We start from the raw sequence: 71,359 nt of genomic DNA on the forward strand, positions 1-71,359 counted from the left end.
CTGCCGCGTCCTCGGGCGTGAGGCCAGTGTATCTCCTCTGTGGCTCTGAGCTCTGTTCTCAGTCCGCTTTCTCTCTGGAGCCTGGTAATTTTTTTGTTTCTCTGGTGATGGTGTTTTCTGGCTATGAAAGGCACTGATTTTGTGGTAATGGAGATTGGTTGTTAGCGGGGCGCTTAAGCCCCGCTTTTCTCGGTAGCCATCTTCCCGGAATGGGAATTGTCTTAACCCTGCAATCATTGAAGAACTCTGGGTGGTCTTTGAAGTTAAAGAACAGCTGAAGATAAGCTACTTTTATCTATCTTTCCTCCTTTTTTCCAAATAGGTCTAGTTATCATTTAAATCTCCCTGACACGGCTACATGTGTTTGTCCCCCAGTGCTTGTCCCCCAGTGCATACTGTGGCCCTACTCATGTGTAGAAAAAAAACAACCCGAGAGCCTTCTTTAGCGTTTGGGATCCAGCTTTTTCCTCCGCTTTGGAAAGCACACGTGAGTGGAGATTCGACACTCACTTTGGATTGCTGGGATCCCCTTGAGAGAGACAGGGTGTGGTTCTAGTGGCCTGTCTGAGCAAGTTCGCCTCCAACTCCCCAGAGCCTCCCACTCAAAACTCGGTGAACCTAGCATTTAGGATATTGCTGGAATCTCATCTTAAGACAGAGAGAGGTTTGTGTGGCCTTTCTCTGTCCGGATGAAGTTCCCTGTACTCCTAAAGCCAGTGGTCCAGCTGGGCGCGTCCAGTGTGGACCGCGTGGAGCAGTTTTAGTGGCGTCACTGTCCACCAGAAAACCGGGGCAAATATGAAGTTAAGCCACCTCCCTCTTGTTCTGCCCACGGAATTCACAGCGCCTATTCTGTCTCTCAATGAGGTTTTTCTAGCTGAAAAGATTGCCATTAAAAAAAAAAATGGTCTTATTAATTTGCTTCCTTGTATCTATTTCACTTCTGAGGGCCTGCTCCTAGCTCCCAGCCACCAGCAGCTGGGTGTGGCCTCTTACTGAGCTCTCTTTCCTGAGGGCTTTTCTTATGCAAATGGAGTCGTAGCTGCCTAAAACTGCTGCTGCCCACTGACCCACTGGCTAAAAAGTCCCATGAAAAATACAGAGCCATGGGCGCCAAAAATGTTGTGGTTTGGCCCCCTTAGAAAGAGGGCAAGCTAGACCTTAGAGCACAGCACCGCACCACAGAGTGACACAGTGGGACAACCCAGAACAAAGCCCCGCGTGGGCGCCAAAAACGCTACAGATCGGGAGAGTATGGTTGTGGGGAAACTGTTCCCTGGGAACCCCTGCTAGGGTCCCGGACACACTTACCCCAACCCATAACAAAACCCAAAACGACCAAAAACAGAAAAAGACCATGGATTCTTGTCCTAAGCTAAGAATAAATATGCATAGCTTGGACAGTTGCTGAAGATTTAAAGAAGTTTATTATAAGATAGAAATAGAGAGATAGTTACAGCCCAGTGCCAGAAAGCAGCCCAGGGGGGCAATTCGAATGAAAATACCAAAGAAGTCCAGTTTACTAAGTGTTTTTATCCCGCCCAAGTCCTTGGCAGGTCCTTTGATCTGTAGATACGCTAGCCCTATCTCTATTCAAGTCTCTGCTGTCTCCAGGAGGATTTGCCTGGGAAGGGGAGACAGCCCCGTCTCTGAACACCTTTTGTTCCATCCCCCAAGATGTGTGAAATTGTTTCTCCAGGATCTGGGATTTCCTCCCATCCCTGGCTCCAGCTTTCTTTCCTTCTCTTTAGAAATGTAAATGACAAGTCTCTGGCCTTTTTAGTATAAAGGATATATATATATATATATATATATATATATATATATATATATATATAAATTTTTTTTGGTGGTACTGGGGTTCCTGGAAGCCCTTCTACCTCCGGGCTACACTCCCAGACCTCTTTTTACATTTTATATTTGGAAACAGGGTCTCCTAAGCCAGCGCGCGCGGCTGGCTTCGAACCTGCGCGATCCTCCTGTCTCTGCCTCCCAAGCGCGGGGATTACAAGCGTGCGCCACCACGCCTGGCTAAAGGATATATTTTTAAAATTGGAAATCTTTCCCAATACTGGTACATTAATACATTTTAAAACCTCTTCCCAATACTAGTACAGTGATGCTAAGGTGCTTAATCATTATAATAACTCCAGGATATAACCCGCTGTGCTAACGCTGTGCTAGTGAGGTCTTTCTTTTCTTTTTCTGTTTTTGGTATTGGAGATTGAGCCCAGGGGCATTCAGCCTCTGAGCTACATCCCGAGCCCTTTTTATTATTTCTTTATCCCGAGCCCTTTTTATTATTTCTTTATTTATTTGTTTATTTTTTGTGGTACTGGGGATGGAACCCAGGAGCACTCCACCCCTGACCTACACCTCCAGACCTATTTTTTATTCTTTATTTTGAAACAGGGTCTCACTGAACTACAAAGAGCCTCACTAAATTGGAGAGGCTGGCCTCGAACCATGATCCTCCTATCTCAGCCTCCCAAATGCTGTGATTACAAGTGTGAACCACCATGCCTGACATTTATTTTTTGTTTTTGAAACGGAATCTTGCTAAGTTGCTGAAAGTCTTGTTAAGTTGCTGAGGCTGGTCTGGAACCTACAGACCTTCTGTCTCAGGCTCTCAAGTACTGGGATTATAGGGATGTGCCACCATGCCTAGCTTCCTTTCCTTTCCTTTCTCTCCCTTCCTTCCTTCTGCCCTCCTTTCTCTTCTAGAGGTTGAACCCAGAGGTGCTCTACCTCTGAGCTACACCCCTAGCCTTCCCCTTTATTGTTGCTAGGAATTGAATGAGGGGCATTCTACCCCCGAGGTATACCCTCAGTCCTATTTTATTTTATTTTTTGTGGTACTGGGGATGGATCCCAGAGGCCTTGTATCTCCAGGCTATACCCCCAGACCTATTTTATTTTTTATTTGGAAACAGTCTCCCTAACTTGCTGAGAGCCTCACTAAGTTGCTAAGACTGGTTTCAAACCTTCGATCCTCCTGTCTCAGCCTCCCTAAGTACTGGGAATACAAGCTTGCATCACCACGCTTGGCTTCCAACCCTATTTTTTATTCTTTATTTTGAAATAGGGTCTCACTAATTTTGGAGGGCCCAAGTTGCTGAGGCTGGCTGCAAACCTGTGATCCTCCTGTGTCAGCCTCTCAGGTACTGGGATTACAAGCTTGCACCACCATGCCTGGCTTTATTTTAATTATTATAATAACTGCAAGGAAGTTCACACCCTGAAAGATATGACGGGTCCCCCTGGCGCACAGATACACGCGGAGATCCATTATAGATGGTATGGATGCCTTTATTTGTGGGGAGTCGGCCGCCAGCCCCCGCGGGGGCTGATGGGGGAGAGTGCGTCTCTCTGTCTCTCTATCTCGCTTCTCTCCTCTCTCTAATCGAGAAGCATGGTCCCCCTCTCGGAATCGCAGAGCTCCGCCTCCTAGCTTCTGGCCCCGCCCCCTGCAGGGTAGCGGCGGCTCGAACCTTTCACTCCGACCTTTTTGACTAAGGGGGTAGGAGGGGTGATGATTGGCTCTTCTAGCGACTTCCTGCTGTGAAGGGGCGTCATCAGTTAGGGGCCCCAGGTCAGGAGAAATCAGAATCTGAGCCGCCGGAAGGGGGCAGGTGGGTGTGGTCGCAGCGAGAGTTGGAGGTTACCCTGGAGAGCTCGGTGACTGGTTTGCTTTGAGGAGACCAACAGGCAAGGTGCTATTAAAGAAAAAAGAAAATTGTGAGAATGAAACCCAGGCTGGGCAGGAGCCCTTTTAGATACAAGGCAGATTGTCACTAGATCTATTAATATTAATAGCACTTCCCTGAGGAAGACATGTGCCGCCCCTTTAGCAGTTTTTTTCATTAGACCAGAGTCATTAATAGCAGCAACTCCCGGAGAGGACCCCACACCACTCTTTTCAGCACTGAGTGGGTATGGATTTGTCTGGTCAAACAAACACCTGTTACTGTGTCAGGAGCATCAGTTACCAATTTTAGAGGTTTAATACTTACGGCAATTTGGCACCCAAAGAGGGAGAGCACCGTAGTATGTAAACAAGTGGACCTACTAAAATATAAACATCAGAGAGTTATATCGAGAGAAACAAAGTTTAATGGGTCCTAACACCGTGCAAGAGAATTTGTCCTGGAGCTGTTGTAACAGAGCCCTTTTAGATATGGCCTAAGCTGTGGGCAGAGGCAGGAGAGCTTGCCATCATCACCCTGGACCGAGATTTGGGAAGGAAACTAAGGCCTGAAAGGTTGAGCAGGCCACCAAAGAGGAAACTGGCTTACCCTGTACCTGCAGTTACCCTGGGCCAGCAAGGAAGATGGAGGAAGGAGGACAAGGGATTCCAGGAGCTGTCAGTCCTTGGTCAGACCAAATAGGGCCAGCAGTGGGTCCTTGTCCAGAAGGGTAGACCCCCTGTAGTGATATACCTGAGGTCCACTGCTTTTTAAAGGACACTTGCCTTTCCAATGGCCATTTACTCCGCACCTGAAACAGGCTCCTGGAGGTGGTTGTCTTTACTGCCGTCTTCCCCTGGGTGGCGCTTGCCACCCGGAGGGCTGCCTTCCTCCTCCGGCCTCAGGGCTGCTATCAGGGCTTGGGACTGTAAGTCCGCCATCTGATGAAGATGGAGGGTACGCTCCACTTCAGCCTGTTCCTCTTTGGAGTTAAAGACTTTAATGCCATGTTCATCAAATCTCGAACAGGGGTCTGTGGGCCATCCTCAGCTTTCTTCAATTTTTTTCGTATGTCAGGAGCCGCTTGCCCAATGAAATGGGTGGCCAATATGATCGAGCCTGCCTCAGAGGATGGATCTAGATGGGTATAGCGTGTAAGGGCCTCTCATAACCGATTAAGAAAAACTGCTGGGTTTTCGTTTGGACCCTGGGTGATTTCCCTAAGCTTATCATAATTAACCGCCTTATGGGAGGCATCTCGCATACCATCAAGAAGAAATTGTATCATATAATTTCTTATTTCTATTCCCTCCTTTACATTATAATTCCAGTGGGGCTCCTCAGATGGAACTGCAGCTGTACCAATAGGAAGCCCTGGATTTGTTAAATGAGCCTGGTCAGCCCTCTCTCTGGCTGCCTTCAGGATCCGATCACGTTCATCTGGAGTTAGAGAAGAGGTTAGAATGACATGCAAATCCCGCCTAGTTAAATCATATACTTGCACAATATGTCGGAATTCCTTGATAAAACCAGAAGGATTGGTAGAAAAGGATCCCAGTCTCTTTTCCAGTTGAGTGAGGTCAGGAAGGGAAAAAGGGACATGGACCCGGACCACCCCTTCTGCACCAGCCACCTCACGAAGTGGGGCCAGGAGAGAGGAAGATGGGGCTTGTAACCCAGCTGGGTCAGACCCCGGCACCCACGTTTCATCACAAGATGGTGGCTGTGGGTCCGCAGAATTATAAGCCTGTGACCCAGAAGGGCCACCAGGTGGCACCTGTGAGTTGCCATGTGGTGTCCAAGATGGAGGCTGTGGCTGGCAGGACTCCCCAGCCTGCATGCCTCCGGCAGTAGAGCCGGTAGAGGGAGAAAACAGAAAATGTAGTCGCCAGAAGGGTTGTATATACGTGAGGTCACACCATTTTGCCAACCGCGTACAAAATTCACTGAGAGCCATCAACATCCTAGGATCTAGCATGCCCATTGCAGGCCATCGAAAATTATTAGTTAAATCATATGTTGGCCAGACCTTAGTGCAGAGAGACACGAGCCTCTCAGGGGACAGTTGCCCGGAGAACCCCAAAGTCTGGAAATTAGCCAACACACGGAGACTGAGAGTCAATCTCAACCTTTGATGGCTGACTTCCCCCCATGACTTGTAAGTGGGAAAGAACAAAGGCAGGAATCCCCAGCGTCCCAAGGTTCTACCCAGTCCGGAAACAGATCAGGTATGACAGAAGACGTCTCTTTTCTCTTTATACACCCCATGAATTGGCCCGGCCAATTAGAGAGAACTGGGGAGTACCGGTACCGGATTCGGAAGCAGTCAGAATCCCCCCCCAGTCCGGCAGAGGCTAAAAAAACCCGGAGCCCACTAACTCCCTTAAGAGGAAGCTTACTGCTGAGAGAGGCTGATGTGAAGATTTTGGCCTGGAATGGCTGCGAAGTTTTTTTTTTTTAAATGGCCGCTGATTCCTAGGATTGGTTAGGAGTGGAAAGTGGGAGGGATTAAAGGTGGCGAGGCCTCCAGTGAGACCATGGGGTGGAAGGGGTTAAAGATGGTGAGGCCTCCAGTGAGGCCACGAGAGGTGGGAGGGGTTAAAGATGGCGAGGCCTCCAGTGAGACCATGAGGTGGGAGGGGTTAAGGATGGTGGGGCCAAGATGGCGGCCCCCCAGTGATTCCACGTGTCCAAGATGGCAGCCCCCCCCCCAGTGATTGCACGTGGGGGCAAAGATGGCAGGCCAAAGCTGGCGACCCCCCCACCAGTGGCGGGCACAGGGTGAAGGGTTCCGGGGCGCGAGTCCGAGTGGAGGAACCAGCTGGAGCGCGGGCTGGACTTGGCGGGCCGGGGGCTGTTGAGCAGAGTGGGCCTGGTGGTTCACGCAGGCTGCGCGCGGCGGCATCGGCGAGTGGGTCTAAGCAGTGCCGGGCGCGGAGAAGGCATAGGCGTGCGGCGTGGGCAGCGCAGGGCGGGCAGCACAGGCCCATCCCGGCGGCACCGTGTATCTTCTTTAAGCTTTTGCAGAAGATTGCCGTGTGCCCGCCAGAGCGGGGCCAGGACCTCCTTGGCCCCCGGCGCCTGTGGGGCGGGCAGGCACGCAGAGAGGGGATGGAGCCGGGGCTCAGAAGCAGCTGCAGACAGAGCGATGGAGGGTCCAATAAGCGCAGGACCAAGTCAGGCCCCATAAGTCCAATACGGCTTTCGGCACCAAAATGAAAGATATGGCGGGTCCCCCTGGTGCACAGATACACGCAGAGATCTATTATAGATGGTATGGATGACTTTATTCGTGGGGAGTCGGCCGCCAGCCCTCAGCCGCCAGCTCCCGCGGGGGCTGATGGGGCAGAGTGCGTCTCTCGGTCTCTCTATCTCGCTTCTCTCCTCTCTCTAATCGAGAGGCATGGTCCCCCTCTCGGAATCGCAGAGCTCCGTCTCCTAGCTTCCGGCCCCGCCCCCTGTGGGGCAGGGGCGGCTCGAACCTTTCAACCCCCATTTTGCAAATAAGGAAACTAAAAGCCAGGCATGATGGAGCATGTCTGTAATTCCAGTACTTGGGACACTGAAACAGGAGTGTCTCAGGTTCAAGGACAGCCTTAGCAACAGAGTGAGACTTTCAAACCTAGCAAGGCCCTGTTTAAAAAAAAAAAGGCGAGCATGGTGGTACACACTTGTTATCCCAGGCTGAGACAAGAGGGTCGCAGGTTGGAGAACAGCCTTAGCAATTTAGTGAGGCTTTCCACAACTTAGTGAGACCCTGTTTCAAATTTTTAAAAAAGGGCTGGGAGTATAGCTCAGAGGAGAATGTCCCTGGGTTCAAAAAAAAAGAATGAGCTGGGTGTGGTGGCGCATGCTTGTAATCCCAACATTCAGGAGGCTGAGACCAGAGGATCATGGTTCATGGACAGCCTCAGCTACTTAGTGAGGCCTTCCTCAGCTACTTAGTGAGACCCTGTTTCAAAATAAAAAGAATAAAAAACAGGGCAGAGGGTGTAGCTCAGAGGTTGAATGCCCCTGGGTTTCACCTCCAGACCCACACACAAAAGAAATGAATGAATGAATGAATGAATGAATGAATGAAGAAAAAATAAAAAGGGCTAAGGGTGTATCTCAGAGGTAGAGTATACCTGGGTTCAATTCCTACTAACAAAAAAAAAAAGAGGAAAAAGAAAAAGAAAGAAAAGAAACTTAAGACACATGATAATTAAGAAGTAACCTAAGTCACAAAAAGCCAGAAAGTGGTTCTTCCAGAGCTATCAGATGGCCCTGGGACAGAATCTCTGAGGTCCACAGGTCTTATCCTTGAAGCCCCAGAGAGCCTAAGGCCCTCTTCTACAACTAGGATGCCACGCAGAATTTATCTAGAGAAAAAAACAAAAAACAAAAAACCTTGCATGGCAAGCTTGTCACGTCAATGCACCCTACCCTTCCCTGCCAAGACCCAGGCTGGGTAGAGACCTTCACAATGGGCCACACATGCAGAGAGTGGGCTTGTCAGCAATGAAATGCAAAATCACCTGCTCCGTAAAGACTGTGCAGACGGCCAGCAAACATTTGTCCTTGTGCTAGTGTGTCGAGGCCTTTGGCCCGGCCCGAGCTCCTGGTCCAGCTAAGGCAACCAGAGAGTCTCTGAAGCTAGCGTAGACGGAGGGCGGCAGCCCGGGGTCTGGTCAGACATTGCGTGTACAGCTGCAGGTGTCAGCAGGGAGAGCTAGAAGCTACTTCTGTCTGAGACTCTGAGAGAAGGCACAGCCAGGAGGGTGAAGAGCACGCAGAAGAGAGACCACAGGGCAGGTGCAGAATGGAGGGCCTCAGGGCGGGAGGGGACTGAACCGGAGAGTGGAGGATGGAGGAGATGGAGGTGCAGAAGTTGGGGGATGCGCCCTCCCCCCCCCCAGGACTGACGCTGTAAATTCTGGCTGCCTTCTGCACTGCACAGAGCCGTGGAGAAGGCACGCACTGCAGGAACTCCACGCTCTTCCCCAGAGGAGCTCTTGAAGAGCCTGGGCCCCTCCCCTCACCCGCATCCCCCTCCTGCAGTGCTCCCCCTGGAGAGGCAGCTGCACGAGGCCGCGCGCCGGAACCACATCGAGAGGATGAAGGAGCTGATTGCGAGGAGGGTTCATGTCAGGGCCAGAAACCACGTAAGTGACTGGTTTCTGCACAGGGTCATTGCGCTGGCGGCCGCGGTGCGTTTGAATGAGGTCACTTGACAGAGGCCTGGGCTTGGGCCCCTGTGTGTCTGCACTGTCTGGACAAGATGGGTCAGGTGGGCCCTCGCCCCAGGGCAGGGCCAGGGTTCCCCGTTAGGCAATTCCAGAGCTCCAGCTCCCAACCCAGGGGCTCATATGAATGACACACTAAGGGACAGGCTAGAGCCGGGAGGGCTGGGGCCGGGGTCTGCAGTCAGGGGCTGGCAGCCGAGAGGGACAAGGGTGGAGAGGTGCCCGCGGGTCCCTCCCTGCCTCGGGAATTCTGGCCGTCGGGAAGGCCTAGGACATAGGATTCCTGACTGCGGCCAAGGCCGTACTGTCTGGGGTACAGCCCACGTCCTCAGAGCCTGCCAGGCGTTTTGGGGGGTGTCTTGTGTCTTTTGGGTTTCTGCGCAGTCCTCCACTTGTCCCCCAGTGGTCTTCTCTCCCCCGTGGAGGGAAAGGAGTGCAGGGAGTATTAGCCCTGGGTACAGTTCACGGCACACACGGGGCCACAGGCCACCTTCGGTCACGCAGCACTCTTGTTGGTCACTGAAGTCTCAGTTCCTGGATGAGTAGCTGTTGGAGGACGCCAGTACCGCATTCATTCATTCACTTCAAGCCTCAGTGGCTCATTCATTCATTCACTCACTAAGTATTTATTAAGAGTGTATTCGCTGGGCGTGGTGGCGCACGCTTGTAATCCCAGCATTCGGGAGGCTGAGACTGGAGGATCTCAGTTCTCGGACAGCCTCAGCTACTTAGTGAGGCCCTGTGCAACTCAGTGAGACCCGGTTTCAAAATAAAGAATAAAAAATAGGGCAGGGGCTGTAGCTCAGAGGTCGAATGCCCCTGGGTTCCATCCCCAGACCCCCCCCCCCACACACACACACACAAAAGAGTGTACTCTGAGCCGGGTGTGGTGGCACACACAGTGTAATCCCAGCATTCATAAGGCTGAGATAGGAGGATCATGGTTTGTGGACAGCCTCAGCTACTTAGTGAAGCCCTTTGCAACTCAGTGAGACCTTGTATCAAAATAAAGAATAAAAATAGGGTGTAGCTTGAAGGTAGAATGCCCCCTGGATTCCATCCCCTACTGAAAAAAAAAAAAAAAAAAGAATGTACTCTACAGAGCTGAACCCATGACAGGTGTGGTCCCTGCCTGGTGCAGCTGATGGTCTGGACAGACACAGTATCTCAGTCCACTGTCACTGTGATAAGCTGCCCTAAGAGCAGGTGGACAGGGCAGGGCTGGAGGGGTCCAGCCCTGGAAGCGTCAGGGAAGGTGTCCAGGGAGCCAGGTGAGGCAGGGCAGTGTTGGGGTGGAGGGAAGGGCACGGAGGCGCCCTGAGAAGGTGCCCACAGAGGGGACTTGACTTTCCTGAGTCCACAAAGACAGAAAAGTAGTGTTTTCTCATTGTATTGTCATAGCTGAGCGCCCGGGAGGTGGGCATGCGGGGCGGGGTGGCTTCCCAGCCTGCTCAGAGCCGCGAGAGCCTCAGGCCCCTGAACCCCTGACAACGAGGAGGGCGGTTCCGCTCTGGCCTGAGGAGCGAACCCAGGTGCTCGGCACTTGGAGAACAGCGCTAGGTCACATGTGGCTGCCCGGCAGGAGTGAAGGCCTAGAGGTGGGAAGTTGCTGGACATTTCTGAGTGGCAGTGGTAGGCTGCGCCAGGCCTCGCGGAGCCTGACAAGCCCTGGGGTTAGGAGTTTGCCTCACAGGCAATGAGGAGCCATGAAGAGTTTTAGGCTGGGGACAGATGCATTGCTCACTGTGTCTTAGGTTTGTTTGGACTGCAGCCATGTCAGGGAGAAGGGGCCACAGCAGGCTGGGTCCCTAGAGCAGGTCAAGAGAGCCACCAGAGCCGGTTCCTTCCGCCTGTAGAGCAGCTGTCCTGGTGGGAGGGCTGGGGCGGGCCAGGAGCCCGAGGTGGTGAGCGTGTCCTCTCTGTCCTGCAGGTGGGCAGGGAGGCCCTGCACTGGGCTGCAGGTGCGGGCCATGAGCAGGCCGTGCGGCTGCTGCTGGAGCACGGGGCTGCTGTGGACACTGCGGATGCGGTACGGGCCCCTCATGGAGGCTCATCTGTGTGTGCTCGTCTGTCTGTCTGTCTGTCTGTCTGTCTGTCTGTCTGTCTCAGGGTAGAGTAGGGCACCCTAGGTCTCTCTGAGTTCAGAGCCAGTTGTCATTGCTGAGACCATCACTAATGTGCAGGCGCTCAGGTGAGGCCGGGTGGGAACAGGTCAGGAGCCAGTGACACCGCGCTGATCCAGTTTTCCCTCGCACCTTAATACAGAGCTCTCCGTTGTCCAGGGCCTTTCCATTCTTTTTTTTTTTTTTTTTTTTTTTTGTGGTACTGGGGTTCCTGGAAGCCCTTCTACCTCCGGGCTACACTCCCAGACCTATTTTTATATTTTTATTTAGAAACAGGGTCTCCTAAGCCAGCGCACGCGGCTGGCTTCGAACCTGCGCGATCCTCCTGTCTCCGCCTCCCAAGCGCGGGGATTACAAGCGTGCGCCACCACGCCCGGCGGCCTTTCCATTCTGAGCCTTCTCAGTCTCTCTTGATGCCCCAAGAACAGGGAGAGTGTGGGCTGCAGAACAGATCACTGATGCGTTGATAAAAGCTTGGTTGATAAAGTCACCCATAGCAGGCCACAGAGCTCTGCCCTGTCTCACCCTAAGCGGTGCCCCGCATAGAGACGAGCAAAGCACCATGCAGAGCCAGGCAGGTTGGCGCATGCGTGTAATCCAGTACTTGGGAGGCTGAGGCAGGAGAATCACAGGTTAGAAGCTAGCCTCAGCAACTTAGTGTGGCCAGCCTCAACTATTTAGTGAAGCCCTCCACAACTTAGCAAGGCTCGGTTTCATAATATAGAATAAAAAATAGGTTTACGGGTATAGCTCAGAGGTAGAATGCCCTTGGGTTCAATCCCTACTACCACACACACACACACACACACACACACACACACACACACAAACACAAATCAAACCAAACAAACAAAAAACCTCAAATCATTAGGCAGCACACTGCTAAGAGAGAGAAAGAGCACACCAAAGACTTACAGGGTCTGCAAAATTAGCTATAGTTTCCAGAAAAAGGCTGAATGTGAAAGTGACATGGTAAAGATACCTGTAAGAATCTAAATTTAGGGACAGAAGGATCGCAGATTCTCGGCCAGCCTCAGCTACTTAGTGAGGCCCTCTGCAACTCAGTGAGACCCTGTTTCAGAATAAAGAATAATAATAATAATAATAAAAAAACAGGGTTGGGGGTGTAGCTTAGAGGTAGAATGTGCCTGGGTTTAATCCTCTGAACCACAATAAATAAATAAATAACTCTAAATTTAGGGCTGAGGTTGTAGCTTAGTAGTAGAGCGCTTGCCTAGCATAAGTGAGGCCCTACTGGATTCAGTCTCTGACACTCCAATATATATATATATATATATATATATATATATATATATATATATATATATATTTTTTTTTTTTTAAGTTTTAGGGTTTTATGTATTTACTTATTTGGTGGTACTGAGGACTGAACCCAAGCCTTGCACGTGGTAGGCAAGTGTATCCCTGAGTTACATCCCCACTTCTTTTTATTTTTTAATTTTCAGACAGGGTCTGACTATGTTGCTGAGGCCGGCCTTGAGCTTGTGATCCTCCTGTCTCAGCCTCCAGAGTGTCTGAGATGACCTCACCCGGCTAAATTTGCTTTTTTTTTAAATGATAAACTTCTCTGTAGAGTTAGTTGTTCATGGAAACGCTTCTCTTTGTTCTGACTCCTCTCTGCTCCAGATCCCACCATGGAGCAGGACTTGCTTATGAGTTGGGGTTTGGGGGTGGGGCAGCGCAGCACCCCCTGCCCCCACTGCTTGGCCCCTGCAGCTCCAAGAAAAGATCCAAGAGCAGGTTCATCTTTAGATTTCATTGAACAACAACAAGACGCTTAGAATAGTATATTAGTATATTAGCCTCTATTAAAAGATAACGTCTTGGTCTCTAGAGTCCTGAAGCTGGGGCTCCCTCGAGTAGCACTTCGGTCCTGTAGGTAGTCAGGCTTCGGGGAAGCAGGCCCGGTGCCAGGCCACGCCCGCCACGCCCTCCCCTCCCTCCTGTCCTCTACCCCAGTTTGGGATGAACGCGCTTCTCCTGTCGGCCTGGTTTGGTCACTTGCGGATCCTTCAGATCCTGGTCAACTCTGGGGCCAAGATCCGCTGTGAGAACAAGGTAAGGCCCCGTCCAGCAGCCTTCCCCCTGCTCGCCCTGCCCCAGGCCCACTCTGCTCCCATTTGTCCCTGCTCCCACCCACCTGCCTTGGCCCACCCACCGCGGCCCTTGAGAAGCCTGTGGAAGCGGTGCCGCCCCAGGGCCCGGGGCGGTTGGCAGGAGCTTCCCGCTTCCTCTGCTGCCCCTGACTGATCTGGGATGTTGTGACAGTCTCTAGCCCTCTGGCTGGACTCCTAGTTCTCAAACCTGGGTCCTTGAAGAGAATTCAAGGGTCCGGTGAGACTGGATCAAAAATAATATATATATATATATAATATATTTTTATATATTTTAAATATATATTTAATATATTTATTTATATATTTATATATATTTTAAATATATTATATATTTATTTAAATATATATTTATTTTTATATATAATATAATATAATATATATTTATAAATATATATATTTAAAGGGGTTCTTTTTTTTTGGTGGTACTGGGGTTCCTGGAAGCCCTTCAACCTCTGGGCTACACTCCCAGACCTATTTTATATTTTTATTTGGAAACAGGGTCTCCTAAGCTAGCACGCGCGGCTGGCTTCGAACCTGCGCGATCCTCCTGTCTCTGCCTCCCAAGCGCAGGGATTACAAGCATGCACTACCACGCCTGGCAGAGTTCTTGTTTTTTTTTTGTCATTTTTGGAACCAGGGATCGAACCCAGAGTGCCACACCTGCAAAGCAGGCGCCTTGCCACTGAGCTATATCCCGGCCCCTATAAATATATATATTTAAAATAAGTATATATAAATATATAATGCATATATATGCATTATATATATAAATAAAATATATATATAATATATTTTTCCACTATCTTTTGCTTGAAAATCTAGCATTTCTTTTGATGATATAAATGTAGGAAATAGCCGGGCATGGTGGTGCATGCTTGTAATCCCCGCACTTGGGAGACTGAGACAGGAGGATCGCACAGGTTCGAAGCCAGCCTCAGCTACTTAGTGAGGCTCTCAGCAACTTAGTGAGACCCTGTTTCTAAATAAAGTATAAAAGAGGTCTGAGAGTATAGCCCGGAAGTAGAAAGCTTCTGAGTTCCACCTCCAGTACCACCAAAAAAAAAAAATATATATATATATATATATGAAATATTATTAGTATTTGTGGCTTTGTCACTCAGAAAATGCAACTACTTTCATTTCACATTAAAGTCTTTGCAGTTATCTGCAAATATTCCTATATTCCTCACACTCATCATTATTGGTTTTTCTTTTTTTTTTGCGGGTCTGGGGATGGAACCCAGGGGCATTTGACCTCCAAGCTACACCCCCTGCCCTATTTTTTATTATTTATTTTGAAACCGGGTCTCACTGAGTTGCAAAGGGCCTCACTAAGTAGCTGAGGCTGGCCGCGAACCGCGATCCTCCATGTCTCAGCCTCCCGAATGCTGGGATTACAAGCGTGCGCCACCACGCCCGGCTTACTGTTTTTTTTTTTTTTTTTTTTGATTGAGGATTAAACCCAGGAGAGTTCTCTGAGCTAGACCCCAGCCCTATTTTTATTTTGAAATAGGGTCTCATTAAGTTGCTGAGGCTGATCTCAAACCTGAGATCCTCCTGTCAGCCTCCAAACCTGGGATTACAAGTGTGTGCCACTACACCCAGCTTATACGCATTATTACTTTGAAATAGTAGTGCTAATTAGACCTTTCATTAGATGGTGTTGTTTAATGGATCAATAAAGAAAAATTAATGTTACTAAAGTGAGAACTTTTTAAAAAATATTTTGATATGTATTTCAATGAAATTGGTTTTCTTTTATGGTAGGCAGAATAATGCCCCCCAGGATATATATATCCTAATCCCCAAACCTGTGATTTTTGCAGGTGATTTTGCAGGAATTTTGCAGATGAGATAAAATTAAATACCTTGAGGTGGAAGATTTTCTTGTATTATTCACACAGATCCAGTGAACTCACAGGGCTCCTTACAAAGGAGGATGCAGGGGAGTTAGAGAAGGCAGGTGTAATAAAGGAGCCATGACTGGAGTCATGAAGGCCAGGGCCCAAGAAATTCAGGCCGCTGGATCAGGAGCTGGGAAAGGCCTCTGGAGGAAACGCAGCCCTGCCAACCCATGTTAGACTTCTGACCACTAGACTGTAAGAGAATGCATTTGTGCTATTTCAAGCCACCACATTTGTAGTAATTTGTTATAGCAGCAACAGAAAACTAATACGCCATTGTCAACCTGGGTATTTGATTAAACTCTGTGTGTGTGTGTGTGTGTGTGTGTGTGTGTGTGTGTGTGTGTGGTACTGGGGGTGGAACCCAGGGGCTTTTCTACCTCCAGGCTACACTCCAGACCTATTTTATATTTTATTTGGAAACAGGGTCTCACTAAGTTGCTGAGAGCCTCACTAAGAAACTGAGGCTGGCTTCAAACCTATAAGATTCTCCTGTCTCAGCCTCCCAAGTACTGGGATTACAAGCATGCGCCACCGCGCCCGGCTAAACTTTTCCCCATATTATATATTTATGTATTTAAGTAAACATTGTGCTGAGACAGGTCCATGTACTTCACAGGGTGCCCAGAAGGCCATGGCACATGAGAAGTCTGACTTACACCACATTAGGATCTTGCCGGCGGGCAGTGGCGGAATGTCTGACAGCTCCTGGGCAGGGTGCTCCTGTGTTGGGTCTCAGGGTCTGAGCTGGAGTGTGGGAGGGAGGGGGCCTGGAGAGCACGCTGAGGAAACACCCTGCTTCAAGCTCAGGGTCCTATCCAGTTGTGCCTGCCTGCCCAGTGGCCCTGGGGGGGGGGTGTCAGAAGATAGATGTGCTATAGAGTTGTGAATAAGCCTACGTGTTCTAGAATGGGTGGGGGGTCTTGGTGTATGTGGAGGGTGAAGCTCTGGGTCATGGACTCTTTTAGTCAAGCAGATCCCTCTATTTTAGATCCCATTTATTCTGATTTTGGCAGTTATCACTCTAAAATTTAATGGCTTAAAGTAACAGTGACAGCCAGACATGGTGGCGCACGCTTGTAATCCCAGCATTTGGGAGGCTGAGACAGGAGGATCACAGTTCGCAGACAGCCTCGGCTACTTAGCTACTTAGTGAGGCCCTTTGCAACTCAGGGAGACTCTGTTTCAAAATAAAGGATAATTCCAGTTTTGGGGAGGCTGAGACTGGAGGATCTCAGGTTTGAGGACAGCCTCAGCAAGTAGTGAGATTCTCATCAGTCTAGTGATATCCTGTTTCACAATTTAAAATAATAATAATAATAATAATAATAATAATAATAATAATAATAAATAAATAGCACTAGGGGTATAATTCAGAGGTAGAATGCCCTTGAGTTCAATCCCCAGTACCAACCAAATAAACACACACCCAGTGCTTGAATTTATCTGTCCATAATTCAAGGAGGGTAGAAGATCTATGTCATAAACAAAATTTGCAGCTGGGCATGGTGGCCCAACACTGAGTGGCTGCCCACCCGGTTGTCCCAGGGCCCCCACTGGTCACTTGCAGTGTGGTTCTGTGGGAGAGTCGTGTTCTGCAGGCGGGCGGGGTGTGAGAAGGGCCCCCCAGCCCGCGGGGCCCACCGGGGCTTGTTTCCAGGACGGCTTGACCTTGCTGCACTGTGCAGCCCAAAAAGGCCACGTGTCCGTGCTGGCGTTCATAATGGAGGACCTGGAAGATGTGGCCCTGGACCATGCAGACAAGGTGAGAGCCACTGCAGGGCGCGTGCCCTGGGCTGGGGCTCCTGGGCCACTCCTGCCCACCAGGCACCCCACGCTCCTGGAGAGCACCCTTTGACCTGGGGGGACCCTAGGCATGCCCGGGGAGGATTCATGCAGGACATGGCCAGGTGTGGCAGAGAGGCCCTGACCAGGAACCTGCTTCCTGTTTGCTGGAGGAGGTGGCATTTGGTGAATGAACTGGACTGGGATAAGCCTAGAGGGGGGTGGTACCCTGGAAATTCAGAGGTGGGCAAGCCCTTGGCGAGTGAGTTCAGATGGAGTCTTGAGTGGTGGGAGTCTGTACTCCAGCCTCAGGAACCTGTCCCTCAGTTAATAGGCAATGGGAGAGGAGACCCCAAGTGGCTGTTGGGAAGTGGGGTCCAGGCTGGGTATGTGGAGTCAGCAGCAAAGAGGTTGGCACAAGCGCAGAGGGGGCAGGATGCAGAGGCCGGGGCGGGGCAGGGCGGGACGTGCGCTGACAGGGTGAGGGAGGTGAGGAAGCCACTCTCTCCTCCTCCTGGCCAGCTGGGCAGGACCCCGTTTCACAGGGCCGCCGAGCACGGGCAGCTGGATGCTCTGGACTTCCTCGTGGGCTCTGGCTGTGACCACAGTGTCAAAGACAAGGTACTCTGAGCTGGATGTGGTGATGCATGTCTGTTATCCCAGTATTTGGGAGGCTAAGACAGGAGGATCACAAGTTCAAGGCCAGCCTGGGCAACTTAGCAAGGCTCTGTGTCAAAATTAAAAATGGGGTGAATTCGTTCAAACTACCCCCTCATGTTACCCCTGGGTAACATGAAGCAGTAACTGTCTTCTGTATTTCTATCTTTTTAATTAACTTCTTTAAATCTTCAGCAAGAGTCCGGGCTAATGTGTATTTATCCTTAGCTCAGGACAAGAACCCGCACTTTTTAATCTTTTTGTGTTTTGAGGGAAATTGTGTCCGGAACCCTAACAGGAATCCCCGGGGACAGTTTCCCCCAAACTGTAACATAATTCGTTCGAACCACCTCGCTGTAACTGTCTTCTGTATTTCTATCTTTTTAATAAACTTCTTTAAATCTTAAAAAAAAAAATTAAAAATGGCTGGCGTGGTGACGCATGTTTGAAATTCCAGCATTCGGGAGGCTGAGACAGGAAGATCACTGTTCACAGACAGCCTCAGCTACTTGGAGGTAGAATGCACCTGGGTTCCATCCCCAGATCCGCAAAAAAAAAAAAAAAAAAAAAAAAAAAGCCAGGCATAGTGGGGCACGCTTATAATCCCCGTGCTTAAGGAGGCGGAGACAGGATAGCACTGGTTCGAAGACAGTCTCGCTGGCTTAAAAGACCCTGTTTCCAAATTTAAAAAAATATATAAATATAGGTCTGAGAGTGTAGCCCGGAGGTAAAAGGGTTTCCAGGAACCCCAGTACCACCAAAAAAAAAAAAAAAAAAAAAAAAAAAAAATAGGGCTGAGGGTATAGCTTGGAGGTAAAATGCCCCTGGGTTCCATTCCCCAGTATGGGTAAAATAAATAAATAAATAAATACCCAGGATTTGACCCTTGACTGTGCCTCTGATGAGTTTCTGGCACAGGACTTGGGGGCCGGGTGGCATCGGCCCAGTGTACAGGGCTTGTGAGCGTCTTACTCTGTGTCCCTGGACATGCTGCTCTGCTCAGCTGCAGTGGGGTCCTGTGAGGCCCTGTGGCTCTGGGGCTCGGGTCTGCTGGTCCCTCAGGTGCCCTTCTCCCACAGCAGGGGAACACCGCCCTTCACCTGGCTGCCGGCCAGGGCCACGTGGCCGTGCTGCAGCGACTCGTGGACATCGGGCTGGACCTGGAGGAGGAGAATGCCGTGAGTCACCCCGGGGCCACCCATCCCCTTGCTCCCGCCTTTGAGGAAGCCCCGATCCCGGTGCGGTCTGATTTCTGGCGGGGGCCTGAAACTGGGAAGCTGAGGGTGTGTTCTCAGACTGACACCCACCAGGAAGACAGGCAGCACCCAGGACCTGGGCTGCACGGGGCAGGGTGGACTAGCAGAGTGTGTTCCACAAAAGGAGAAGTCATTGTGGCCAGGATGGTCAGGTCAGCTCCCTGGAGCAGGAGGGAGTAGACGATAGCCAGGTTGAGATGGCTGGATGGGCAGGGAAACCTGAGCAGAGGCGGAGCAGGGCCGATGTCCACGTACCCTCTGCACAGCGAGGCCCCGGGTGCAGCTCCAGGGCCACAGTCACTAAGGCGCTGGTCCTCAGCAGGGACAGCGGGGTGCCCATGGGGGGCGGGGTGCCCATAGGAGCAGAGTGTGCAGGGACGCAGGCAGCAGGGTGCCCACGGGGGGCAGGGGGCTCACAGGGAGTGGGTGCCTATGGGGGTGAGGTGCCCATGGGGGAGCAGGGTGCCCATAGGGAGAGGCATGCCCATGGGGGAGAAGGGTGCCCATAGGGAGAGGGGTGCCCATGGGAAATGGGGTGCACAGAGGCAACAGGCAGTGGAGTGCCCATGGGGGGTGGGCTGCCCAAGGGCAAGCGGGCAGCAGGGTGCCCATAGGGGGGCAGGGTGCCCCCAGGGAGCGAGGTGCCCATGGTGGGTGGGGTGCCCACAGGGAGCGGGTGCCCATGGGGGTGGGGTGGCCATGAAGAGCGGGCAGTGGGGTGCCCACGGGGAGTGGGCGCCCATGGGGAGCAGGGTGCCCAAAGGCAGTGGGCAGCAGGGTGTCCACGGGGAGCAGGGTGCCCACAGGGAGTGGGGTGTCCATGGGGAGTGGGGTGCGCAGGGGCAGCGGGCAGCGGGGTGCCTCCGGGGTGCGTGATGCAAGAGTCGTGCTCTCAACTTTCAGCCTCAGTTTCCCCGCCATCCTCACTCCTCTCTTCTGTGTTTCAGGAAGGTCTGACAGCCCTGCACGCGGCTGCCAAAGGGATCCACCCCGACTGTGTGCAGATCCTCCTCAGGGCGGGCAGCAATGTGAACGCCCGCACCCAGGTAGCCGCGAGACCCACGGCCACCCTCCTGGGCCGCCGGGCCGCGCTGTGTCCCGGCCTGAACATGGCACCAATAGAGGCTCCGAGACGCAGGCCCAGGTCTGGTCATGGCTTCTCCAGGACCGAGTTCCATGACGTCGGGCAAGTTGCCTACATCTCTGAGCCTTGTTTTCCAATATAAAATGAGATGATGTAGTATTGGTGTATGCTTGCTTTTTTTTTTTTTTTTTGTGGTACCGGGGATTGAACCCAGGGGCCTTCTACCTCTGAGCTACATCCCCAGCCCTGTTTTTTATTCTTTATTTTGAAACAGGGTCTCACTAAGTTTCAGAGGGCCACTAAGTAACTGAGGCTGGCCGTGAACCTGCAATCCTCCTGTCTCCACCTCCCAAGTCCTGGGATGACAAGTGCGCACCACCACGCCCAGCTATATGCTTACTTTTTAACCTTATTATGAGGATTAATACTAGCACAGTGCCCAGGACATACTAGGGACTCAACACCTGTTAGCATCTGGTTTTGTTTTGTTTTTGTTTTGTTTTGAGCTACTAGGGACTGAACCTAGGGGTGCCATACCTCTGAGCTACAGCCCTTTCTTCTTTTTCACTTAAAGACAGCTCTCACTGAGTTGCCCAGGATGAGCTTGAACTTGTGAGCCTCCTGTCTCAGCCTCCAGAGTAGCTAGGATTACAGGCGTGAGCCACTGCGCCCAGCGGGCAGCCTTGCTTTATAGCAGTTGTGGTGAAGAGTTCAGTCCCGTGAGAATGGTCCCTTTTTTTGTGTGTGTGGTACTGGGGTTTCTGGAAACCCTTCTACCTCCGGGCTACACTCCCAGACCTATTTTTTATATTTATATTTGGAAACAGGGTCTTTTAAGCCAGCGCGGCTGGCTTCGAACCTGCGCCATCCTCCTGTCTCCGCCTCCCAAGCGCGGGGATTACAAGCGTGCGCCACCACGCCTGGCTGAGAATGGTCCCTTTTAACTACCTCATCACCTCCTGAGGGCCCCGACTCCCAGCAACACCAAAATGACAATCAGATTTCAATGCAAGTTTCAGAGGAGATGAGCTATATTCAAACCATAACACCCTTAAATGCTTTGCAAGTCACAGAACAAACTTTTGTGTGTGTGTTTTTGTACCGAGGGTTGCACCAGGGTCTTTCTACCTCTGATTTATACCCCCAGCCCTATTTTTTTTTTGTTATTTTGAGACAGGGTCTCACTAAGTTGCAGAGGGCCTCACAAAGTAGCTGAGGCTGGCTGCGAACCTGTGATCCTCCTGTTTCAGCCTCCCAAGTACTTGGATTACAGGCCTGCGCCATCACGACCAGCTACAAAATACATATTGTGTTGGAGAATGTGAAAAGCCTGCTCCGGTGGGTGGAGGGTCACCAAGGCCCAGGAAAGGGCAGGAGCTGCTGCAGGGACCCCAGCAAGTACGCTGCACCAGCTGGTGATGCCCTTGGGCCAGCGGCGCCCTTGGGCCCAGCATAGAACAGCTCCAGGGTGGCTCTTCTCGCACAGTGACAGGAGCTCAGAGATCGGGCAGGTTTGTCCAGCAGGGTGGTCGCTGGTGGAGTCGGAGCTGCTGCTGTGCTGGGCCTTGTTCTTATCTCCATCTGTGGTTTCTGGCGCAGGCGACAGCCCACTCGACACTCCCAGCCACCGGAGTGTTATGCAGCAGGGTCTCCGAGGGTGGAACAGACCCAGACTGCGTTTCCCACTGGGCAGCGTAGACCAAGTCCCTCCCGCCCCGTGCACTGGCTCAGCTGGGACTTCAGCGGGGTGACCAACTCATCCCCGTTTCCCTACACTGTCCTGGTTTTAAAACTGAATGCTAGCCAGGCATGGTGGTGTATATCTATAATCCCAGTACTTGGGAGGTTGAGACAGGAGGATTACAGGTTCAAGGCCAGCCTCAGCAATGTAGCAAAACTCCCAGAAATCTAGTGAGATCCTATTTCAAAAAAATAATAAAATTGGGTTGGGGGTGTAGCTTGGAGGTAGAATGTCCCTGGGTTCAATCTCTAGTTAAAAAACAAACAAACAAACAAACAAAAAAAACCACCGAAACCAAAACCCACCCCTGAAAGTCTCATGTCCCAGGATTCCCTGGGACCACTGGTCACCCTTGTGGGCTCTAACTGCAGTGTCTCCTGTGCAGGGCTGGGCTGGACTGAAGGAGGGCACGGGGCAGGTCCACTGGAGATGGCGCCTTCACTCTGGCCTGGAGGCTCCTGCTGGACAGCGTGTGCCCAGTGGGTTTTGCCCTGCAGTGTCAGCTAATCATATTTTTGGGGAGGGTTACTGGATATGAACCCAGGGGCACTCTACCTCTGAGCTATATCCTCAACCCAGTTTTATTTATTTCTTATTTTGAAACAGGGTTGCTAAGGCTGGCCTCAAACCTGTGATCCCCCTGTCTCCACCTCTCAAGAACTGGCATTTTGGGCGTGTGCCTCCATGCTCAGCAGCTAATCCTATTTGCCCTCCTCTGAAACCATCTCCTCGGTGTCCATAATGTGTGTCTTTGGCAGCCACGGTTGCCTGGTGGTCTGTGTTCCAGAGTCTGTGACATGAGGTGAGAGGCAGAGACCAAGGGCTGTTACTCCTCACCAGGCCTGGGGAGGCACTGATTTCTCCCATCACAGAGGGATAGTGCGGCTCAAGTGGACCAGTGAAGTTGGACATGGTGGCGCACGCCTGTAATGCCAGTACTTTGGGAGGCTGAAACAGGAGGATCACAGGTTCAAAACCAGCCTCAGGCCAGGCGTGGTACTGCACGCTTGTAATCCCCACGCTTGGGAGGCAGAGACAGGAGGATCGTGCAGGTTCGAAGCCAGCCCCACTGGATTAAGAGACCCTGTTTCCAAATAAAATATAAAACAGGTCTAGGAGTGTAGCCTGGAGTTAGAAGGGTTCCATCCCCAGTACTACCAAAAAAAAAAAAAAAAAAAAAAAAAAGAAAGAAAGAAAGAAAGAAAGAAAGAAAGAAAGAAAGAAAATTGGGTTGAGGGTGTAAATAGGAGGTAGAATACCTCTGGGTTCAATCCCAGTACTTAAAAAAAAATACAAAGAAAAGAAAAAAGAAGCAGTGAATCCCAGAGTGTGGTGCCAACCCCGTGGTGACAGCCCCGTGACCCTGCACTGACAGCCCCGTGACCCTGCACTGACGCTTGTTTTCCTCTAGAAAAAGATGAGCTGCCTCCACTACGCGGCACTCAGAGGCTCGGAGGACATATCCCAGGCCCTCATCCAAGCAGGAGGCTGCACCAACGTGGCTGATCAGGTGAGTGTGAGGCCTGAACTGAGGCCCCATCGCAAAGTCTCCCGAGAGCACTGATGAGGCCCAGAGGGAGAAGGGGGCGCCCGGGGCCTTGGGTGGGGCTGGGGCTCAGGGCCGGGCACTGGCAGCACTTAGGAGCCAATGACATTCTAGTAGGAACTTTAGCCCAACTGAAATCAAGCTTGTACTTTATCCTTGATGAATCACCTGCTCTGGTCCTCCACCCATTTACACACTGGGTCTTATTAATAAAATCGTGTGCATTACTGATCTGGCCTCTTAGCTGTTAATTTTTTCCTGTTAGGATGCATTTCTACACACACAGGGATGGTGTCATCTGTGGTAAAGACACCCACTCTTTTGTCAGACAATCTGGCTCTAAGCCCTGAAGTACTGTTTACAAAGAGAGTAACTTTGGGCACAATAAGCTTGGGTGAGCTCCTTTGACCTCCACGTGTCTGTCTGTCTGTCTGTCTGTCTCTCCTCTCTCTCTCTCCTCTTTCTCTCTCTTTCTCTCTCTCCTTTCCTCCTCCTCCTCCTCCTCCTCCTCCTCCTCCTCCTCCTCCTCCTCCTCCTCCTCTTCTTCTTCTTCTTCTTCTTCTTCTTCTTCTTCTTCTTCTCTCTCTCTCTCTCTCTCTCTCTCTCTCTCTCTCTCTCTCTCTCGTACTAGAGACTGAATCCAGGAGCAATCTGCCACTGAGCTACACCCCAAGCCCTTTTTATTTTTTACTTTGAGACAGGGTCTCACTAAGTTGCCCAGGCTGGCCTCAAACTTGCGATCCTCTCTCTCAGAAGTATGAGCACAGGCATGTACTACTGTGCTTGTCGCTGTTTCTTATATTGTTGATATATTTGGAATATTTGAATTTCCTTGCTCACAATTTGAAAATTATTTATTTTATTCTAATTCTAATACCACCACCACCACCACCACTACGATGACTATTATTATTATTATTATTATTATTATTATTATTATTATTTTTGCAGTACTGGGGATGGAACCCAGGGGCATTCTACATCCGAGCTACAGCCCCAGCCCTATTTTTATTTTTTATTTTGAAACAGGGTCTCACTGAGTTGCAAAGGGCCTCACTAAGTAGCTGAGGCTGTCCCCGAACTGCAGTCCTCCTGTCTTAGCCTCCCAAATGCTGTGTGTGCCACCACACCCAGCTATTATTATTTTTTAGAACCGGGAATTGAACCCAGGGGCATTCTACCTCGGAGCTACACCCCTAGCCCTATTTTTTTTTTTATTGAAACAGGGTCTCACTGAGTGCAAAAGGCCTCACTAAGTAGCTGAGGCTGGCTGCAAACCCAGATCCTCCTGCCTCAGCTTCCCAAATACTGGGATTACAAGTGTGCGCCACCATGCCCAGATTTTTAAATTATTATTATTAATTATTATTATAATTATTTTTGTGTGTGTGGTGCTGGGGATTGAACCCAGGGCCTTGAGCTTGCTAAGTAAGTGCTATACCACTGGGCTATAACCTCAAACCTAGAACCTATGTTCAAATAGGAGATAACTTAATAAATTATGGCCTATCCATGTAAAGGGGATACTACACACCTATAAAAAGAATGAGGATATTGGCCGGGCGTGGTGGCACACACTCTTGTAATCCCGGCACTGGGGAGGCTGAGATGGGAGGATCATGGTTCCCTGACAGTCTCAGCTACTACTTAGTGAGGCCCTTTGCAACTCTGAGACCCTGTTTCAAAATAAAAATAATAAAAAAATTGGGCTGAGGGTGTGGCTCAGAGGTGGAATGTCCCTGGATTCTATCTCCAGTACCGCAAAAAAAAAAAAAAAAAAAAGAATGAGTATATTATTCCAAAATGTACTTTTATGGAAAGATCTTAAATATTCAGTTATATGAAAGAAGCAAAGTGCAGGATTACGGTTCAAGGACAGCCTCAGCTACTCAATGAGGTCCTCAGCAACTTAGTGAGACCCTGTTTCAAAATAAATAATAGGACAGGGGGTGTAGCTCGGAGGTCAAATGCCCCTGGGTTCCAGCCCCAGACCCGCAAAAAAAAAAAAAAAAAAAAAAAAAGAAAGAAAGAAAAGAAAAGAAAAAGAAAAAAGAAAAAAATTGTAGTATCCCTGTGTACTTCCTAGGTTGATATGCAGATTAAATTAGAATCAAAAGGTGGTGTGGCTGGAAGGGACCTTAGCAAACGTTCCTCGCAGAGGACAGGAACTGGTTGTGTCCGACATTGGCACAGCGAGGTCTCCTGCTTGGGTATGCAGACCCCACCCACTTCGAGGATGAGTTTTAGGATTCAAGGACCTGGCTTTGGGGCTGTGGATGCCGCAGGTACTCATGTTGTTTGAGATGGTAAAAGGGCCAAAGCCAGGCCTGTTCCTGCTCCTGGCCCCAGCCCCAACCTGCAGCTGGGCAGTCCTGGCGGTGCCCGTTGACCTGTGCGCCTCCCCACAGCAGGGCGTCTCTCCCGTGCACCTCGCTGTGAGGCACAACTTCCCTGCCCTGCTCCAGCTCCTCATCGACGCCCACAGCGACCTGGATGCCGTGGACAATGTGAGTGGGCCTCTCCCCGCCCGCAGGGCATGGCTGTGGGCTCCCAGAGTGGCCCAGAGTGGAGGAAGTCCCTTTTTAGTTTTTAAAACATTGTTTGAATATTGTTGAAGGTAGGTAGATCATCTTATTAACCATTTTGGTTGTTGTTTACTGCAGTTTTTTTTTTTTTTTTGCAGTACTGTGGATGAAACCCAAGGGCATTCGACCTCTGAGCTACACCCCCAGCCCTATTTTTTATTCTTTATTTTGAAACAGGGTCTCACTGAGTTGCATAGGGCCTCGCTAAGTAGCTGCTGAGGCTGTCCTTGAACCGTGATCCTCCGGTCTCAGCCTCCCAAATGCTGTGATCACAAGCAAGTGCCACCATGCCTGGCTTACTGCAGGGTTTTTAATGTATGTGTTTACATATGTATGTCACAAAAGTATATATGCACACATGTATGTGCATGCATATATAATACATACATACATCATTTTCTTTTCATTGATTTTTTTTTCCTTAAAAGAAAATTCCCAGAGCAGGAGGACTGGGAATTCTGTGTAACAAGAGTCTTGAGTCCTGAAATTATGATCAATAAGGAGCCCTTTTAAATCGCATCCTCACAGTCCACCCTGACCGCATCACACTCAGTGATCGTATCACATACAGCGGCTAGGGGAAGGAAGGGGTTGGGCAGAACATAGCGAATGCTTTTTTTTTTTTTTTTTTTTGGTGGTACTGGGGTTCCTGGAAGCCCTTCTACCTCCGGGCTACACTCCCAGACCTACTTTTACATTTTTGTTTGGAAACAGGGTCTCCTAAGCCAGCGCGCCAGCGCGCGCGGCTGGCTTCGAACCTGAGCCATCCTCCTGTCTCCGCCTCCCAAGCGCAGGGATTACAAGGGTGCGCCACCACGCCCGGCGCGAATACTTTTTAATGATCTACATCTGCATTTTCACTTCTGGGGACTGCTTCTCCCACAGAGGCAGCAGACGCCCCTCCACCTTGCCGCGGAGCATGCCTGGCAGGACGCCGCCGAGAAGCTCCTCATGGCCGGGGTGGACTTAAACCTGAGAGACAAGGTGCGGCTCACAGCCAGCCTCCCTTTTCAGCGGTCACGGCTCTTTCCTTGCCAGACAACCTGCTACAGATGCCTCCTCCTCCTTCCTCTCAGAATGTTCAAGACCGCCCATAGTGCCGGGCATAGCAGCTCACACCTCACACCTGCAGTCCCAGTACTTGGGAGGCTGAGACAGGAGGATCACAGTATGGAGACCAGCCTCAGCAATTTAGTGGGACTCTCAGCAACTTAGTGAGACCCTGCTTCAAGACAGAAAATAGCTGGGCGTGGTAGCGCATGCTTGTAATCCCAGCATTCTGGAGGCTGAGACTGGAGGATCGTGTTTCTCGAACAGCTTCAGGTACTTAGTGAGGCCCTCTGCAACTCAGTGAGACCCTGTTTCAAAATAAAGAATAAAAAATAGGGCAGGGGGTGTAGCTCGGAGGTAGAATGCCCCTGGGTTCCATCTCCACTACTGAAACAGGGTCTCACTGAGTTGCGAAGAGCCTCACCAAGTAGCTGAGACTGTCCTCGAACTGCAAACCTCAGGTGTCAGCCTCCCAAATGCTGGGATTACAAGGTGTGCGCCACCACCCCTGGCTTTTATGCTCAGTTTTCTACCTGTGACTTTCCCGCGTTCCTGTTGTGCCCAGAAAACCTTTCCCCTCTCCGTTGTAGACTGCTGGAGACTGTGTCCCTTGTGCAGGAAGGATTATAGTCACGGCAGAGGCCCCCCCTGCACCTCCTGCCATAACTCCAGCTTCCCTTCTGTCTCTTACTTGCAGCAAGGAAAAACCGCTCTGGCAGTGGCCACCCGCAGCAACCACATCAGCCTGGTGGATATGATCATAAAAGCTGACCGTTTCTACAGTCGGGAGAAGGTAAGGTCCCTTGGTCCCTCGGGTTGGAAAGGGAACAGCCTCAGCTCCAGGCGGGGCTGGCTTTGAGGGCCAGTGCTGACCAATCCTGGGAGCCCTGTCTCCAGATGGGTGATGAGCCCTGCCTTGTGTACCACCAAGGTGGTTCGTGAGGACCTGGTGACGGGTGAGCATCCAGATACCCTGAAAGGAGGCAGACTGGGGTCCGTGCCAGTGTGGCCCACTGCCGACACTGCTGTCCCTCCTGGCTAATGAACGCGTCAGAGCATACACATGTGGGGAAAGAGATGGCAAGTGCGTCCACCTCGCTGCCCTCTCCAGGCGAGAGAAAGTGCTGCTTGGGGGATTGTGTTTAGGCAACTTCCTGCGCCCAGAAACAGTGTGCTAGGATTGATTGGTGCTGCCTGCTCTGTACTTAGGAAAGAAGAGGGGCAGAATGAAAGGTTGTGAATAGGGATAGGAGTGTTTTTCTGGGGGGAGGGGTACTGTGGGCCATTCTACCTCTGAGCTATTCCCCCAGCCTTATTTTATCTTTATTTTGAAACAGGGTCTCACAAAGTTAAGGGTCTGGCTAAGTTGCTGAGGCTATCCTTGAACCTTATTTCTCCTTCAAAATTAAGAATAAAAAATAGGACTGGGAGTGCAGTTCAGAGATAGGATGGCCCTGGGTTCCATCCCCAGTACCACAAAAAATAAAAAATAAAAATGTTTATTTGTAGCTGGGCGTGGTGGCATACGCTTATTACAATCCCAGTATTTGGGAAGCTGAGACCAGAAGATCATGGTTCGGAGCCAGCCTCAGCTACTTAGTAAGTGTAAATATAGCTTGAAAACCATATTAGGATATTAAAAATGTTTATTTGTAGCCGGACTGTTCTTATTACAGTCCCAGTATTTGGGAGGCTGAGACTGGAAGATCAAGGTTTGTAGCCAGCCTCAGCTACTTAGTAAGACCCTCTTTCAAAATAAAGAATAAAAAATAGGGCAGGGGGTATAGCTGGGAGGTCGAATGCCCCTGGGTTCCATCCCCAGACCCACAAAAATAAGTAAATAAAATATTTATTTGTAAATTTACCAGTATTCATAAATTTCTCTTACATCTTTCAAAAAAATCACTAATCCAAAATTAACTGATGTATAAACTTCAGGAGGAATCATAGGAAAGCCTGCTTCATGGATATGCCAGATTCTCTTCAACATTACTGCCCCTTTACACATGGCCGATGACCTCTTAGTACCTCTAAATGCAGTCCCCAGACCTTGGTAGTGAGTTTTGCCTAGTGACTCCTCCTGCTCAGTTCTCACCCGCTTCCGGCTCCCTAGGTCCTCAGCACCAGATGTGGCTGCACATTAGAATCTCCATCCCGAAGAGCTCAGTTGGAATCTGTGCGTGGGGCCAGGCATTAGCAGTCCTTAAAGCTCCCAGATGACCCCAGTGTACCGCTGGGGCTGACAGCAGTGCTCCAAGAACAGTTTTTAGTAGCTCAGGTGAGAGCCAGGCTCCTGGGTTGGCACCTCAGAGACTGTTGGCCAGGGTGTAAGTTTTGGAGCTGCAGACATGGTGAGTTTTTTCACCTTGAACTTTGTAACAACCAGAACACCACATCTATTCCATTTAGAGGGTGTAGGCTTTTGACACCTACTTTATGATATTATGTACATAATTCTTTTGTAGCCCCTAATGTTACCACCTGCTTTGGCTAGAAATTTCTCAGTAGCCCCGGGCTGGACTTTGGTGCTTGCCAGGTTCAGAAAGCCTGATGTGTGGCCGCCTGGTCTTGGGCACAGCTTCTGAGTCATTCTGCTGACAACTACAGTATAAAAAGACTGAAAGGAGTCGGTGTCACCCAGCTGAGAAAAGAGGATCCGGGTTCGCAGCCAGCCTCAGCTACTTAGTGAGGCCCTTTGCAACTCAGTGAGACCCTGTTTCAAAAAAAGAATAAAAAATAGGGCTGGGGGTGTAGCTCGGAGGTAGAATGCCCCTGGGTTCCATCCCCAGACACACACACACACACACACACACACACACACACACACACACACAGTCTCAAAGGAGCTGGGCAGGATAGCACACACCTGTGATCCTGTACTTGGGATTGGGAGACAGGATTGCAGGTTCAAGATCAGCCTCAGCAATTTAGCAAGACCTATTTCAAGATAAAAAATGAAGGAATGGCCGGGGGTGTACATCTGAGGTATGAATGCCCTGGGATCAACCGCCAGTACAAACAAACAAATAAAAAACCCAAGAATAGGAAAAGGGGTGGGGTGTGGCCCAGCGATAGCACACCTGCCTAACACGCACAAGGCCCTGGGTTCCATCTTCAGCACCACTAATAAATACCCAAGAAACACCAGGAAAAGACAGAGAAGCCTCTGACCAGAGGAACTGGGGGAGGCCTCCTGGATGAGGTGGTACGGGAGCGGTACCATGGCGATGGGGGTGAGGGTCAGGCAGGTGAAGAGCGGGTGAAGAGCCATGTGGGCAACCCGGGCTCCGAGGCCACGCTCCTCAGCAGGTGGCGGGAGGGTGGTCGCAGCTGCAGCCTGTCGCTCCCCGGCCGGAGGTGACTTCTGCACTTTTGGTATCTACCCTACAGGACCACCCTTCATGCGGGGACCCTGGGGATCCCTCTGGGAAGAGCCTGACCTTTAAGCAGGACCATCGGCAGGAAACGCAGCAGCTCCGCGCCACGCTGTGGCGGCTGGCCTCCAGGTCCCTGCGGCCCCACGAGTGGAAGAAGCTGGCCTGTTGCTGGGCATTCACCGAGGCACACATCAGTGCCATCGAGCAGCAGTGGACAGGTAGCACCTCCCCGCCACTCAGAGGGACCCGGGCAGAGCTTCTGGGGAGAGACCCACGCTCCCCAGCCCAGCACAAGCTCCCCTGCCCTGCCAGTCAGCGAAGGCCGCACACTGTGCCTCCCCTCCCTCGAGATCCCCGGCCTCCCCCCTTCAGAACCAGCCCAGACCAACACCCAGCATCTACACACTAAACTAAGCCATTCTTGAAAAGAGGGCCCGCGATTGTGTGTGTGTGTGTGTGTGTGTGTGTGTGTGTGTGTGTTGTGTGTGTGTGTATGAAACTAGGGATTGAATCTAGGAGTATTCTACCTCTGAACTACTCCCTCAGCCCATTTTATTTGTTTGTTTATTTATTTATTTTCGCAGTACTGGGGATGGAGGCCAGGGGCATTCTACCTCTGAGCTACACCCCCAGCCCTATTTTTTTTTTTTTTTTTTTTGGTGGTACTGGGGTTCCTGGAAGCCCTTCTACCTCCGAGCTATACTCCCAGACCTATTTTTACTTTTTTTTTTTCATTTTTTTTAATTGGTGCACTGTATTCATACATCATAGTGGGATACAAACTTTTGTAGACATACATGCACACATCGCCCAGTCAGGCTCCACCCGATCCCCACCCCATTCTCTCCCCATCCCTCCTTCCCATGCTTGGCTTAGTGGTTGACATCTAGTATTATAGCAATTTATACAAAATTAAAAATGATAATTTCACATAACAGTTTCATTTGTCTGATACCAAGCTTTTGATGACTTAAAGATAACATTTCAATATTTCTTTTTGCTTTCTTTATTACCAGAGAATATTTTTTTTCTCTTTTTTTTAGGTGAAACTATCATATATTTATATATTTATTTTTCAGAAAAAAATCTATCCTAATATGAAATATGGACTCTAGATACCCAAAACGATCTTGAAAAAGAACAAAGCTAGAAGATATATATTTTCTGATTTCAAACCATATAAAGCTACAATAATTGAAACAGTGTAGAACTGTTCTAAAGGTAGATATATAAACCACTGGAGTTAAATAAAAGCCTAGAGATAAATTCTTCCCTATATTGTCAAGTTATTTTTGACAAGGTTTCCACGAACATTTGGTGGAGGAAATAATAATCTTTTAACTAAATATTGTTGAAAAATAATACTTACATGGAAAAGAATAAAATTGGACCCTTACCTAATCCCATATACAAATATTAACTCAAAATAGATAAAAGACCTAAATATAAATCTTAAGACTATAGACTTTTAGGAGAAAATCTGGGTCATAAAACCTCACAACATTGAAATTGGCAGTGATTTCTTGGATATGATTTCAATGGCACAGGCAACAGAAGAGTATACAAACTCCCTAAAAAATAAAAAAAAAATTGTATATCCAAAGACAATGTAAACAGAGTTAAAAGTTACTAATAGAATGGGATAAAATATTTCCAAATGCTATATCTGAAGGTAAATTAATATTCCAACTAGAAATCCTAAAAATTAACAACAATAAAGGCAAGCAATACAATTTAGAGATAGGTAAAAGACTAACATAAGTAATGAATCTCCACAGATAACCAATCTTAGTTGTCTGTTGGATGGAAAATCTTGTTTCTCTGGTTCTGGTGTGTGTTACCTATTTCTTCTTTGTAGTTAATCTCTTTGAGAATTTTCTCTAGCGCTGGTTTTGAAGACATAAATTCCTTCAGTTTCTGTTTGTCATGGAAGCTTCTTATTTCTCCATCTAATTTGATAGAAAGTTTTGCTGGGTAGGAAATTTTTGGCTGGAAGTTGTTTTCTTTCAGAGTTTGGAAGATGTTACTCCAAGCCCTTCTGGCTCTCATGACTTGGTTTGGGAAGTCTGGAGTGATTCTAATTGGTTTGCCTCTGAATGTCACTTGGCCCTTTGTTTTTGTTGCCTTTAAGATTCTCTGCTTGGCTTCCACATTGGTCATTTTGACAATTATGTGGCATGGGGATCCTCTTCTCCGATCCTGTCTAAAGGGAGTTCTATAAGTTTCCTGGACCTGTGTATCAACCTCTTGCTCTATGTTTGGAAAATTTTCTGCTATTACTTCCTTGAAGAGATTGTTGATCCCTTTGGTTTCACTTTCTTTTCCCTCCTCTATTCCAATTATTCTTAGGTTAGCTCTCTTAAAATGGGCCCATATTTCTTCAATGTCAGATTTCTGCTGTCGGATATTTTTTTCTAGATTAGAAACTATGCATTCATTTTTGGAGTGATCATCTTCTAAGAGCGAGATTCTGTTCTCCATGTGGTCTAATCAGTTGTTCATGCTTTGAATTGAGGCCTTTACTTCATTAATTGCATCCTTTATCTCTTTTTGGCTCTCTCTGAATTCTTTTCAAAACACCTCTATTATTTCTACAGTTATTTTCCTGATTTGATCTTCTAGCAATCTCTGATTTTCTGTTTTATCGGGTTCTGATGTGGGGTTGTGGGCATTCATTGCTCCAGTGTTATTCCTCTATCCCATGATTTCGGAAGTTTGTGCCTTCTCTGGCTTCTTCCCTTGGGTCACTATGACTTCGCTTAAGGTGCTCTGGATCTCGAGTCTGTAGTATCTCAGACCCCACTACTCCTTTACTGGGTTGTATCACAGAGTCTCCAACCCAGGGAGTCAATAGAGGCTGCTTTAAACTATAGGGGGTGCCAGGTTGCACGTTCTCCTATGGTGTGATATCTCTGCCACAACCACTACCCCACTGGGTCAAGTCCCAGGGAGTACAGTACTGGAATTTCTCCTCTTGGCCCACAATTTGACTCACTGTTCTTGAGTACGCAGTTGTAGCTGTACTGGACTCGGTGAATTCACTGCTGCTGCCGCCGGTGGCAATATGGCGCTGTTGCTACGCCCTCGGCCGAGAGGCTGGCGTATTTTTTCTTCTCTGGTTTTGAGTTCCACTCAGTCCCTGCAGCGTGTGCTGAGCTCAGCCACTGGAAGCTTTAGATGCTCCCTGCACTGAAAGATCCCGCCTGGCTGTTCCACAGCGGCTCACCTCGGCTACCGTCTGGTGAATTTGCCGCTGCCGCCGGCAGTATGGCGCTGCTGCCGCGTCCTCGGGCGTGAGGTCGGTGTGTCTCCTCTGTGGCTCTGAGCTCTGTTCTCAGTCCGCTTTCTCTCTGGAGCCTGGTGATTTTTTTGTTTCTCTGGTGATGGTGTTTTCTGGCTATGAAAGGTGCTGATTTTGTAGTAATGGAGATTGGTTGTTAGTGGGGCTTTTAAGCCCCGCTTTTCTCGGTCGCCATCTTCCTGGAAGTTATTTTTACATTTTTATTTGGAAACAGGGTCTCCTAAGCCATCTTGCGCGTCTGGCTTCGAATCTGCGCGATCCTCCTGTCTCCGCCTCCCAAGTGCGGGGATTACAAGCATGTGCCACCACGCCCGGCCACCAGCCCTATTTTTGATTCTTTATTTTGAAACAGGGTCTCACTGAGTTGTAACGGGTCTTACTAAGTAGGTGAGGCTGGCCGTGAACCCGGATCGTCCTATCTCAGCCTCCAAATGCTGGGATTACAAGTATGTGCCACCATGCCTGGCTTTATTTGTATTTTAAAACATGGTCTTGTTAAATTACTGCGTGCTAGCCTCCAGCCTGCAATCCTCCTATTTCAGCCTCCCAAGTAATGGGATTGCCAGTCTGTGCCACCATGCCCTGCTTATTATTTAACATCTATTTAGAAATTTTGGCAGGGCATGGTGGTGCACATAGTAATCTCAGCATTTGGGGGGCGGAGACCAGAGGATCATAGTTCACAGACAGCCTCAGCTACTGTGTGAGGCCCTTCGCAACTCAGTGAGACCCTGTTTCAAAAAATTAAAGAAAGACTAAAAAATAGGACTGGGGGTGTAGCTTGGAGGTAGAATGTCCCTGGGTTCCATCCCCAGTACCACACACACACACACACACACACACACACACACACACACACATGTGCACACACACACGCACACACACACACACACATATACATATACATACATATATATACATATATATATATACATACATATACATATATATATATATATATATATATATTCCGGCTCATGGACAGCCTCAGCTACTTAGTGAGGCCCTTTGCAACTCAGTGAGACCTTGTTTTAAAATAAAGAATAAAAGGGCCAGGCGTGGTGGTGCACACTTGTAATCCCCGCGCTTGGGAGGCAGAGACAGGAGGATCGCACAGGTTCGAAGCCAGCCGCGTGCACTGGCTTAGGAGACCCTGTTTCCAAATAAAAATGTAAACATAGGCCTGGGAGTGTAGCCTGGAGGTAGAAGGGCTTCCAGGAACCCCAGTACCACCAAAAAAAAAAAAAAAAGAATAAAAAAATGGAACTGGGGGTGCCCCTTGGTTTCATCCCCAGTACTGCAAAAAAAAAAAAAGAAAGAAAGAAAGAAAGAAAGAAAATAAAAGAAAGAAAGAAAGAAAGAAAGAAAGAAAGAAAGAAAGAGAAAAGAAAATTTGGCCCTGGCAGCAAAATTTCTATTTATTTTTAAGGCATTTAAAAAATAAACTGAAATAAAAGCTGACCGTGGTGGCGCACACTGATAATCCCAGCATTCAGGAGGCTGAGACCGGAGGATCAAGGTTCAAGGACAGCCTCAGCTACTAGTGAGGCCCTTTGCAACTCAGTGAGACCCTGTTTCAAAATAAAGAATAAAAAATAGGGCAGTGGGTGTAGCTCGGAGGCAGAATGCCCCTGGATTCCATCCCCAATACTGCAAAAAAAAAAAAGAAAAAAAAAGGAAATAAAGAATATAAGGGGCGTGGTGGCACATACCTATAGTCCTTGCATTTGGGAAGCTGAGATAGAAAGGATAACAGGTTCAAGGACAGCCTCAACAACTAGTGAGATTCATCAACCTAACGTAGCAAAACTGTCTCCAAATAAGAAATAAAATGGCTGGGGTGTAGCAATCCCCAGGGCCCCCACATGCAAAGAGAGAAGGAATATAAGTGTCAGAAAAAGAGAATTATTAATTTCATATTCTTTAATTGTATGTATAAGAAACCCAGAGGAATCTGGACAAACTTAGAATAATTCAATGAAATATATGCAAGCATCACAGTATTCCTATTCATCATCAATAAACAGTCAAAAATATATAGAATATTTATTTATTTATTTATTTACTTATATGCTTATTTATTTATTTAGTGGTACTAGGGGTGGAACCCAGGGGGATTCTACTTCCAAGATACACATCCAGCCCAATTTTTTTTTTTTGAAACAGGGTCTCACTGAGTTGCAAAGGGCCTCACTAAATAGCTGAGACTGCTAACTGCAGTCCTCCTGTCTCAGCCTCCCAAGTATTGGGATGAATTCTGTATTTCTTTTTTTTTTTTTTTTGATGGTACTGGGGTTCCTGGAAGCCCTTCTACCTCCGGGCTACACTCCCAGACCTATTTTTACATTTTTTTTTAATTTGGAAACAGGGTCTCCTAAGCCAGCGCGCGCGGCTGGCTTCGAACCTGCGCGATCCTCCTGTCTCTGCCTCCCAAGCGCGGGGATTACAAGCGTGCGCCACCATGCCCGGCAGAATTCTGTATTTCTAATAAGTATACAGATATCACTTTTCTCCAATTAGATTAAAACTTTGATTTAATTTTAATCAAGTCAAAATAGAGTTTTTAAACTTAATTAAAAGATACTATAGTTGTTTTTTTTTGTGTGTGTGTATGTGTGTGTGTGTATTTGTGGTACTGGGGATTGAATCCAAGGGCATTCGACCTCTGAGATACACCCCTAGCTTGATTTTTTTAATTTTTAGGTGCTCAGGATTGGACCCAGGGGCATTCTACCTCCAAGTTAAATCCTTAGCCCTATTTTATTTTTTAGTTTGAAACAGGGTCTGAGTTGCAGAGGGCTCACTAAGTAGCTAAGGCTGTCTACAAACCTGCGATCCTCCTGTCTCAGCCTCCCAAGTACTGGGACTACAAGTGTGCACCACCTCGCCTGGCTTTTATTCTTTATTTTGAAATGGTCTCATTAAGTTGCGGAGTGCCTTATAAAGTAGCTGAGGCTGGCTGAGAACCCGGATCCTTCTTGTCTCAGCCTCCCAAGTATTGGGATTACAAACATGCACCCAGCTAAAAGATTCTATAGTTTGAAAGAATAAAGAGAGAATATAAATGAATATGGGGGAAACCTAATTCAATCAGACCCAACCTTTTATATAAAATAATTAACATAAGTACTTGGGAAACTGAGACAGGAGAATCGCAGGTTCTTGGCCAGCCTCAACAACTTAGTGAAACCTTGTTTCAAAAAAAAAAAAAAGACTTCCGGGAAAATGGCGACCGAGAAAAGTAGTGTTTACAATTCCTGCTAACACTCGATCTCTATTGCCACAAAACAGCACTTTTCATAGCCAGAAAACACTATCAGCAGAGAAATAAAAAAAATGTAAAAACAAGGGACAGAGAAAAAGAAGACTAGAAGAACAACCAGAGACCAGAAAATAAACCAGCCCGCATTGCTGTGGTGGAGCCGCCCCGGTGCCATCTTGCCTCACAGCACCAGGCTCCAGAGAGGAACGGTAAACAAGGAGCTAAAGTGATCAGCTGTGGATCATTCAGGTGTAATTCAGCAGTTCTTTCAGTGCAAAGAACGTCTAAAACTCCCAGTGGCCAAGCTCAGCACACCTTCCAGGGACTCAGAACAGATCTCAAAACGAGAAAAAAAATACACCAGCCTCACAGCCGAGGGCGTGGCAGGGGCGCCATATTGCCAGCAGTGGCAGTGAGTTCACCATGCCCGCGACAGCTCCAGATCAGCGCACTCAACAACTGTAAGTGAAATTGCGGCCCCTAAAGGAGAAATCCCATCACTGCACCCCCAGAGACTTGCCCAGTTTTGATAATCTCCCTGGGTCTGAGATTTTGCAGACCAACCCAGTGAAGGAGTAGCGGTGGCAGAGATTACCACACCCTAGTCACAGCTCCTTGTGGGAAAATGCCCAGCCCGGCGCCCCCACCATCTTGCACAGCCTTAATTAACTCCCTGGGTCTGAGACTTTACGATACAACCCAGTAAAGGAGTAATGGCAGCTGAGATTACCACAAACTCAAGATCCAGAGCACCATAAGTGAAGTCGTGGTTACCTGGAGAAGAACCCAGAGAAGGCAGAAACTTCTGAAATCATGGGAAAGAGGAACAACAATAGAGCAATGAACGCCCACAACCACATAATACCAGAACCTGATAACACAAACATTTGGGGATCTTCAGAAGATCAAATCAGGAATATAACTATAGGAATAATACAGGACTTTCGAAAAGAATTTAGAGAGAGTCTAAAAGAAATAAAGGATGCAATCATTGAAGTAAAGGCATCAATTCAAACTATAAACAATCGATTAGACCACATGGAGAATAGAATCTTGTTCCTAGAAGATGATGGCTCCAAAAACAAATGCATAATTGATAACTTAGAAAAAAAATCAGATGCTGGGCGTGGTGGCGCACGCTTGTAATCCCCGCGCTTGGGAGGCAGAGACAGGAGGATCGCGCAGGTTCGAAGCCAGTCACGCGCGCTGTTTTAGGAGACCCTGTTTCCAAATAAAAATGTAAAAACAGGTCTGGGAGTGTAGCCCGGAGGTAGAAGGGCTTCCAGGAACCCCAGTACCACCAAAAAAAAAAAAAAAAATCAGACAGCAGGAATCTGACATTGAAGTAATATGGGCCCATTTTAAGAGAGCTAACCTAAGAATAATAAAAAAAAATAGAGAGTTGGAGGTGTATCTTGGAGGTAGACTGCCCTTGGATTCAATCCCCAGTAACACACACACACACACACACACACACACACACACACACACGTTTTCATATATGGTAGAACTATAAGAATGGGGGCAAAGACTATTTAATGAATGATGTTGAGAAAAATGGGCCAGATGCAACCGCCAGCAGCCACATTAAAGGCAAACACCATGAGGAAGTGCCTGTTTGTTCCGGGGAAGGACGCGGAAAGTCGCAGGAGGCAGTGAGCAGACTGATCTGGACCAGTGGTCACTACTAAGCTCTAGTTCTGTAGGAAGAGCAGATCTAATGACAGATTAAAAAACCCGTGAGTTCAGCACTGGGCACTGATTTCTCAAACATGGCTGAGAGGCTTTAACAACCAGCCAAGGCCTGGGTTGCACCAGACTCAAGTACATCAGTATCGGGGTGAGCCGAGCCCCAAGTGCTATTGTTTTCTAATGCTTCCCAGGTGTTTGCAATGAGCAGCTAAGGCTGAGAGCCACTGGTGGGGCGGGGGCGGGGGACCTGGCCAGCCCTGTCTCTCAGTAAGCCATCTTCGCATCTGTAAAGCAGGGCCACTAGCCAGGCATGGTGGTGCTGGCTTGTAATCCCAGCATTCGGGAGGCTGAGACCAGAGGATCGCGGTTCGCGGACAGCCTCAGCTACTTAGTGAGGCCCTCTGCAACTCAGTGAGACCCTGTTTCAAAATAAAGAATAAAAAACAGGGCAAGGGGTGTAGCTCGGAGGTCAGATGCCCCTGGGCTCCATCTCCAGACCTGTAAAAAATAAAATAAAATAAAAATAAATAAATACGTAAATAAATAAAACAGGGCCCTAGCGCAGGAGGTAGAGACTGTGAGCAGCCGGAATGAGGAAGTGCGTAATCACGCGCATCCTGGTGCCACACAGACGACGCCAGTTCTTTCCTTGAAGCGAAACTGACAGGGTATAAGTGGATGCTCAGGGGACAGCCTGGAGCTGGGCGGGACACCAGCCCTCAACCCACCCCATCTGAGAGGCTGGGGCTGGAAGAAGGGCCTCTGAGGCCTTTGGCCTCTTTTGTAGCTGGGATGCGCAGGAGGCTGTCGAGGGGGTAGACACGTGCTCTGATAAAGTGTCCAAGTGGTGCCTCTCTCTCCCCCTCCCTATGGTCCCCAGGCACCAAGAGCTACCAGGAACATGGCCACCGGATGCTGCTCATCTGGCTGCATGGTGTGGTCGCAGCTGGCGACAACCCCAGCAAAGCGCTGTTCGAGGGCCTCGCAGCCATTGGCAGGAGGGACCTGGCTGGTAAGAGTCGGCTCCCGCTCCAGAGCTGAGTGCCCGCCCAGCCCTCCAGGGCTGCTCAGACCAGAATGCTGTGTCCTGAGCCTGAACCCAGATCCCAGGTCCTAGCTCTGCCCCTTCCTCGGAGCCTTGGGCAAGTCACAGTGCCTCCTGGCCTGGGTTTCCCCACCAGGCCCTGGGGCGGTGCCTGGATGAGCCCATGGACCTTCACAGGCCCCAAAGCCACTGGTGACATTCTCTAGCCAGCACTCCAAACCTTGATTTTTCTCCCCCTCACCCACACCCGAGTTTGGAATAAGACTGAAACAGCCTTTAGACTTATTTTCACAAGGAGACCTATGAGTCTCAAACTGGCTTAACGGGAGTTGAACCAGTCAGATCTGATCAATGAAACTACTGAGGACATCACTGCCTACTTAAGCCTGCCAATCCCAAAAGGCTGCTTTGGGACTCACAGAGTTCTGACAAACAGGATAAAAGGCCTGACACTAAAGACAAAATCAAAAGCCAGGTGTGGTGGTGCACACCTGAAATCTCAGTGTGTGGGAGGCTGAGACAGGAGGATTGCAGGTTCAAGGACAGCCTCAGCAAGTAGTGAGATTCTCACAGCCTAGTGAGATCTTATTTCAAAATAAAAAAGAAAAAGGGGCTGGGGGTGTATCTTTGGGGTAGAAAGCCCCTGGGTGCAGTCCATAGTACAACAACAACAAAATCAGCTCAGGATGAGGCTTAAATTCCATAACTTAGTGCATTGACATGGTGTACGGTGGGGCAGTAGCAGCGTGGGGTTTTAGGCAGCTACTGGTAGTCATGGAGGCTACATTAGTCAGAAAGAAAAAGGAAAATAGTTACAGCATCTTGAGGGGGTGTACTGAGGGTTGAACCGAGGGGTGTTCTGCCTCCAAGCTACACTCTCAGCCCTTTTTAGTTTTTTTCTTTCTTTATTTATTGTGATGCTGGGGACTGAACCCTGGGGTGTTCTGCCTCTGAACTACTCCCTCAGCCCATTTTATTTTATTTTATTTATTTATTTATTTATTTATTTATTTATTTATTTATTTTTTGTGGTACTGGGGATGGAACCCAGGGGCATTCTACTTCCGAGCTACACCCCAGCCCTATTTTTTATTCCTTATTTTGAAACAGGGTCTCACTGAGTTTTAGAGGACCTCACTAAGTAGTAGCTGAGGCTGTCTGCGAACCACGATCCTCTAGTCTCAGCCTCCAAAATGCTGGGATTACAAGTGTGTGCCACCATGCCCAACTAAAATAATAAATATTTTATAAACATATTTATTTAATATTATTTGTAAAATAAATATTTTTATTTTATTTACTTTTGGCGGGCTGTCGGCGAACCACGATCCTCCGGTCTCAGCCTCCCAAATGTTGGGATTACAAGACCGTGTGCTACCATGCCCAGCTAAAATAAATAAATATATATATATATATATATATATATATATATATATATATATATATATATTTTGCGGGCCTGGGAATGGAACCCAGGGGCATTCGACCTCCGAGCTACACCCCTGTCCTTCCTTCCTTCCTTCCTTCCTTCCTTCTTTCCTTCCTTCCTTCCTTTTTTTTTTTTTTTTTTTTTTGGTGGTACTAGGGTTCCTGGAAACCCTTCTACCTCTGGGTTACACTCCCAGACCTATTTTATATATTTTTTTAATTGGAAACAGGGTCTCTTAAGCCAATGAGGTTGGCTTCAAACCTGCCTGGTCACCGGGCGTGGTGGCGCACGCTTGTAATCCCAGCATTCGGGAGGCTGAGACCAGAGGATCGCGGTTCGTGGACAGCCTCAGCTACTTAGGGAGGCCCTCTGCAACTCAGTGAGACCCTGTTTCAAAATAAAGAATAAAAAATAGGGCAGGGGGTGTAGCTCGGAGGTCAAATGCCTCTGGGTTCCATCCCCAGACCCTAAAAAAAAAAAAAAAAAAAAACCTGCCTGGTCCTCCTGTCTCCACCTCTCAAGTGCAGGGATTACAAGTGTGCACCACCACACCCGGCTTTATTCTTTATTTTGAAACAGGGTCTCACTAAGTTGCAGAGAGCCTCACTAAATAGATAAGGCTGTCCACGAACTGCGATCCTCCAGTCTCGGCCTCCCAAATGCTGGGATGACAAGTGTGTACCACCATGCCTGGCTTAAAAATAAATATTTTTTAAATAAAAATATGAAGTATTCTTTTTTATGTTTTTGTGGTACTGAGGGTTAAACCCAGAAGTATTTTATTTCTTATTTGAAAACAGGGTCTTGCTAGGTTGGTAAGAGTCATGCTACTTGCCCAGACTGTCCTTGGACCTGTGATCCACCTGTCTCAGCCTCCCAAGTACTGGGATTAAGTATAGTTTTCAACCAGGCATGGTGGCGTACGCCTGTAATCCAGCATTTGGGAGGCTGAGACAAGAGGATGGCGGTTTGCGGACAGCCACAGCTACTAAGTGAGGCCCTTTGCAAATCAGTGAGACCCTGTTTCAAAATAAAGAATAAAAAATAGGGCTGAGGGTGTAGCTCGGAAGTAGAATGCCCCTGGTTTCTAACCCTGGTACCACACACCAAAAAAAAAAAAAAAAAAAAAAAAAAAGTATAGTTTTCCTTCTATCTTAACATAAAGTCTGGCAGGAAATGAAAACATAAAACCAGCCCTGGGAGACAGAGCTGCAGCACAAAGATTCTTGTGTTTTGCAGAAAGCATCAGGAAGAAAGCAAACGCGGAGCCGAAGGTGCCCAGGAGGTGCACGGCCATGTGAGCGAGGCCTGAGAGCCAGCGGGACAGAAGACGGACCCTGAAGGGCTGGGCCCGCCTCCGGCTGGACCCGCAAACAAATGTCTGTCGGCTTCTTCAGGAGGATTGGTCAGGGCCTGTTCGGGTTTTTCAGGGTGGAGGCCTTTGCAGGTTTTAGCTTATTTCCGCCTCCATTGTCTTGGAGCCTCATAGCCCTTAAGGGCCAGGGCTGTCTCTACAGTCAGGATGCCGTGCCCAGGAGAAGCAGCCGACCAGGTGACACTGCCAATCAGGTGTCGTGGTCGGTGTCAGCCCAGCGTGCTTCCCGTCCCGACCTGGGGCAGGGCGCCATTTCTGTTTCCGAACCGACGTCTCCAACCAGTTTGCCTGTTCCACAGCTGCGTGGACTTCCAGGCGAGTGCACCCTTGGAGGCACGCGCTTGCATTTTCCTCCTCTCGCTGTATAACTTTTAAAGGTTTTTAAACTTTTCATGTTGGAATCATTTCGGACTTACAAAAATGTTGCAGAAATAATGCAAGGATTTCCACACGCTCTTCATGTGGTTTCTTTTAACGTTAATGTCTTACATAACTACAGGGGCCTTTTAAAGCCAGGAGATTAACAAGGATGCAATGCTATTTGCCAGTCTTACACCTAGTTCAGACTTCTTCAGATTTTGTCAGTCAACCTACTACTCATGTCCCTGGACCAGGGTTCAGTCTAGAATCTCAGATTATATTTAGTTCTCGCTCATCTGTGTGTGTGTGTGTGTGTGTGTGCACGTGCGCGTGTGCACGCGTGTGCGCTGCTAATCAAACATAGTGTTTTGCATATGCAGAGCACGCGCTGTACCACTGAGCTCACCCCAGCCCTGCGCGCGCGCTCTCTCTCTCTCTCTCTCTCTCTCTCTCTCTCTCTCTCTCTCTCTCTCTCTCTCTCTTTTGTAGTACTAGGGATTGAACTAAGGTATACTCTATTACTGAACCACCTCCCAACTTCCCAGACCTTTTTCTTTTCTTTTCCTTTCTTTTTTTTCAGTACTGGGGATGGAACCCAGGGACATTTTACCTCCCAGCTACACCCCCTGCCCTATTTTTTAGTCTTTATTTTGAAACTGGGTCTCACTGAGTTGCAAAGGGCCTCACTAAGTAGCTGAGGCGGTCCGCGAACAGAAAGCCTCCTGTCTCAGCCTCCCGAATGCTGGGATGACAAGTGTGCGCCCCCACGCCCGGCCTTGTTGGAAATGTAAATGGGTGAGAGACAGCCGGACAGTAGGGCAAGGCCTCCACTTCTTGGTACCAGGCAAGCACAGATAGTGGGCGGCTGAGCGGAGAGGGAGTGTGCCAGGGGAATGTGACTCTTTGTTTTGTTTTGTTTTGGTGTACTGGGGGTGGAACCCAGAGGCATTCTACCTCCTGACTATACTCCCAGACCTCCTTTTTGTATTTTATTTGGGAACAGGGTCTCACTAAGTTGCTGAGAGCCTCACTAAGTAGCTGAGGCTGGCTTCGAACCTGTGCGATCCTTTTGTCTCAGCCTCCCAAGCGCGGGGATTACAAGTGCGCACCACCACGCCCACGCCCGGCTGGAATGTGACTCTTTGGAGTCACGTGGTTTCCCAGAATCACTCTCTGTAAGAGAACCTCAAAGTTCCGCCAACCCACATCTTAGAAAAGCTCCTTACAGCTGGGTGTGGTGGTGCACACCTGTAATCCTAGTAATTAGGAGGCAGAGGCAGGAGGATCAGAGGTTCGAGGTCAGCCTCAGTAACTTAGTGAGACCATGCTTTAAAATAAAAAGGGCAGCTGGGCATGGTGGCGCATGCTTGTAATGCCCGCACTCGGGAGGCTGAGACAGGAGGACCGCAGAGGTTCGAAGCCAGCCTCAGCTACTTAGGGAGGCTCTTTGCAACTCAGTGAGATCCTGTTTCAAAATAAAGAATAATAATAAAAAAAAAAATAGGGCCAGGGTGTGGCTTGTAGATACAGTACCCCTGAGTTTCATCCCTAGTATCACAAAATAAAAAGAATATTTAAAAATAAATAAATAAGTAAATCAAACTAAGAAGAGCACGTGTGGTGGAACTAATTGCCGGGTGTGGTGGTGCACGGCTGTAACCCCAGGACTTGGGAGGCTGAGACAGGAGGATGGCGGGTTTGAGGAACCGCCTCAGCAAGTGGTGAGGCTCATCCACCTCATAAAGCCCTGTCTCCAAATAAGAAGTACGATTGGGCTGGGGGTGCGGCTCAAAGGTAGAATACCTGTGGGCTCAAGCTCTAGTACCACAAAAAATAAAAATAAAAACAAAAGGAAGAAGATATGACATTCTGGAAAAGGCAAAAATATAGACAATAAACAGATGAGTGTTTGCCAGAGGTTCAGAGGGAGAGATGGAGGAGGAGTACGGAGTTTTAGGACGGCAAAGTCGTTCTATGTGATACTCTAACGGGGGAGCTGTGACACTGTGTATTGCCCAAGTCTGTGAAGCGAGCCGGGCGTGGTGGTGGCGCATGACTGTGATCCCAGTACTTGGGAGGCTGAGACCAGAGGATCGCGGTTCGCGGCCAGCCTCAGCTACTTAGCGAGGCCCTTTGCAACTCAGTGAGACCCTGCTTCAAAATAAAGAATAAAAAAACAGGGCAGGGGGTGTAGCCCAGAGGTTGGATGGCCCTGGGTTCCATCCCCAGACCCACACACACACACACACACAAATTTAAGTGGATGAATTTTACAAACTGAATTATTTCTGAAGCAAAAAAAAGCAAGTTCTTAAATAAAATTAAAATGCTGAAAAATATCTCAGACCTAGCACTCGATTCTTTGGTTTGGGAAATCCAGGGCCAGTTTTCAAGGCAGATGAGTGGTCGCGGGTGGGCCCTGCGTGCGCTCAGCCCCACAGCACACGGTCGCCCGAAGCTGCCGGTACAGAGCGGACAGCCCCAGTCCTGTGGCCGGTGCCACAATGTGTGGGTGCCAAGGAGTACAGGATTTGTTCTTCCTGGGGGAGGTGGGAGGAAGGGGGTCTGGAAGCTCACAGAAGCCACGGGAAAGGGCAAACGTGCGTCTGCGCAGTGGGTGGAGGCGGCCCCTCTGGGAGCAGAGTTGGAAGGTAGGAGACATGGCCAAGGGGAGGAGGGAGACAGGCGCACAGGGGATGGTGGGAACCTGTTCTCCGCCCCATAATTTGAAAATTGAGGTCTCAAGATAAAAACCGAATGCAGTAGATTCCTGTTACTGAGCCAGGGCTGGCTCTAACTAAGATGGTTTAAAAGGCAACACCACAGGGCCCGTTTTTGCAAAAAGGAAGAGCTTTACCTGACAAGGAGATAAAAAATGCCAAGACTTTGCTGCCCACTCCATCTCAGCATCTACATGTGTGAGAATCCATGTAGTCATCGGCGATTAGCCCCGAGAGAGGGCATCGTCTCTGGCCAAAAAACTCCTCCACTCTTAGATATTCTTTCATAACTATTATCCTTTTGGTAATGATTCTTTTAACTCTCCAAACGAATTGCTCCGGTGGAAAAAAGATCGGGACTGTGAGAGAAACTGAATCCATGTAAAATAATCCTTCCAGTAAACTTTCAGCCTTGTTCAAATGGTAATTAGAAGCAATAGCAGCATTCCAGTCCACCCTTATCTTTGACCTTCAATAAATCTTGGCTTTTGCACCTAGTAATAGTGGTGCCTGGAGTTATAGCGACACCATCTGGTTAAAAATAGCTATGTCAAAACAAAGGACAGATAAAACAGATGTGTAAAGATGAAAGAAAGAAAGAAAATATGGTGAGAATAAGAAAGCATTTTTGTATGAAGAAGAGCTTATCCTAAGATTGTCCCGAATGGGAAAGAGAGAATTAGGGTAATCAGAAAAGAAAAGGAAGTTGCAGAGGGTTAGTGATAGGAATATGGATTATTAAAAAAGGAAAAGACTTCTTTTTTTTTTTTTTTGTGGTACTGGGGGTGGAACCCAGAGGCTTTCTACCTCCGGGCTATATTCCCAGACCTTTTTTATATTTTATTTGAAAACAGGGTCTCACTAAGTTGCTGAGAGCCTCACTAAGTAGCTGAGGCTGGCTTTGAACCTGTGTGATCCTCCTGTCTCAGCCTCCCAAGCGCGGGGATTACAAGCGTGCGCCACCACACCTGGCAAAGGCTTCTAATAAGCCTATTGCTTGAGGAAAAATGCTCAGCTGCTAGAGAAATATATCTGACAACTAAATCTAAAGACTTCATGTTATTTCTTGGTGTTTACCTGCTAAACTGTGTCATGAGTTTGTTTAAGTTTTCAGACAGCGGATAGTATTGCAGACAAAATCCAGCAGACATTCATCGAAATTCTCTAAATCTGCCCATTAAACTACCAAGATCATTCCTCACAGACATAGAAAAATCAGTCCTTAAATTTATCTGGAATAACAAAAAGCCCAGAATAGCCAAGGTAGTTCTCAGCAACAAAAACCACGCAGGAGGAATCACAATACCTGACTTTAAACTATACTACAAAGCCATTGTAATAAAAACAGCATGGTACTGGCAAAGGAACAGATATATAGACCAATGGAGCAGAATAGAAGACCCAGAAACAAGTCCACACACTTTCAGCCAATTGATTTTTGACAAAGGGGCCAAAAACATACACTGGAAAAAAGATAGCCTCTTCAACAAATGGTGTTGGCAAAACTGGTTAACCATATGCAGAAAATTGGATGTTAATCCCACTTTTTCACCCTGTACAAAAGTCAACTCACGATGGATCAAAGACTTGGAAATTAAACCAGAGACCTTGAAGCTCCTTGAAGAGGGCATAGGTCCAACACTACAACACATAGGCACAGACAAACATTTCCTCAACAAGACCCCAAAGGCACAACAAATTAAAAGGAGAATCAATACATGGGATTGCATGAAACTGAAGAGCTTCTGTTCAGCAAAGGAAACTATCAAGAACCTCAATCGAGAGCCAACAGAATGGGAGAAGATTTTTGCCACCTACACCACTGATAGAGGACTAATATCTAGAATATACAGAGAACTCAAGAAACTCAACACTAAGAAAACAAAGCATCCAATAACAAAATGGGCAAATGAACTAAATAGACACTTCACAAAAGAAGAAATTCAAATGGCCAATAAATGCATGAAAAAATGCTCAACATCACTGGCAATCAGAGAGATGCAAATCAAAACTACCCTGAGATTTCACCTAACTCCAACAAGAATGGCCATCATTCAAAACACAAACAACAACAGATGCTGGCGAGGATGTGGAGAAGTGGGAACTCTAAGACATTGTTGGTGGGATTGCAAATTAGTGCAACCACTTTGGAAAACAGTATGGAGAATCCTCAGAAGAATGGGAACAAATCTTCCATTTGATCCAGCAATACCACTGTTGGGTATCTACCCAAAAGAAAAGAAACCAAACTACCAAACTAATGCATGTGTATCTATGTTCATAGCTGCACAATTCACCATAGCCAAACTATGGAACCAGCCAAGATGTTCATCAACAGATGAATGGATTACAAAACTGTGGGATATGTACACAATGGAATTTTACTCAGCCATCAAAAAAAACTCAATTACATCATTTCCAGGGAAATGGATGGAACTGGAGGACATTATGCTAAGTGAGATTAGTCAGGCACAAAAAATAAGAAATCAGATGCTTTCCCTAATATGTGAGAGTTAGGGAGAAATGGGTCATAGGAGGAACTCTTGGAAGAGGATCAGTAACTTTTAACTCTGTTTACATTGTCTTTGGATATACAATATTTTTTTATTTTTTAGGGAGTTTGTTTACTCTTTTGTTGCCTGTGCCATTGAAATCATATCCAATAAATCACTTCCAATTTCAAAAAAAAAAAAAAAAAAAAAGAAATTCTCTAAATCATTATATGGAAGCTGGAATCTCCGGACTTCGTCCCCATTCAGCTCAAAGGAGGTTGATAGATAAAGAAGGAAAGCTCCGAAAGGGTTAAAGAAAACTCTTAAAAACAAACTGGACTCTTCAAGTGATTTTGGGTGTGACTTTTAGCCAAATAGAAGCCTCTGCAGCTGCAAGGTCAGAAGGGGCTGGGCTCTGAGCACAAGGCCCACCTGAGATAATGGGACTGATCTCAATCACAAAGACCTGGGATAGCCCAGGCCTTACTTTTGTCTTGTTCGGGGTTGGTAATCTGCATGGTATCTCTCTTTTGTACTTTGGGTGTTTTGCACTTTTTTTATTTTTTACTAGAAATTCACTGGGAGAGGGGAATATATAAAAAAATCTTGTGTCCAAAATAAAGTATTCGATTGCACAAGAAGCATTGATCCATGTCAGGTTCTTTTTCAAAAGCGCCGATCATAGGATTATTTTCCTAGGAAAGAACCGCTACAGATAAGAATCTGTAGTACGTCACTCTATCCTTCCCCATCTTTGCTGAGACCCTCGACCGCGAGCAAACTCGCGCCCCGAGTGGACTGAGTTGGTTTGTGACCAAAAAAAACACACCCAAGCCAGTCTCCCCCATCAGCTGCAAAGGCACCAAGAGGCTGGGGTGAGGGAGAAGGGGGCCGATTGGTCACAACTGGGAGACTTAGGATAGTTGACCCTGTGCGGTAGGCCGGCCTAGGTGGAACTGGTGCATAGTCTGGTCCGTTCTGTGCGTAATTCTGGTCTGTCCCAGCTTCTAGCCTAGGTCTGTGAAGTTCTCATTCCTCAGGCTCCACTCATAAGGTTTTGGTTCCGCTAGGCAATTAAGATCACTTTCAGCCAGGCGTGGTGTTGCAGGTTTGTAATCCCAGTACTTGGGAGGCTGGGACAGGAGGATTGCAGGGTTGAGGCCAGCCTCAGCTACTAGTGAGGCCCTCCGCAACTTAGTGAGACTTTATTTCAAAATAAAGAATAAAAAATAGGGCTGAGTATGTAGCTTGGAGGTAGAATGCCCCTGGGTTCCATTCCCAGAACTGCACAAAAGTAAATAAATAATAAATAAATAAATTAATTAAAATAAAAAAGGTCACTTCTAGTTAGGTCCTAAGGCTCTGTGCCTGTTTCCTAAGAAGAAACATGAGCAGTTTTGGGGAATTTGCCTTTTTTTTTTTTTTTTTTTGTAGTACTAGGGTTCTTGGAAACCCTTCTACCTCCGGGCTACACTCCCAGACCTATTTTATATTTTTATTTGCAAAAGGGTCTCTTAAGCCAGCAAGGCTGGCTTCGAACCTGAGCGATCCTCCTGTCTCTGCCTCTCAACCATAGGGATTACAAGCGTGTGCCACCAGCCCGGCGCGTGGCGGAATTTGCTATTTTATGGCTTGGTTTCCTGTGTTTCGACCCACTTTTAAAAATGCACATCTGCCTCTTGGTTCACAGTGCAGGTTGCCTTGCTAAATTATGAGTTCCTTGTATTTATAATGTTTGTTTATTTATTTATTTTTGCAAGTCTGGGGATGGAATCCAGGGGCATTCTACCTCTGAGCTACACCCCCTGCCCTATTTTTTATTCTTTATTTTGAAGCAGGGTCTCACTGAGTTGCAGAGGGCCTCACTAAGTAGCTGAGGCTGTTCGTGAACCGCGATCCTCTGATCTCAGCCTCCCAAATGCTGGGATTACAAGCGTGCGCCACCACGCCCAGCTTTGTTTATTTATTGTGGTACTGGGATTGAACCCAGGGGCATTCAACCTCTGATCTACACCTCCAGCTCTATTTTATTTTTTATTTTGAAAGAGTCTTGCTAAGTTGCGGACGGTCTTACTGGGTTGCTGAGGCTGGTCTCACACCTGCGATCCTCCTGTCTCAGCCTCCCAAGTACTAGGGTTACAACCATATGCCACCACGCCCGGTTATGATGTATATTTAACTCCTTTCCAGTATAGACTCACTTTGTCTATTGTTATTGCCTCCTTTTTGCAAGATATATGCTGAAAATCCATTCACATCTATTCTGTATGTTTGTATACTACAGTGGCAGACCTCTTATGGGTCTCAGGATACTTTATGGAACGTGTGGGGCAGGCCCTGGGAATACATCACATGTCAACACAAACCTACAAAACTCATGTGTTAAGAACTGCGGTGAAGGCCAGATGCCTATAATCTTTGTGACCTGGGAGGCTGAGGCAGGAGGATTGCAAATTCGAGGACAGTCTTAGCAACTCATCAAGGTCCTATCTCAAAATAAAAAGTCACAAGGGCTGGGGGTGTAGCCCGGGGTGGAGCGCTTGCCTGGTGTGCGTGAGGCCCTGGGTTCCGTTTCATGCACCATGGGGCAGAGGGTGTAGGGGTGCTGGAAAGCAGGCTGGAAGAAATGCTTTCCTCCCCTATATGAGAAGTTAACTAGAGAAGTCTTCTCCCATATTAGGATTAGAAATAAGGTATTAAAATATAGTTGAGATAGAAGTAGGGTAGGATTGGAAATAAAATCAAGATCCATCCAAGGACAAGGGTAGGGGACCCACAAGGTCAAAGCCTCTAATCTCCAGCTTGCCGGCCAAGGTCTTTGTAAATGGGACCCCATCCCCATATCTCTGAGCTAGATCAGCAAACAAGGCCAGGCTAATCTGCTCTCCAGGCAGATTATTCAGTGCAGAGATACGCCTGGCCCAGCCAAGGTGGGTGGGAAAGGCAGAGCAGGCTCTGACGTGTGTGGATGCATGTTTTAAAATTATTGGTTGTACTTGTTTGTCCTTGTATCTGTTTGGTTGTATTCTAAGGTTGGCGGGCTCTGACGTGTGTAACCACTCCCTCATGTGTAACCACTCCCTCCTAGGGTTATAAAATTCAGAGCGTGGAGTGGGGAGGGGTCGAACCTCGGCGGTAGTGTCTTGGTCTCGACCCCTGGCTAGCCGGACAATAAACCTCGCTTGTATTCTTACATCTCTTGTGAGTCCTTCGATATTTGGGTTGGTGGGCAATTCTTGGACCCTTTCAAGGGGAACTGGGAAGGAGTCACCGCTTTGTGTGTGTGGTTTGAGTCAGGGACATTCTATCTCCGCGCTACATCTTCAGCCCTATTCTATTTTTATTTTTTTTTCGAACAGGATCTCACTAGGTTGATGAATCTCACTATTAGCTGAAGCTGTTCTTGAACCTCGATCCTCCTGTCTCAGCCTCCCGAGTACTGGGATTACAAGTGTGCGCACATGCCTGGCTCCAAGTTTCCACTTATGACTGAAGGTTTCTCCCTTCATTTCTTCCTGTCCTCAATAATTGTTAAAAGCCCCATTCGTTTTCAAAACTTATTTTCCATGATATTTACTGTTTTAGCTTGGACCAATGTGTGACAACACAGAGGCGGTGGGGTGGCTGGTGGTGCCAATACGAAGTCCCTGAGCTACAGCTCCAGTCCTTTTTAGTTTTTATTTCAAAATAGGGTCTTGCTAAATTGCTGAGCTTGACCTTGAACCTGTGACTCTTCTATCTCAGCCTCTCAAGTACTGGAATTACAGGTGATCGCCACCATGCCCGGCTTCCAAGCTGTCTTTCTTTCACAGAAGATGACCGTTAGCCATCTTGCACCTAAGGTTTCAGCCTGAGAGAGACACGAGGGTGGAGGGGTGTGAGGGTGGGTCCACGACAGCTGGATTACAGCCGGAGAATCTGAGGCTCAGAGCTGCCAGGAGGGAGGATGATGGCTAGGGGGAGAAGGGGCTTGGGAGGCGGGACTTGGGTGTGGTTTTGCTGGTAGAGTCTGGGCTTTATGTAGAAATGGCAACTTGCAGGAATCTGGCTGTAGGGTGTGTGTGTGCGTGTGTGTGTGCGTGTGTGTGTGTGTGTGCGTGTGCACAACTTGCAGGAATCTGGCTGTAGGGTGTGTGTGCGTGTGTGTGTGTGTGTGTGCGTGTGTGTGTGTGTGCGTGTGCGCAACTTGCAGGAATCTGGCTGTAGGGTGTGTGTGTGCGTGTGTGTGTGTGTGTGTGCATGTGTGTGTGTGTGTGTGCGTGTGCGCAACTTGCAGGAATCTGGCTGTAGGTGTGTGTGTGTCCTCATATGCTCCAGTAAAACCCCACCGGCTTTCAGGTGTTTCCACGTCACGGGGCAGCCGTCACGCCCCAGGTGTGAGGAAGCAGCGTGGCCTCTGGGGAAAGGCTACTGGAAGGACAGTCGGACTCAAGCTGGCCTCTCGCTCTGGCATGGCCCTGGCCTCTCCCAGTCTCACCTGCAAAATCAGCAGGGCCCGAGCCGCGGTGGGTGCAGTCTGAGGAGGCATGGCCACTCAGTATCCTGAAAACCGGCAAATGAAGGGAAAGATGCACGGATGTTTATTTTCTTGTCTAAACTGTGCCTCAGAGCTGCTTGTGGTGGCACACACCCGTAATTCCGGTACCTGGGAGGACCCAGAAGACCAGAGGTTTGAGGTCAGCCTCAGTACCTAAGTGAGACCCTCGGCAATTGAGCAAGATGCTGTTTCAAAATAAAAGCCGGGCAGGGTGGCACGTGCCTGTAATCCCAGTACTTGGGAGGCTGAGACAGGAGGGTCGCAGGTTCGCAGCCAGCCTCAGCTACTTAATGAGGCCCTCTGCAACTTACACCCTGTTTTAAAATAAAGAATAAAAAATAGAGCTGGGGGGTGAGCTTGGAGGTAGAAGGCCCCTGGGTTCAACCTCTAAAACAAAAAGGTTTGAGGATATAGCTAGGAGGTAGAATGTGCCTGGGTTCAATCCCTAGTACAAAAAAAACAGAAAAGAAAAAAAAGAAAAATTGCACCTCAGAGAAAACAAGTAGTGGGTGAGGAAAATTTCTTCTTAAAGCCGGTGAGCAGGGCTTCGCCTCCCGGAGCAGCCAGACCGCGTGGCCCCCTGAGGCGCGAGGGGCGCAGAGCCCCACAGTCAACACCGCAGTGACCGTGACACCTCCTGCTGAGCCCACCAGACACCTCGAGAGCAGGGGGAGGGCCCGCTTCCTCAGGGACAGGCAAGAAAGAGCAGGGAGCAGACAGGGAGCTTCAGACATTTTAACAGGTGGTGGCGCCTGCCTGGAATCCTAGAACCCGGCTTCTCAGCCTCCCGAGTACTAGGGTTATAAACATGTGCCACACCTGGCTGAGGGGGGCACTGGGGATGGAACCCAGGGGCATTCTACCCTGAGCTACATCCCTAGCCCTATTTTATTTTTAAACAGGGTCTCACTAAATTGTAGGGGGCCTAAGTTGCTGAGACTGGCCTCGAACCTGCGGTGCTCTTGTCTCAGCCTGGCGCATTTGTCCGTTTTTTGTTTTTTGCCATACCAGGGATGGAAACCAGGGGTCATTTTACCTTCAAGCTACACCCCTAGCCCTGTTTTTAAAATTCTTTACTTTTTAATTATTATTATTTATTTATTTATTTTTGGTGGTACTGGGGTTTCTGGAAACCCTTCTACCTCTGGGCTAAACACACAGACCTATTTTTATATTTTTATTTGAAAACAGGGTCTCTTAAGCCAGAGAGGCTGGCTTCGAACCTGGGTGATCCTCCTGTCTCTGCCTCCCAAGCGTGGGGATTACAAGAGTGTGCCACTATGCCCAGCTTTTATTCTTTATTTTGAAACAGGGTCTCACTAAATTGCAAAGAGCCTAAGTAGCTGAAGCCATCCTCGAACTGTGATCCTCCTGTGCTGGCCTCCCAAACGCTGGGATTATAAATGTGCGCCACCACACCCAGCTCATTTGTCCGTTTTATTATTTATTTATTTGTGGGTTGGGGGATGGAACCCAGAGGCATTTAACCTCTGAGCCACACCCCCTGCCCTCTCTTTTTATTCTTTCTTTTTATTTTTTTGTGGTACTGGGGGTGGAACCCAGAGGCTTTCTACCTCCAGGCTATACTCCCAGACACATTTTATATTTTTTTATTTGGGAACAGGGTCTCACTAAGTTGCTGAGAGCCTAAGTAGCTGAGGCTGGCTTCGAACCCGCGCGATCCTCCTGTCTCAGCCTCCCAAGCGCGGGGATTACCAGCGTGCGCCACCACGCCTGGCTTTATTCTTTATTTTGAAACAGAATCTCACTAAGTTGCGGAGGGCCTAAGTAGCTGAGGCTGTCTGCGAACTATGATCCTCCTATCTCAGCCTCCCAAACACTGGGATTAAGAGCGTGCACCACCATGCCTGGCTGGATTACTTTATAAATTTTTTTTTTTTTTAGTTCTGTATTGTGGATATTAGTGGATGCTTAGCTGGCGAATCCTCCCCATTCTGCACTCAGATGATTGCTTCCCTTGCTGTGCAGAAACTTCCTGGCTTCTGTAATTCCACTCATCAGCTCCTGATTTTGGAGTCCAGCAGACACTCGGGGAGTATGAGTTTGGAAGTGTTTCTTCCCTTTTGATTCTATGGCCTAGTTTCAATAGCCTTGGTATTGGTTCTTTTGAGTTCTGCTGTTTTGCTGGGCATGGTGGTGCGCGCCTGTAATGCCAGCACTTGGGAGGCTGAGACAGAAGGATTGCAGGTTCCAGGACAGCCTCCATAACATGGCAAGACTCTCACCAACTTAGTATCTGTTTCAAAATATAGAATAAAAAGGGGTGGAGGTATAGCTTGGAGGTAGAATACTTCTGGGTATAATCTCTAGTACCACAAAAATAAATTAATAAAATAAAAAGGGCTGGAGGTGTAGCTCAAGAGGTAGAATGCCCCTCAGTTCAATCCCTAGCACCCCCCCCCACCCAGTTTATAAAATTCAGAAGTAAAGCCTCAAAGATTTTTCTTTTTTGGGAGTCTTTTTATTACTGATTCATTACTTGTTATTGATTTATTCAGGTCTTTGATATATTCTTGGTTTAATTTTGACAGATTATATGTGTCAGAAATTTGTCTTTCTTCTAGATTTTCCAATTTGTTAGCGTATAGTTTTCCAAAAAAAATCCCTAAGAGCCAGGTGTGGTGGCGCACGCTTGTAATCCCAGTATTTGGGAGGCTGAGACAGGAGGATCACACAGGTTCGAAGCCAGCCTCAGCTACTTAGTGAGGCTCTCAGCAACTTAGTAAGACCCTGTTTCCAAATAAAAAAATATAAAACAGGTCGAGGAGTGTAGCCCAGAGGTAGAAAGCCCCTAGGTTCCATCTCCAATCTCACACACACATACACAAACACAAATAATAAATAATCCCTAAAGATTCTTTGAATTTCTGTAGTATAAGTTTATCTTTTATCCCTTTTTTTTTTTTTTTTTGAGGTACTGGGATGAAACCCAGGGGCATTCTACCTCTGAGCTACACCCTCAGCCTCTGAGCTACACCCTCAGCCTGATTTTTTATTCTTTATTTTGAAACAGGGTCTCACTAAATTATGGAGGGCCTAAGTAGCTGAGGCTTGAACCTGTGATCCTCCTGCCTCAGCCTCCCGAAAGCTGGTATTACAAGCGTGCACCACCACACTTTATTTTGAAACAGGGTCTCACTGAGTTGCAGAGGGCCTCGCTAAGTAGCCGAGGCTGGCCACGAACTGTCTCAGCCTCTCAACACGGGGATTACAAGCGTGCGCCACCATGCCTGGATATCATCTATTAAGGCTGCAAAACTCCCCAGTAGCTGGGACTGTCAGGGTCTGTACTTTGAAGACTAAAGGTGTCAGAGTCACCTTTAGCCCTGTGGGCCGTAGGTCACAGGGATTCTGTTCCTCTTGCTATGCTGCTACGTCAGGTCTCTGGATTTTATAAGGTTTTTTGTCTCTCTACTGCTAAATGCTAGTGTTCTCCCACAGCCACTTTAACATGTAGCTTTACAGGAGGGCGTGGCGGCGCACACTTGTAATCCCAGCATTTGGGAGGCTGAGACAGGAGGATCACAGTTTGCAGATAGCCTCAGCTAGTTAGTGAGGCCCTGTTTCAAAATAAAGAATAAAAAATAGGGCTCGAATGTGTAGCTCGGAGGTAGAATGCCCCTGGATTCAATCCCCAGTACTGCAAAAAAGAAAAAAAAAGAAAAATAAATAAATAAAAGCCGCAGCTCAGCTCTACCCCTGTGCTTGTGGAAGCGCAGGTGAGTCCTGAACACCTCAGTCATTTTGGCCACCAACAGCCTCATTTTTTATGATCACCGTTAAGGTGTTTTTCTAGCTTTAATGTACATAAAAACCTAGTTACAGAAAGTTAAAGTTGCCAAAAATTTAATCATAGTTTTCTATTATATGGATTTGAATATATTATCTTCTATAGAGATTTAAACCTGTGTTATTAAATACCTTTGTGTGTGTGTGTGTGTGTGTATACCTGGGGATTGAACCCAAGGACATTGTAGCTCTGAGCTACACCCCCACCCTTAAAAAATTTTTTTTTGTAGTAATGGGGATTGAACTCTGAGCTGTACCCCCAGCCCTGTTGTGTTTCAGGGTCTCACAAGGTGCAGACCTGGTGATACTCAGCTTCTTGGTGTGACCGCCCTGCTCTGTGAGCAAAGTGCTAGTGAAGGGGGTGGAAGGGGCAGCAGCCTAAGGTTTATTTATTTATTTATTTTGGGGCAGTATTGGGGATGGAACCCAGGAGCATTCTACCTCAGAACTACACCCCCCAGCCCTGTTTTTTACTCTTTATTTTGAAACAGGGTCTCATTATGTTGTGGAGGGCCTCACTCTAAGATGCTGAGGCTGCCTTGAACCTGCAATCCTCCTGTCTCAGCCTCCCAAGAACTGGGACTACGGTCAGGTACCACTGTGCCCAGCTCCTATTCTATCTCTTAAAGATACGTGCAGAAAGGATATATCAGACATGGCTGTAAAGTGTCCAGTGCTGCTACATGTAGTGACATACTCATGTAATCCCACTATTTGGAAAGCTGGGACAGTAGGATTATAGGCTCAAGGCCAGCCTCAGCAAGTTAGCAAGACTCTAAGCAACTTAGTGAGAATAAAAAAGGGCTGGGGGTATCGCTCAGAGGTAGAATGACTCTGGGTTCAATCTCCAGTTCCCTTCCCCTCCAAAACAAACAAACAAACAAACAAACAACAATTCAGCGATGAGAGTCTGTAAGAAGCAAGGGAGATGAAATAAGACTGTGAGTTGGAACTTTTTAAAGCTGGTGAGATGATGTTGTAGTTCAATGTTTGTTTATAATTTCTACTCAGGGGGAAAGAAGTTAGGAAAAGTACCTGGCATAGAGGAGCAGCTCGGTACATAAGACTCGCAGCAAACTGCACTTTAGGGAGACTAAGGAATTTACCCCAAATCACACAGAACTGGCAAAAACCCATGGTGTATGTGATGGGCGGCAACAATAATTATAAAAGCCACTCAGTGAAACTGAATTTTTATTCCAAATGAATATACTGTCTAGAAAGACAATAGCTAACACTCAAAACAATGTACTTGGTTGGAAATTAAAAGTAGTTGATTGGCCCGAGAGCGAGCAGGGTGCTGATCTCAGCACTCCGATAATGGTTATGCCCAAGAAGCATAAAAATAGCCGGTGTCCTTTTCATACACAATCTGGGTACACAGAATTTACAGCAAATAACATAAAACAAGAATAAAGACAGGAAAGGGGAAGAAAAGAAAAATCGCCACGAAATCCCAAACCTCAGAAATTAACATTGAATTAAAACAGTGTGAAGACTTTTGGTAGCAAAATTTCCACAATTTTGAAAACGGGAGTCTTCAAGGAAACGGGAGTCTTCAAGAGTCCTTCTTCAAACTCAAAAGCTAAAGGAACTGGCCTAGAAGAGCTGCTGCCTGCGGGAAGATGGCAATCACCCCGCCTGCGACAGGGAGAGCAGCGCCTACAGCTCCTCCTGGCCGATGGCCAGGCTGCCCTTCTGCACCTCCAGTTCCTCGGCACTGACCATCGACGGGTCAATGGCCGCATATTTGGTTCCGTGGAATTGCAGCAAATGTATCTATAGAAATGGAGAATCATTATTATCATTTTTTTGAAAAGTGTCTTTTTGCAGTGCAGGGCCTTGAGCGTGCTAGGCAAGCATTCTACCACCCAGCTACACTCCCGGCCCAGGACTGATTTTTCTGCAGTGCTGGGATGAAGCCCAGGGCCCGAGGCGTGCTGAAACACTCTGTCACCGAGCCACATCCCTACCCTCCACGACACACACACTTTCATGTTTGAGACAGGGTCTTGCTATGCTGCCCAGGCTGGTCTTGAACTTGTGATCCTCCTGCCTCAGTCTCCCAAATCGCTGGGAATAAGTGTCTGTATCACCATGCATAGCCAGATTTAAAAAAAAAAAAAATTATGCTATTTAAATTGAACCTAGAAGGGTTCTACCACTGAGCTACACCCCCAGCTTTTTTAACTTTTTATTTTGAGACAGGGTCTCACTAAGTTGCCCAGGCTGGCCTTGAAGTTGTGATCCTCCTGCTTCAGCCTCCAGAGTCAGAGAATACAGGTGTGTACCATTATGCCCTGCCCAGAATCATGATTTTAAGTACTGGGAATTGAAGCTGGGGACATTCTATTACTAATGTATAACCCAGCCCTTTTTACTTTTTTTGTGTATGTTTGGTAATGGGAATAGAACCTAGAGGCATTCTACCTCTGAGCTTCACCCTCAGACTGACTTTATTTTGTTTTATATTAGTTTTTGTGGTGCCAGGGATGAAACGCAGAGGCATTCTACCTTCAAGCTATACCCCGGCCCTATTTTTTATCTTTATTTTATTTTTTTTTAATTTTTGGTGGTACTGGGGCTGGAACCCAGGGGCTTTCTATCTCTGGGCTATACTCCCAGACCTATTTTTTATACTTTATTTGGAAACAGGGTCTAAGTTGCTGAGAGCCTCACTCAGTAGCTGAGGCTGGCTTCAAACCTGTGCAATTCTCCTGTCTCAGTCTCCCAAGCGCGGGGATTACAAGCTTGCGCCACCATGCCCGGCTATTTGTCTTTTATTTTGAAACAGGGTCTCACTGAGTTGCAGAGGCCCTCACTAAGTAGCTGAGGCTGGCCGCGAACTGCTATCCTCCTGTCTAAGCCTCCCAAATGCTGGGATTACAAGCGTGTGCCACCACGTCTGGCTTATTTCTTATTTGGAAACAGGGTCTCAATAGGTTGCTGAGAGCCTCACTAAATTGCTGAGGCTGCCCTTGAACCTGTGATCCTCCTGTCTCAGCCTCCCAAGGACTACTAGGATTACGAGCATGTGCCACCCTACCTGGCTTTGCTTTTTATTTTGAAACAGGGTCTAAGTAGCTGAGGCTGGCTTTGAAACTGGGATCCTATCTCAGCCTCCTAAATACTGGGATTACAGGTGTGTGTCACCATGACTACCTCAGAATCATCATTTTTAATAGTTACATTACAGAGCATAATGTGTACTGCCTATTACAACAAGCTCAGTTGGCAGACTTGGCATCATAGCAGGACCCTGTCTCAAAATTTAAAAAGGGCTGGGGATACATCTCAGTGGTAGAAAGGTCCGCATTTCAATGTCTAGTATCTCAAAACAAAACAAGTGGGGCGTGGTGGTGCACACTTATAATCCCAGCATCTGAGGCTGAAACGAGATGATCGCAGTTTGCGGACAGCCTCAGCTACTTAAGTGAGGCCCTTTACAACTCAATGAAATCCTGTTTCAAAATAAAGAATAAAAAATAGGGCTGGGGGTGTAGCGTGGAGGTAGAATGCCCCTGGGTTCCACCCCAGACCCACACACACAAAAAAAAAAGTTACAGACTAGCCAGGTGTGGTGGAATATGCTCTTAATTCCACTGCTCCTGAGTGTGAGATGGGAGGATTGTAGATTCGCAGATTCGAGACCAGCCTCAGCTACTTACTGAGGCCTTCTGTAACTTAGTAAGACCCTGTTTCACAATAAAGAATAAAAAATAGAGCTAGAATGCCCTGGGTTTAACCCCCAGTACCACAAAATATAATAAAATTACAGACTAGTTAGAAAAGCATTAGTAAATGCAGAAAAAAGTCAAAGAACTTTTATTTATTTTACTGTACTTTATTTTATTTTATTCTCTGTGGTGCCAGGGATTGAACCCAGGGGCATTCTACCTGGGTTCCATCCCCAGTACCACAAAAATAAATAAATATATAAAAATAAACGTTCTGAGCCAGGCATGGTGGTGCATGCCTATAAGCCTAGTAACACACACACACAAAATAGCTTTACAGTCAAGTGTGGTGACACATGTCTGTGACCCCAGTACTTGGGAGGCTGAGACAGGGCGGGCTACAGGTTGAGGCCAGCCTCAGCAACTTAGTGAGACCCTATTTCAAAATAAAAATAAAATAAAATTAAGCTAGGTGTACAGCACGGAGGTAGAATGCCCCTGGCTTCAATCTCCAATGACAAAATAAAAAAAATTAAAAAAATAAAAAGCTTTATGTTCAAACCATGCATGTTGGCTTCCAGGACTCTGGGACTCACCTGCACGTAAAGATTCACTTCTGCGCTCCTGCACAGGTAGGGGAAATTGCCTCCCGTTTTAAGGTGAGCTCTCCGGGCATTAGGATACAGTTTGTACATTTCTTCTTTAGCTTCAGTTGAAAGTGCGCTCTGGTCAAACACCTTAAAAAGAACACAGGACTGAAACTACTGGCTTTTTAACATGTCCTTTTCACAGGCCGCCCAAGTCTTCCTTTCTCCTGAGCGCAAGGCAGCAGGAGCCACCTCCCAGCACCTGGCCCTTCTGGCGTCACCGAGGTCCTCAGCCACAGACGCTGCTGAAAAGGTCTCTTGTATTCTTTAGGGAGAAACTCTACCATGAATTTCCTTTTTATTTCAAATATATGTAGTTAGTAGTGAGCAATAATCATTAAAAATGCCAATTAATATTAAGAGATCATAAAATCTCAAAATAAATGTTAACTAAAAGCAATTATAGAGTTGGCATGATTACACATGCTTTTTTTTTTTTTTTTTGCGGGTCTGGGGATGGAACCCAGAGGCATTTGACCTCTGAGCTACACCCCCTGCCCTATTTTTTCTTTATTTTGAAACAGGGTCTCACTAAGTTGCAGAGGGCCTCACTAAGCAGCTGAGGCTGTCCATGAACCCTGATCCCCCTGTCTCAGCCTCCCAAATGCTGGGATTACAAGCGCGTGCCACCACGCCCGGCAATTACACATGCTTGTAATCCCAGAATTTGGAGAGGTTAAACAGAGGATCACTGGTACACAGCCAGCCTCAGCACCTTAGCGAGACTCTACAACTTAGTGAGACCCTGTTTCAAATTAAAAAACTAGCCGGGCGTGGTGGTGCACACTTGTAATCCCCGCGCTTGGGAGGCTGAGAAAGGAGAATCGCACAGGTTCGGAGCCAGCCTCAGCTACTTAGTGAGGCTCTCAGAAACTTAGTGAGACCCTGTTTCTAAATAAAGTATAAAAAATAGGTCTGGGAGTGTAGCCTGGAGGTAGAAAGCCTCTGGGTTCCACCCTCACTACTATTAAAAAAAAATGGTTAAAGAGGTAAACTTTGTGATGGATTTTACAATTAAAAAAAAAAAGCTTGTATGCTGATTGGTTTTACGGGATTCTTTTTTTCTCTATGTCCTTTACTGGTGCACTGGAGCCTCGCATCACAGTGTGTTCAGTGACAGGGACCCACTACACACAGCACCTGGCGGGCTCGACAGGACCCGACTCTGCCCTTGGGAGGCACTTTTTCTTTGCTGCCCAGATGTGTAATAGCTAAAATATCTGTTCATAGGAAAGCAAAAATATACCAAAGTCAACCATGCTTCTTTAAATTTACTTTTACTAAATGGTATTATTCTTGTCGCAAAATAACAGATTATTTGGAATAAACAGAATGTCTGGAACCGATAAAGCCGAGGAAACAGAAGCCAAGGCAGCCTCTGAGGGCACACTAAAATTAAAAATGATTATATATCTTGACACACACATTTAAAAAGATAGAGCATCAGCTGGGCGTGGTGGCGCACGCTTGTAATCCCAGCATTTGGGAGGCTGAGACCGGAGGATCGCGGTTCGCGGACAGCCTCAGCTACTTAGTGAGGCTCTTTGCAACTCAGTGAGACCCGGTTTCAAAATAAAGAATAAAAAACAGGGCAGGAGGTGTAGCTCGGAGGTTGAATGCCCCTGGGTTCTATCCCCAGACCCGCAAAAAAAAAAAATAAATAAATAAATAAAATAAAATGAAAAAAAAAGATAGAGCATCTATTTTATGTAAAAGGAAGCTTACGTCCATAATGGTTACAGGGATGTCCCGAATTTTATGAGGTTCCACATAAGAATTCTGGCAGTTCAGGGTAAGTCTTGAAGCCAGTTCACTCTGACCCAAACTTTCCAACTGCAGGAAAAAAACAAGGCTTGTGAAATAACTCTTCTATACACTTCCAGTAGTTGCACAGACAATATACATGCTTATGAGGGTGGTGTGTTGCATGGGAGGGCCAGAAACCTCACCATAAGGGCACTCTCAACGTACTTGAGAGGCCCCGAGCTGGCGCTCCGGCCGCGGCCTTTTTCCACTCTGGAACCAGTCTTCCGTAGCCTTCAACCTAAACTGCATTTGGGAGGCACCCCGGCAGCCACGCCAGCCTACACCTCCCAGGGACAGGTAGACACTAACAGACCTTCAAGCTGGAGAGGCCTCAGAAACCACCTGCCATTACTTCCTAAGAGCAAGGTGACAGACCTGGCTCGTCAAATTTACCTGAGAGGCCGAGGAGGCAGTGAAATAGATTCTCACGCCTTCACACCCAAGGACTCTACGTGGACGGTCTTACGTGAGCCTTGGCATCTGTTTTTTCTTTAAGTTGCCCAGGTAGGCTCTCGAATTTGATTCTCTTGCCTTAGCCACCCTGGTAGCTGAAATTATAGGCCTGTGCCACTGTGCCCAGCTAAATTGAACTACTTTTTAACTGGTACATAAATTCATTGATATTATTTATAGTAAGCCAGGCCTGGTGGCACACACTTGTAATCCCAGTACCTGGGAGGCTGAGACAAGAGGGTCACAGACTCAAGGCCTGCCTCAGCAAATTAGCAAGGCCCTCAGCAACTTGCGAGACCCTTTTTCAAAATAAAAAGTAAGTCACGCATGAGGCCGGGCGTGGTGGCACACACTTGTAATCCCGGCGCTTGGGAGGCAGAGACAGGAGGATTGCACAGGTTCGAAGCCAGCCGCACGCGCTGACTTAGGAGACCCTGTTTCCAAATAAAAATATAAAATAGGTCTGGAAGTGTAGCCCTGAGGTGTAGCCTGGAGGTTGAAGGGCTTCCAGGAACCCCAGTACCACCAAAAAAAAAAAAAAAAAAAAAAAAAAGTACGTCACGCGCGCTTGTGATCCCAGCATTCAGGAGGATGAGAGCGGAGGATCGCGGTTCGCAGCCAGCCTCAGCTACTGAGTGAGGCTCTCAGCAACTTAGTGAAACCCTGTTTACAAATAAAATATAAAAAAGGTCTGGGAGTATAGCCCAGAGGTAGAAAAGCCCCTGGGTTCCACCTCCAGTACCTCAGAAATAAATAAATAAATAAATAAATAAATAAATAAATAAATAAAGTAAAATATGGCTGGGGGTAAAGCTTGGCCGTAGAAGGTCCCTTAGTTCAATCCCCAGTACCAAATATTTATATACATATATTTCATATTATACATATTTCACATTATACATAATTTCATATTAACAGGGTGATGTGATGCTTAGGTACATGGATACATGTATACATTGTTATGTTTATTTTTTATTTATTTTTATTTTTATTTTATTTTGGTGGTACTGGGGTTCCTGGAAGCCCTTCTACTTCCAGGCTACACTCCCAGACGTATTTTTTATATTTTTGTTTGGAAACAGGGTCTCTTAAGCCAGCGTGGCTGGCTTCAAACCTGTGTGATCCTCCTGTCTCAGCCTCCCAAGCGCGGGGATTACAAGTGTGCGCCACCACGCCTGGCACATTGTCATGTTTAAATTAGACTAAACACAACTATTTCCTTAAATATTTCTCATTTGTTTATGGCAAAAACTTTCTTTTTTTTTTGTGGTACTGGGGACAGAACCCAGGGACTCTCTACCACTGAGTTACTCCCCAAACCCTCTTATTTTTTATTTTGAGACAGTCTGGCTAAATTGCAGAGGCTGGCCTTGAACTCATGATCCTCCTGCTTCAGCTTCCTGAGAGCTGGGATTGCAGGTATGCATCACTGTGCACAGCCCAGGGTGAAAACTTTCAATCCTTTCTTTTAGCACATTATCGTTATCTCTGGTCACCTGTATCTACACTGTATTTTTAAAAGCTATCTATGTGATTTCAGGGAACAGTTATCGGGCAGCACTAACGGAGCCAAGCCCTTCCCAATGGCATCTGTTTGATATGGAAGACTGCTTAATCGAGACCTCTATTACATGCTCAGTGAGCCTGCTGCAGCCTCAGGAAACTGGTGGGTGTGAGGACTCCAGCCCCAGGCCAGGCCTTACCCTGTCCACCATGAAGTCAATGGCATCAGCCATCAGAGGGTCCACTGGGCCAGACGAGAAGTTTCCAAGAACGATTTTTTTGAGCATGAACGCGGGCATCAGCCAAAAACTGTAAAGCAAAGACAAAGACCTGGGAGCTCAGACTCAAACAACACATACACGTGAGCAGTCACTGGACATGGAAGCTCTGCAGAGACACAAGTATCAAAGAGTTCAGCATCTACATTTTTATACACACTCTCTCAAGCTTTCAAGAGTTATGGCCAAAGTAAAACTTTACTTGAAAATACAGAATAACTATAAACAGTATTTCAAACTGCCTTCACTGACACATTCTGATGATTCCACAATTTGTTCTTCCTACTTGGACACAGCCTTTTCAACATCACACTAAGAACCATAATCCTCCCTCCAGAGAGGACCTCCTTCCAATGATGGGAAATACCGACTCTATCTTTGCAACTTACCACCCTCTTAGTCCCATATATGGACTGATGACCATGCTGTTAGCAGCGGAAAGGTGATTGAAAGCTGGAGCGGAAACACAGGGCTCCATCTAGGGGTCACAAGCGGTACCCTGCTGCTAACAGCCTTAGTCTTTGAAGGTATTGCATTCTCTTAGGCTTAAGGAAGGGAGGGCCTAGACAAAAGAGTCGCAGCCAGATTCAGGAATTATGACAAAAGATGAATGAGAGCCCATCCAAATTCCTACAGAGAAGCCAGGCTGGTGGCACACGCTTGTAATCCCAGTACTTGGGGGGCTGAGACAGGAGGGTCACAGGTTCACAGCCAGCTTCAGCAATTTTGTGAGGCTCTCAGCAACTTAGTGAGACTCTGCTTCAAATATAAAACAATAAAACAGGGATGAGGGTGTAGGTCAGAGGTAGAACACCCCTGGGTTCAATCCCTAGTAATGCGCACGCGCATACACACACACACACACACAAAAAAAAAAAAAAAAAAAAAAAAAGAAAGAAAGAAAAGAAGATCCTGCAAAGAAAGAAACGGTGCCCAGGCAAGGATCAAGGCGCCTACTGTGAGGAGGAGGAGGGCTGGAGGAGACTGTCCTAAACTGAAGAAAGTGCTAGCAAAGGGGAAATGGAGGAGAAAGACTGCGGGCTTGCATACGTGAGAAGGGAAGAATATTCAAGGGAGGAGGCGGCGGGGCTCCTGGGCTCTAGGACACCTGATACAAATTTATCACAAGGACCCCACGTAAAATTGACCGTGGGGAACAAACTGAGTTACGGGTGGATATGAACACTATGGGAATACTAAGGCAAAAGTTTTACTCAATGAAGTCTTGGGAAACGCAAGGCTCCCGCTTTTGCAAGCTTTGGCGTGTCATAGCAGGGACAGCACCCTAACGCAGTTTCTTGAATACGTCAGTGCCTGATGGCCCTTGGGGGAAGATCGCCCATGTAAACTAAGTGCTCATGTAACCTTCCCACCAGGACAACTCAACATCAAGGTCCTGCCTGAGCTGACCCTGCTGAGTCCACAGCACAAGTGCCGCCTGTCATACCCGAGGGGTAAGGCCCGCTGCGTGCACACGTGGGGCTCCAGCAAGGCAAAGATGCTTTCTGGATGCTTTCAAGGATGCTTTCAAGGATGGCGATGCTCTCTGGAGACTCGACAAGGGATAGACCCACCCTGAGAAGTTCCTTTGTGTTTATGAGGGAGCAGTGGGGCCTGAACCTAAGGGCACTCTACCCCACAGCTACACTCACCCAGCCCTTTGTATGTTTTTTAAGATGGGTCTCATTCAATTACTGCATGCTGCCTCAAACCTACAATCCTCCTGTCTCAGCCTCCTGGGATTACAGGAGTACACTATAGCATCAGGTTTGAAGTTTCTTAATATGGGACTTATTAAACCCTACAGTTTCCATATAAAACCCCCATTCTCCAGGTCAAAAATGGCACATTCCACTGAGTATCAGTACATTCCCTGTCTATGGAGAATAAGCAAGACTGCCGAGGACCTGCACCAAGTGGTCCCAACCCACACGGTGCTGTCAACTGCTCTGGGAAAACGGGGTGATTTCCAGTTCTGGGCCTCAGGGATGCCTTTTTACAATTCTAGAACAAAACCAATTGCAAGAACTATTTGCATTTGAGTGGCAGGACCCATGTGCTCACTCTACTCAAGAATACTGTCGGTGCCAGGCATGTGGTACACACCTGTAATTCCAGTACTTGGGAGGCTGAGACAGGAGGACACAGGTTCAAGACCAGCCTCGGCTATCTAGTGAGGCCCTCTGCAGCTTAATTAGGCCCTGTTTCAAAATAAAGAATAAAAAATAGAGCTGGGGCATGTAGCTCAGAAGTAGAATGCCCCTCAGCCCAACCCCCAGTTATTATTAAAAAAAAAAAAAGGGCTGGGGGTGTAGCCTGGAGATAAAGGCCCCTAGGTCCCACTCCCAGGATACACACACACACACACACACACACACACACACACACACACACGGAACCAGTTTAACTTGGGAGATAAGGCACTGCCAGTTACCTGGACTAGGGTAGCTCCCTGAAGCAGCTCAAACTGAGTCCTTCAGAGTGCTCTGTGGTGGGACCTAGGGGCCCATTTAAATGAAGATGGTCACCTCAGCATGGTCACGTCTTACTTTGGCCCCTTCTGAGTCTGCGCTTTAGCTCTGGGTGGACTGGATATGTTTACTATAGAGGGGTGTGGACACTTAGGGACACCCTCCTTTAAGGTCCTACGTGGAGACATACAGAAAGGATCTTATCAATGGTACTAGCGCCCTGTAGAAAGCAGAGGGTTATCCCAAATGGGAGCTCAACTCAGTTCTAAGCTGCATCCCAAAAAAGGTACTTTGGTTGTGTCTGGACAAACAGCGGAAGGCTGACTAAGATTAATCTGGAGTTGGGCGTGGTGGCACATGGTTGTAACCCCAGGATTTAGGAGGCTGAGAAAGGAGGACTGCCGGTTCACGGCCAGCCTCGGCTGCTTAGTGCGGACCCCCACAACTTAGTGAGACCCTGTTTCAAAAATAAAAGAATAAAAATATAGGGCTGGGGGTGTAGTTTGGAGGTAGATACCCCTGGGTTCAATCCCTAGTACCACCAAAAAAAAAAAAGGAAGATTAATCTGGCCTAGAGGGAAACCCCGATGCAGAACATCTGATGATGGGGGAAAGGCTGGCTTTATGGGGAAGGAATAGAAAATGATACTACACAGTTGTCAGATCCCTTCTGTGAAGAATCAGAACTAAGGTTATACAAGCAAGCGTTCACCCGAACAGCCAAGACTTCCGGCCTCGGGTGAAGCAGTTCCACCCGAATCGCCCGGCCTTTGCACACTCTCAGCAGGAAGTGCCCAGAGAGGTCATCGCCCCTTGTGCCACAGGACTGTGAAACGGATACTGACCGTGGGAACAACGTGGCAGTGACTAGCCTTTGATGAAAGGGCTGGGCACGCAGCCCTGGTTAACTGTTTGCATTAGCAGCACAAGCCAATAGATTACCAGCTACCAGGTTTCTTCCTGAAGACAAAGGAACTTACAAGTGGTGTTAAGAAGGTCGTTCAGAACGCCCGTCCACCATTCCTGGTCTTGCTGGCTTACTGAATAAATCTTTTTCTTGGCCTCAAAACTTGTCCTGTTGTCCTGGATGCACAAGGCCCTTTTTGAGTGGTGAGTAAATAGACTTGGGTTTGGTAATAGGTTTTTTTCTTTTTTTTTTTTTAGGGTAGAGCCTACCTTTGCTCGCAATGAAAGAACATAGTAAGCCAGCTTTAAGTGCCACTCTAAACCTATCAAGCCAATTAAATGGTAAACTCAGTAAAGGATGCTCTGAGCACACAGCACCCAGCGGCTGCCGCCAACACACTCCACCATTCTCACAGTTCTGACGGGCACAACGTGGAGATCATCTGGTGGTGGACGGCGCGCTACTGTCTGTCCACTGGAGAAGACGGTGCAGGGGAATGATGCAGACAGGGAAGAAGAGCAACGTGTACAAAGGTTTGTAGCAGAACATGATAAAGAAAATGGGAAAACCAAGGGTCTAACGGAACTGTCAGTCAATGCACAGAGCTGTCCCCACGAGGTAAGCAGGACAAGCAGGACGGTATCCGCTGTCACACTGAGGAGAAACCACCTGTGTGAATTCAAACAATGATTCTAGAACAATGGAAATAGCCGAACTCGGAGTTTATTCAATTGTTTTGTTTTGCAAAGGTAATTTTCTAATTTTAAAAGCCACGGAAGTTGCAAAAGATGCAAAATAAGAACCTTCCCTTTCCACCACACCCCCACCCAAAACTTAAAAGATTCAAGAGAACAAAACTCGTAAGTTTTTAGCCCAATATTTATATTCTTACCTGTTTGCAGTCCATGTCTGGTTAAAGATGGAGGTGTCACTGAATGAATTGCAGAGGATGAGGGAATGGACTCTAGGAGATTTGTGAGTGTATTCAGCAAATTTCTGGGCTAAAAAGCCTCCCAAAGAAGCCCCAAACAAATGAACCTAATTATAAACAAACATAAGACAGATCCTGAAACTGATCAATCCTGACCCGGGAATCCCAAAGGAAAGTCGCTTCGATTATCAGTAACCACAGAATATGATGTCATCGTTACCCAAAAGACTGAATAATCTATAGCAGTTAGAAATTCAGAAAATAATGCATTTAGATGTAATTTATAAAGCCGGGTGTGGTGGCGCACGCTTGTAATCCCAGCACTTGGGAGGCTGAGACCGGAGGATCGTGGTTCGCTCACAGCCTCAGCTACTTCGTGAGGACCTCTGCAACTCAGTGAGACCCTGTTTCAAAACAAAGAATAAAAATAGAGCTGGGGGTGTAGATTGGAGGTAGAATGGCCTTGGGTTCCATCTCCAGTATCACACACACAAATAAAGGACTTGGGGGGTGTAGCTTGAAATGCCCCTGGATTCAATCCACAGTACCACAAAAAAAAAAAAAAAAAAAAAAGAAAAGAAAAAGAAAATGACAATGAAAAAAGAAACTGAACCTTGGGGCACTCTACCTCTGAGCTACACCCAACCCTATTTAAATTTTTATTTTCAAGCTGGGCGTGGTGGCTCATGCTTGTAATCCCAGTGCTTGGAAGGCTGAGACAGGAGGATCACACAGGTTCGGAGCCAGCCTCAGCTACTTAGAGAGGCTCTCAGCAACTTAGTGAGACCCTGTTTCGAAATAAAGTATAAAAAAATAGGTCTGGGAGTATACCCCAGAGGTAGAAAAGCCTCTGGGTTCTACCCCCAATAACCACCAAAAAAAATTTTTTTTAAATTTTCAAACAGGGTTTCACTAAGTTGCAGAGGACCAAACTAAGATGCTGGGGCTGGCCATGAACCTGTCATCCTCAAGTCTCAGCCTCCCAAGTACTGGGATTATAAGCATGAGCCACCACATCCAGCTTTGGAGCATTTAAAATTTTAGATTTTCAGGTTAGGTGTGCCCAAGTGGGAGAATATGCAAATAATCTCAAGCATTTTAGATGAGGATACTCCACCTGCACTGATTCATGCTACAGTATAAAAGAACCTCAAAAACATTACGCTAAGTGAAAAAAGACAGTTAACAAAGACTCAAATATCATGTGATTACATTTATGTAAAATACCCAGAATGGACAAATCCATAGAGAAAGAAAATAGACTAGACTGCAGAGCTAGGAGCAAGGGAGATTGAAAATGGCAGCTAATAAGTCTGGGGTTTCTTTTTATTGGGTGGAAATTGTCTAAAATTGACAGTGGCTATGGATGCCCATATCTGGGAATTTATTAAAAAGCAGTGGATTTTACACTTTAAAAGGGTAATTGTATGGCTGGGGGTGGTGGCACATGCCTGTATTCACGGCTACTCAGGAGGCTAAGGCAGGAGGATTGTCAATTTGAGACCACCCTGGGCACCTTAGTGAGATCCTGTCTCAAAATAAAAGGACTGGGGATGTAGGTCTGTGGTGGAGCAGCCCTGGGTTCAACCCTCAGTACTACTAAATAAATAATTAAATAAACAGACAAATCAAGCTGTACAAAATAAAAACTGTACTGCAGCTAGGCGTGGTGGCATACACCTGTAATCCCTGTACTTGGGCGGCTGAGGCAGGAGGATCGCAGGCGGAAGGACAGCGTCAGTGAATAGTAAGACGTATCCACCTAGCGAGACCCTATTTCCACATAAGAAATAAAACCGGGCTGGGGCACAGCCTGAAGGCAGAATGCCTCTGGGTCAATCCCCAGTGCCACCAAAAAAATAAATAAGTAAATAAATAAGTAATTTTTAAAAAGTTGTATTTAAATCACACATGTGGGGAAGGAAGGAGGGAAACTGACCCGGTGCTGGGCACAAGCCTGCTCCCATCACTTTGAACCTCACTATAATACATAACCTTAATGCAGCGTGCAAAGAGCTAAAATGCATGTTTAAAAGATAAAATGAAGCCTGTCTTGAAAATACATAGATAAATCACATGTACTCACTTTATCCAACTGTAAATGGTCTAAAAGTTTTCTGAATCCATCACAGAATTCAAGATGGTCCCAATAGACGGGATACTGCAACTGAAATAACAATTTTTAATGTTTTAAAAACTGTAAAACTGCGACTCCTAGCTAAAAATTTAGGACTCGGATAATACCACTTCTCACTCAAGTTTTGCTTCCTATTCAAATTTGTGAAAATGAGCACTCACCATCTGAACGCCACTCATATGTTACCCAACAGCAGTATATATGTGTGTGTGTGTGTGTGTGTGTGTGTGTGTGTGTGTGTGTGTGTGTATAAATAACCAAGGACTGAACCCAGAGGCATTTTACCTCTGAGCTAAACCCCCAGCCCAATTTTCTTTTTTTAAACTTTTCCCGATTTCATTTCTTATTTGGAAACAGGGTCTGAGTGCA

The 71,359-nt window shown here is 47.5% G+C and overlaps 2 protein-coding genes across 2 annotated transcripts in view; one reads left to right on the forward strand and one right to left on the reverse strand.

Annotated features, from left to right (window-relative positions):
• Positions 1-6,962: 6,962 nt before the first annotated feature.
• Positions 6,963-42,187, forward strand: ANKDD1A (ankyrin repeat and death domain containing 1A; the record flags this gene model as incomplete). The annotated part of the gene is made up of 15 exons (XM_080691635.1): positions 6,963-7,036; positions 8,626-8,830; positions 10,842-10,940; positions 13,015-13,113; positions 16,737-16,841; positions 17,384-17,482; positions 18,598-18,696; positions 19,722-19,820; positions 23,011-23,109; positions 25,554-25,652; positions 26,616-26,714; positions 27,478-27,573; positions 30,171-30,375; positions 39,293-39,424; positions 42,126-42,187. 15 exons carry the CDS (start codon positions 6,963-6,965, stop codon positions 42,185-42,187), a joined length of 1,671 nt encoding a protein of 556 aa, XP_080547761.1.
• A 15,655-nt stretch (positions 42,188-57,842) lies between these two features.
• SPG21 (SPG21 abhydrolase domain containing, maspardin) overlaps positions 57,843-71,359 on the reverse strand; it is a gene marked incomplete at both ends in the record, with an annotated part of 24,498 nt that continues 10,981 nt past the window's right edge. Inside the window, 6 exons of the mRNA XM_080691636.1 lie at positions 57,843-57,959; positions 60,454-60,594; positions 62,230-62,337; positions 64,467-64,575; positions 68,815-68,960; positions 70,940-71,020. Of these exons, the coding sequence (XP_080547762.1) occupies positions 57,843-57,959; positions 60,454-60,594; positions 62,230-62,337; positions 64,467-64,575; positions 68,815-68,960; positions 70,940-71,020 (702 nt within the window). The remainder of the gene's footprint in view (positions 57,960-60,453; positions 60,595-62,229; positions 62,338-64,466; positions 64,576-68,814; positions 68,961-70,939; positions 71,021-71,359) is intronic.

Source organism: Muscardinus avellanarius (assembly GCF_963383645.1).
Source record: "Muscardinus avellanarius genome assembly, chromosome: 3".
NCBI classification, from domain to species: domain Eukaryota; kingdom Metazoa; phylum Chordata; class Mammalia; order Rodentia; family Gliridae; genus Muscardinus; species Muscardinus avellanarius.